Consider the following 67806-nt stretch of genomic DNA (forward strand, 5'->3'; position numbering starts at 1 on the left):
GCACGGCCCCGTACCAAGCAGAGCCTTCAAACCCCTGAGCACTCCCAGCACCGAATGTCCTTGCCCTGCTGGCCCAGCTTTGAAGAACAAAGACGATTTCTTCCAGGGCTGAGCTTTCGGCATCCTGAGGACACCAGGGGTTCCAGAAGGGGCCAGTGGCCCACAGGGGCCAGATGTCCCCTCCCACGATGGCTCCAGGCAGCCATGTGGAGAGGGTGTTAGAACTGCTTCTGGAAGGAAGAACCCAAAGGGCCGTGGGCTCCAAACAGGTAGGCATTGCCACCCCTAAGTCTGCAGTGGGCTGCCGGAAGTGCTGGCGGGGTCTGGAGCAGCACAGTGATGAAAGAGTGAGGATCTAGCTCCACGGAGGTGGCTGAGGCAGGAGCATTGCCACACAGCAGAGCGCAAGGCCCTGTGGGCCGTCAGTTTCTTCAGGCAGTTTCCTTGAGACCACTTTGGGAGTAGCTATCTCCTGACCCCCCACTTCGGAGACCCTTCCTGTATGTGTCTGTGTAAATTCTGTTCCCTCTGAAGCTGTCACCCTCGGGTGTTCACAAATCTGCACTGGCCAGGAACTTCAACTCCACATGTCGTGTCCTCAGAGAACATCCTTTTATTATTATTATTATTTATTATTATTATTATTATTATTATTATTATTATTATTGGTTTTTTGAGACAGGGTTTCTCTGTGTAGCTTTGTGCCTTTTCCTGGAACTCACTTGGTAGCCCAGGCTGGCCTCGAACTCACAGAGATCCACCTGCCTCTGCCTCCCGAGTGCTGGGACTAAAGACGTGCGCCGCCACCACCACCCGGCTAGAGAACATCTTTTTAAAAATGGAGAGGGGACACCTGCAAGTACAGAAGGGTAGCAATTAGAGAGCGGCTAGCCTGGGCTACATGATGAAAAGTTCATCTGAGGAGAACGAGAGGCCTCCGAACGCCCCCCACGCCACCCCACCCCACCCCCGCCCCGGCTTCTTTCTTGTTCGTGTGGCTATTCCTCGTCTTATTTAAAAGGCTGTACGGGGGCTGGAGAGAAGGGTCAGCAGGTCAGCGTGCCTGCCGCTCTTACAGAGGACCTGCAAGATGGGCACTGAATGTTGCTGCCGTGACTCTGTCCTATCACAAACATCACAGTGGGCAGGACCTGGGGACCCAGGCAGCTGGACACATCATCTTATCCTCCCTTGCTCTCTCAATGGCACTGGCAGCCTCCTCGTCTTACCCAATCCTGGAGAAGGGGAGTCGGGGGCAGGTCGATAAGGCTCCTTCCTTGTCCTGTCTGTCCTCAGCATCTAGTGGGTATGAGCTGGGTGCCACGGCCACGGCTCTGCAGCTGTTTCTGGCACTGTCCCCTGAGGCTCTGTCCACACCTCAGCAGGGACCACGGAGCTCACAGCCCCTGGCCTGAGCCCCCGTTACCGAGAGCAAGGAGGCTGTTGCCAAGGGCTCCAGGGGAGTGGACTCGACTCTGGTCCAGACCCAAGGCACCCAGCCCTCCTGGAGACATTGTGTGAGCCGGCTGGGCCTCCAGACACAGCCCCCGGCGCCCCACCCCAGCCAGGGTGGTGCTTGTGTGGGAAGGGACTTTTAAGTCCAGCCGCCCGCGGACCCCTGATCGGGAGAGACGGAGGGAGCTGGCCACCATGCACAGCTCCTGCGGCCTCTGGGCGACCCTGTTCCCACTGCTGCTGCTGACTGCCCCGGGCCCCACCTCAGCCCTCACGGAGGGGGAGAAGCAAACCGTGGTGGAGCTTCACAACTTCTACCGTGCCCAGGTGTCCCCTCCGGCGTCAGACATGCTGCAGATGGTGAGTGTAGCCGGGTGCCCACCGCCTGGGGTTGAAGGGGCGCTGGGCACAGCCTGCCACAGCCCTTTTCCTCACCCCACTCCTGGTGGGGATGCTCTCTCAGACCCCTTCCTCTGGTCGGTGACCGAGTCCCTCATGCTGTGTAGCGCTGGTCCTCAGGAGCAGCCCATCATGTAGATGAGGAAGCTGAGACTCAAGAGACTTGTGCTCAGGCTTAAGCCCTGGCTCCCCACACCAGGGGCCTCCTCCTCAATCTTCCCAAGATGTGATGACCTGGAGGGGAAGCACTCTTTGTGGATGCTCTGAAAATCTCGAGGAGGAGAGGGAGAGAGGCAGGGCGATCCCGGAAAGCGCTGAGGAGGGAGAACAGACTCCAGGGCCCACAGCTCAGGTGCCGTCTCCAGCAGGGAGACGCGGGGTGTAGGGCACGTTCTGTAACCATGTGGACTCTTAGCTTCTCACTCACACAGCGAGGTCGTAAGCACATCCACGTGCGTGGGCTGAATCTCCCGCATGCAGTGAAATCTAAGGTATCCATATAACAGAAACACAAACTGTCTATACGACAGCGAGGAACATGCACAGACAGCAGGAGCCAGAGGCAGGGTGGTGGTGGCCAATCTGGCAGAAGGGAAGTTATCAGAGGACAGGGTTGGGACAGGATGCCTGCTCTGGCGTCAGCTGATAAAGTGGGAGTCCCTCCCTTTCTGTCCTCCAAGAGGTCTGACTGGTCCAGTCCCCCCACCCCCACCCCCAGACACCCTCTGGAACCCCCGAGCTAAGAGCCAAGTCACCTGGGAAATGCAGCAGCCAAGTCGGGGGCCCAACATTTAGGTGATAGCCTCAGCTTGTGCCCTGTGGCTTGGTGACTCGGAGGGGAGCCTTTTCCTGACAGGATGGCTGCGAGAACCATTCTCAACCCCGTTGTCCTTGGCAACCAGGAGCTGCAGAGAAATCCGAAGCTGGGATACTGGTTATCAGTGCTGAGATCCGGCCTGGCCACTTCCTCTCTGTAGACACTGCACACCCTGCTGTCCAGTGTGCACGTTGCCCAGGGTGCCCCCCACCTGGCTGGCACCTTGTCATTTTAGCCCCATCTCTTTCTCCACCCTCAGCCTGGCTACACGGCCCTCCCATGCCCCCCTCAGTTGCCTGTGCCACTGGCCACAGTGGTCACGTGCTCCAAGTGACTTACAACCACGTGAACTTCATGATTCTTGCTGTTGTTGCTCTGGCCTGGCCCAGTGCCCAGGACTGCTGAATGACGGGTGGATGGACCCGCTTCCAGGGGGAGAGGACCGTGGTTCTTGCAATGCCACAGGCTGAGAAGCCTACAGTGGTGTACCCATGGGATTTGAGGCGTGGCACGGACCCAGTCTGCGGGCTAGAGCTGGGGCGGCTCTGAGCTTGTCTCTCAATCATCAAAAACTGACCTGGCTGAAGTACCCACAATACCTGAACTGTGACAGGGGGAGATCATTGCTACTGCTGCCCTAGAAAGGGCCTGTCTACCCTGGAGCCCTGCAGACCCCCCCCCAGACCCCTGATCCCAGTTCCTACCCCCACTGCCCACTACTGTCCGAGTCCAGTGGACTACCCAAACCTGTGATTTGAAACAAAAATGGCCACAGCAGGAATGGCCAGGTGTTCACCCGGTGACAGCGCTTGCCGGAGCGAACCTGAAGACCTAAGGTCCCTCCCTAGAGACTGTGAGAACCTGAAAGCTGTCCTCTGACCTTCCAACTGTCAGTGAGGCGTGCGCCAGCACACACACACACACACACACACACACACACACACACACACACACACCTAATAGTACATAGATACTTAATTTGAAAGAGTGACCAGGGAGAGAAAAGGACTCCCTGAGGTACAGCAGTGGTGCCAACCCCAGCTCAGGCTCCCGTGAGGGCTCCAGGCAGCTGTTTTCCCAGAGCACTGGGTGGTTGGGAGGTGATCATGGTCACCCAGACTCTTTTTTGGCTGTCCGGCTCTGGAAGCTGGAGCCCCCCCTCCCCCCAAGAGGGCTGAAAAAGAGCCACAGCAGGCATCCATTTCCAGGAAAGGCCAAGGACAGAATTTAATGGGATCCAGGCCTCCCTCCTTAGTCCTTGGGGTCAGATGCCTCCTCCCACGCTCCTCCATCCTCTCCCAGCCAGGGACAGAACCCCAGAGGCGCTCTAAGCAAAACTCTTTCCCAGCATCTCACCTGCGATCTCCTGGAGATCATCGACCGGGTCTGACTGCCTTGGCTTAGCCAGGGCTCTGATGACTGGAAGTGAGGGGCCTTCAGCGTGCCACACAGAGACAGTTTCCTGGGGAGGAGGGACCCGATGAAGGGAGCTGAGCACTTAGGAAGAGGGCCTGCTAGGGAGAGCCTTGGCCGTGGGTGGTGGTGCCCTGTGTTAGCCGCATGGACCAGGAAAAAAAACCACCAGTCCTCCGTCATCTCTCTGGACATCTTCGGAGCATCTCCACCCCACCCCCCAGCTGCACACAACACTCAAAGTCAGATCACCATCAGTCCTCCGCCACCCCGCCACCTCTGTGAGGGGTAAGAGAGGTGCCCCAGGGCCCGAGGTGGCACTCTCCAGACCCCATCGAAACAAACCCACGGGGTTTCTCAGATTCCTGAGAAAAGCCGGGAGTCACCTTGCTAAGGGGTGGGGAGGCCAGCCAGTCTCTGGCCTCCTGAGGTTCCAGGACACCCCCAGCCTCCTCTAAGTACCCTCCCCTCCCTCTCCTGCCCCGCTTGCTGCCCTGCAGAGGTGGGACGACGACCTAGCCGCCTTCGCCAAGGCCTATGCGCAGAAGTGCGTGTGGGGGCACAACAAGGAGCGGGGCCGGCGCGGAGAGAACTTGTTCGCCATCACCGACCAGGGCATGGACGTGCCGCTGGCCGTGGGGAACTGGTATGAGGAGCGGGAACACTACAACTTCAGCACGGCCACCTGCGATCCCGGCCAGATGTGCGGCCACTACACTCAGGTGACAGGGCCAAGCCGGAGCGCGGGGGCGGGGCGGTGAGCTCAGGTGTGGGCGGGTGGGGCGGGTGGGGGCTCCTGCTGTGGCGTGAGGGCTCAGGCCTCCAGGTGTTGGGCAGGCCTCCGCTGGTTGGATGAGCCACGTGACGCGGGGGGGCGTCTCTTGGTGTTGGGGATCGCCACCAGCAGCAGCACGATGGGCGGAGCCTGCAGGTGTGGGGTGGGGCCACATGGGTGGATAGGATCTGGACCTCGCGAAGGGCTTCAAGGGACGTGATGTGCCACGTGCGTGCGTCTCGTCTGGACCTCGAGGTGACGAGTGGAGCCACGTGCACGTTGGGCAGGACGGGCTGGGGCCTCTTAGTGTTGGGGGGAAGCCACCTGGTCCGGGGGCGGGACGAGCGGGGCGGGGCGGGGCGGGCAGGATCGCCAGGTTTGGGTGGAGCCTCGTGCAGGGCCAGGAGGGGTGGTTCTTGTTTTTTTTTTTTTTGGCTCCAGCTAGAGTAGCCCGGCTTTAGAATGGTCCTCTCCTTAGAGCCTCCCTAACGACCGACACAGCACACAGCGCGCAGTCAGAGACCACTCAAACACCGTCCTCATCTCTTCAAAAAGGCACATCTTTTGAAAACCTAGGTCACCCCGTTTCAGCCTGGTGTCACAGCGCGGGTTTCCTGAATGCGATGACTGTCATGGGTGACAGTGGACCCCGAGTGGCCCAAAGCATTTGCAGCAGCCACAGATGCCCCGCCCCCACTGACCCCTTTCCTGACACTGTTGTTCTTAGCATTTTTCTTTTTTTTGTTTGTTTTTTGTTTTTCGAGACAGGGTTTTTCAGTGTAACCTTGGCTGTCCTGGATCTCGCTTTGTAGACCAGGCTGGCCTCGAAACTCACAGAGATCCGCCTGCCTCTGCCTCTCGGGTGCTGGGATTAAAGGCGTGCGCCACCACTGCTGCACCCTTGGCATTTTTCATGCCTTATTTGTGGTTTCTAATCTGCCAAACTGATAAAGCAAATAGACAAACGTGTTTAATTTTTGCTTTAGAAAAAAACCTCTGTAAGTGAGGGGGGGGGCTCAGTGGGTAAAGGCAGTCTCCACCAAGGCTCAGCATTAGTATGAAAGGAATTGTTTTCTCTTCCCAATGCTTATTGTACAAATGATTACACCAGAAACCAAAGAATAAAAAACAATCCCACCCACATCCCTCCCTCCCGTTTTCAGTGCCCCTTTGAGCTGATATTTTTAGCCCTAATCTTAAGGAAATACTCAGAAGCACCCACCCAAGTCGGGAAGTTGTGAGGTCCCGGCACCTTCCCTACTGAGACATCTGCGCCTCACCCTCATCCAGCACAGGCCTGCCAGACTGACCAAGCTTCTCTCTGGCTCTCCCCTAAGCCAGGAGCCGTCTCTGCCCAGAGACACACCTGCTCAGACAGGAACCCGAGGAACCACAGCTAATGCAAGCAGGACCCCCCCACCACCACCACACACACACAACCTGAGCCTAGAAATTGAGGAAAGCATGGTGTTCTCACCCCAGTGGCAGGACACACATTTTTGTTTTCTTGTTGAGACAGGGTCTCACTAGGTAGCCTTGGCTGGCCTGGAACTCCCACAGAGATCTGCTTGCCTCAGCCTCCAGTGCTGGGAGTAACACTGTTTCCTTTTTGTATGTAAGAAGAAACTATTCTAGCAGCCCCACTATTCTCTAAGAGGTGGGGCAAATGGGTGGGGTGGGTGGGAGGGGCCCCAGCTAAGGTGATAAGTGGGAAAAGTTTCCGTTGGGATCTCACTGGTTTGTAATTACCCCTTGTTTAAAAGGACAGAGACCTTTGATCCCAGCACTCCCGGGCAGTGGCAGGTGGATCTCTGTGAGTTTGAAGCTAGTCTGGTCTATAAAGCAAGTTCTTGGACAGCCAGGGCTACACAGAGAGACCCTGGCCAAGGCCACCCACAGAGAGCTGGTGCAGAGCTACACCGGGAAGGGACCGTGTACCCAGCCCAGAGCTGAGCGGCTGGGTTGGCCCTGCTTTAGGTAATCTGGAGCAAGACCGAGAGGATCGGCTGTGGTTCCCACTTCTGTGAGACGCTCCAGGGAGTGGAGGAAGGAAACATCCATTTGCTGGTGTGCAATTATGAACCCCCGTAAGTGCTGAGAGGCCAGAGGCTTGGGAGAGGACAAGGACGCTGTGGGCTGGTAATGCAGGCATTGACCCTTCTGGCAACGTGTGGCCCGACAGGAGGTCTAATTTGGCTAGCCAGCGAGGCCAGGGAGCCCGTGGTCCCCAGTGGGAGATAGCAGCCCCGTGGGCTCCTGGGGATGCACCGGCTGTGCCTCTGGGGACCGTGGGGATGGGTAGGAAGGTGCGGACCTTCCCCTGCAGCAACGCCTTCTCTTCAGGGGCAACGTGAAGGGGCGCAAGCCCTACCAGGAGGGGACTCCTTGCTCCCAGTGCCCCCCTGACTACAGCTGCGAGAACTCTCTCTGTGGTGAGTGGCAGGCCAGAGCTGAGAAGGGGTTGGGAGAATGCTGCCTGGGGGGGGGCCTAGAGTCTCAGGACTCCCACCTTGAGAAGCAGGAGATGGGGCTACGGGACGCGACGGTGGGGACCCTCTGCCACTTTCTGCCCTCCCTGCACCGCCCGCCGCCTTGGCACCTCGTTACCCCAAGTGACAGATTGCGTCCTTCCATCCCTACTGGAGGGTTGAGACCCGGAGGCCCTGGATGCCGTGCGAGGGGGCGTGGCTGAGCGGGAAGGTTTGGGCTGGTGGGCGGGGTCTGTGATCGAATAGGCGTGGCTACCATGCAGTCCTTAGGCTTGGAGAAGGGTGGAGGAGCTGGGTCAATGTCGAGAAGTTCCATTACCAGAGGGGCACACCCGCTGCAGAAAAGTGTGGCCTGCGCGTCCCGGTGGGACATTGCGCGGCCGGGTGGGGTCCCGTCTGCAGGACTAATGCTTAGCCTTGCCAAACAGAGCCCACAAGAAACCCGGAAGAGGAGCAGGATTCGCCTCCACCGGTGACCGAGGTCCCTTCCACCCGGGCAACTGAAGCCCCAAGCTCCAGGGAAACCGGTACTCCGTCCCTAGCAACCTCTGAGACTCTACATTTCACCTCGGTAACAGAGGTCTCGGACTCCCTGGCAACCGAGCCCTCACCTGCGTTAGAAACAAAGGCCCCATCTTCCTTAGCAACGGAAGGCCCCTCCTCCATGGCAACAGAGGCTGAGTCTTTCCTGGCGGAGGTCCCCTCGGTTTCCACCACGCACACCCAGCCCTCACTGGATGAGGGGCCCGTTACTTTCCCCGCATCCACACATATCCCTGACCCCGAGTCTACGGACAAAGAAGCCAGCAAGTCGAGCGCAACCTCTGTGAGCCCAGAGAAATCTCTGTACCCCACGATGTCCCTGACACAGACAGGAGAGACCCTACCCCAGGCCCAGGTGGAGGCTGAGGCGGAGACCGAGGTGCCTGAGACGGAGGCCGAGTTGCCTGTTTCCAGTGAGGTGTTGGGTCAAGCCCAGGAGCATGGGGGGCCGCAGGCCTCACTGGACCACTCGGGCCACCCTGCCTCCCACGTCCCCAGTGCCTCTGCCTCGGCGGCTAATGCCACAGGCGGACGCACCCTGGCCCTACAGTCACCCCGGACAGGTAAGGCCCGCAGCCCCTATTCCTGGCTCCAGAATGCAGGTATCCTGTGCCGGCACCGGTGGTTGGGGCATGGTAAAGCGTGCATGATCTGGAAGAGGCTTCCTGCTGCCTGCACCTTGCATGGAGTGGGTGGAGAGCCAGGCTGTTCTCAAGCTGAGCCACGGCCCCTTCCTTTCCGCAGGTGCAGAGGACCCTGAAAAGGCCGGCTTGGGTTTGAAGCACAGTTCTGGTCATGTGTGGGGCCCTCTCCTGGGACTGCTGCTGCCTTCCTTGCTCCTGGCTGGAATATTCTGAAGGGGACCCTCAAAGGCAAGGCCTGGGGAGACTGGCCTCCTGCCCATTCTGGATTCTGTCTCCAAGTTAGAAGCCCGAGCTTCTGGAGCAGGTCCTGCTCTCTGTACACACACCCCCTTTCCCTCTCTACTGAGCAGTGCCAGCCCAGTACCCCCAGGAGTGCTTCTCCACGGGGGTGGGGGGATGCTGCCCTCAGCAGTGTTCTAGTGACCACTTGTGCGTGTGTGCGTGCGTGCGTGCGTGCGCGTGTGCGTGCCTGGTTTCCTAAGGACAGCGGATCGTAGCCTCCTCGGGAACATCTTCTTTCTCGAGCGTTCTGAGTCCAGGCGTATCTACAGAGGAGCCCACTCCTTCCCAGGGAGAAGAGGTCAGCTGCCTAACTGCTGTGTCCTCCACCCTGTCCCCAGCCCTCAAACAAGATTCTGCCTGGCTAACGGCCCTCTGGAAGGGAAGATCTGTGGGGTCCAGCTCACCAGAAACTGCACACCAGGGCCCTTCCTGCCCCTTACAACAGCGTCCCGTGGACGGCATGATTCCGAGGATACCTGCCTGCCCCACAGGGTGGAGGTGGGGGGTGCTGTCTGCCTGCAGACTCTGGGGCTCCCCATCTCCGGGTGCCCATGTGCCTTGGATGTCAGGCCATGAGGGGCAGCTGAAGAACAAGCCCCACCCAAGTGGGGTTCTGTGGGTGGGGAGACGGGGAGCCGGTAACCAAGGTGGCCTTGACTCCTGAATAAAGCCTGTCTAAGTCTGCTCGCATGAGGTGGAGTGCTGTGGGACACCTGCTTCTGCCCCCTATGCATCTCTCTCCCCACACTCTGGGCCACCCCTTTCCTCCCGGTAACTTCCACTCCACCCAAGGCACACGCGTGCGCGGCCCGGCAGGAGAGAGAAAGAGCAGAGGGAAGGCCTGGGGTTCCTGGCTGCCTCTCCCAACCTCAGAAGTTGTCAGTGGAGCTTAGGTAGGTAGGTGGCTTCGGGACATTTCCACAAGGGTGTGATGCTAGGGCCTGTCCTGGCCCCGAGACAGGGTCCCAGGGCCTAGAAACCTCTCTGGGGATCAGAGTAGAGTGGTCCAGAAGTGCTATGGGCCAGGAAAACAAGGGCAAAAGGCAACAAACGAGAGGCGGTGACCTGGGCTAGGGAGGTCCTGGCTGGTGCTGACCTATCAAGGCTGTTCCTCTCAATACACTAAGATACAGAGGTCACCCATTTAAACTATACAACTGGGGGCCAGTGAGATGGCTCATGGGTAAAGGGGCCTGAGTTCAAATCCCTGGACCCACAACGTAGAAGAGAAAACTGACTCCTGCAGGTCCGTCCTCCAACCTCCATAAGTGCCCAGCACACATGTATACCACTCCAACATCTTTATTTGGGTGGCTTTTCTTTCTGCTTTTTTATTTTTGAGATTTTTTTTTTTTTGTTCTTTCTGCTTGTTTTTGTTCTTTTTGCTTTTTTTGTTTTTATTTTACCCACTGAGCCAACTGGTCATCCCCAGCTTGATGGGTTTTAGTATAGTATAGGACTGTGTAACTATAACTAATACCAACAGTGGACATTTCCATGACCCAAGAAACACCTTACCCACTGGTCCCCACTCCCACACACCCCGCCTCAGCCCAAAGCAACTGCTCATCCACTTCTTATCTGTATGTACATTTCCTGTTCCTTCCTTTTTTGTTGGGGGAGGGGCTCATGCGTCAGAGGACCTCCTCCCCCTCCACCACAGGGGTCAGGCTCGGTAACAAGCACCTTCATCTGCTGAGCCATTTCACGGCCCTCATTTGCCCGTTTTTGACTTTTCATATGAATTCGTGACAGATCATGTCTTTGTGACTACTTAACATATCTCCAAGGTTCATGCATATTCTACAGCATGAATGTTTTCTTTACTACAAAGTTGCATTGTGTGTATGGGCTTGGGTGTGTTGTACCCACGGGGGCATAAGTACGTGTAGCCCAGAGGTCCGTCTTGGGTGTCACTCTAAGGGGCCGTCACCCTCTTGTGTGAGATGGCATCTCTCGTGGACGCTGAAGCTCAATCTGGCTAGGACGGTTAGCCCATCAGTGAGCCTCAGGGACCTGTCTCCACCCTACCCACCCCTGCCCCCAGTGCTAGGGCTACAGACCTGCGTCACTGCACCCAGCTTTTATGTGGGTGCTAAGGACCACACTTGGGTCCTCAAGCCTATGCAACATGGACTTTACTGGCTGAGGCATCTCCCCAGCCCCAGTTGGGAGAATTCTTCATGAACGCCATTTTGGTCCTTGTCTGTATCTTATTGTGAGGGGCTGACTTTTTTCAAAGGCCCTTTCCCGTCTCCTGAGCTGGTCGTGTGTGGTCAGAGTATATGACTTTAACATTTGATCTTCAGATGTCAAAGCTGCTGCATTCCTGGGAAGGCCTTCTGCTTGAGCTGGTGTTAGGCATGCGTGGTCAGGGATGGGACTGGGCCAAGCAGAGCCCTCAGAGGCCCAAGCCTATCCTGGTTTCTCTGTGGCTCTTCCTGACTTACCCAGCAGGGGCATCTGTTTATCAGAGGTCAGGAGTATGGGATCAGGGAGGTTTCAGGAGCAAAGGCTGTCAGATGGACAGGGAGGGGGGACATGTCGGTAAGGACGGAACTGTGTTCAACAGAAGACTAAAGGCCGGCACCCAGAAGCCTTGAGGATCTGAGAGTCTTCTTTCACGCGGGAAGCCATGGCTTCCAGGCTTCTGGGGGCTGGCAGTGACGAGGGCTGCCGAAGGGACAGCTCAGGCTACCGCTGCCGCTTTAGGAGACAGTCTCAGAAGGCCAGCCGCAGCCCTTCCAACTCTCCCTAAGAATACGCTTATCCAGAAGGGAAGTCACTGCTCCTGCAGGACACTCCCACCCCGTCACTCCTCCCCACTGGCAGTGCGGCTCAGTGCTCTGCTTAAGCCACCAGACCTCCTACAGACAGACTCCTGCTCTAGCTCCCAGGATAGGATCTGGGCACAGCAGGGCCTCCTGTGCCCAGTGGTCAGACCAACCAAACCCTTCCTTAGTCGTTAGGCCGGGCAGCTCCTTCCGAACCTCTGGGAGGCTATGGCTCAGGGCAGGGGCACCTCTTTAGGACAGCTCAGCTCAGCTGTGAAACACAAATGCCCCTAAATCTGGGGGTCACTGGAAGGACCAGTGCAGACGGGACTTGAAGAAGGACAAGGAGGAAAAGTCACCCAGCATTGTGGTCAATGTGGGAATGCGCTGGGCGGACAGCCTCAGGACACTGACCTAAGGTGACGCTCACGAGGCGATGTGGCAACATCCGGGACCGTAGCTGTCTGGGGTGAGGCTCTCCAGCAAAGGGAATGTAAACTAACAGTTACGAGAGTACAGAGGCCTCAAGCACTGTTCCGTGCACAGGGCCCACCACACCTCGCTGCTGGGCATTAAAGACACGCAGAGTAGACCTGCCCCCAGTCCCTGTCACTAGATTACCGGAAAGGAGATCGTCGAAGCTTTCTGGGGATGACCCCGACCTTACCTGAGGGGAAGTGAAAGGCAGCAAACTGCAACTCTCACATGCCGGGCCCCGTGGAGGGAGGGAGACACTCACGGCCAGGCAGAAGATGGCTGGCCATTTCCTCCTGCTCTGACCGTGTGGCCGCTGCACCAAAAAGACTTGAAAACAGTCACCTTCAAAAGGTGCCAAGTGCCACTCGGTAGCTTGGGTGGGACTCTGGAACAGCCGCTACCTCCCTGGCAGAAGGCCTGAGTGCCAGCCGCTACTCTGTGAAGAGACACCGCAGCTTCAACCCCGAGGACAGAGAGGACACGGCCCTGCCACACCTGGGCCCAGGCTGGCAGTCCAGAGAACTCAGACACCAGCACAAGGGGCTGGCGAAGCTCACAGAAATAAGAGGCTCCCACCAAAGTCCAAATCACCACCAATACATTTATTCGAGGAGAAGGGGTCCTATCTTACCATGAGGGGAGGACTAGACATCGATGAGCCTGCCTAACCTGTGTGTATGCACACACTGCACAGGAGACAGAGCCCTCACACCTGGCGTCACCATTAGACAAGCGGATGAGGGGGATAATCTGAGGAGTCACATGATTTCCCAGCAGGAGAAGGCACTGCCCTTGGGTCAGAAAAGTAGTGTTGAGAACCAGGGCAGGACACAGCATAGCCTCCCAGCACGGGCCCAGGCATGATGGTGCCCTATTCACACAGCAGGAGCGGCTGCCTCTGGCTGAGGGCGGGGTGGGCTGGGCTGGAGGTGGAGGACCTGATCCCTAAGCCTTGCCTGTGACCTTTGCCTCCACGGCCTTTCTCTGCCCTTGCACAAGACAGACTCAGGTACCTCTGGGCAGGAAGGGGTTCCTTCCTCCCCAACACTGCTCCCCCAGGTCCCAGGCCCCCCACCTCCACCAGCCCCACATCTGGACAGACACATGGCAAATATGGACATGAAGCCAGGCCGGGATGGAGTCCCTCAGGCATCCGAGATGACGGGCCCTCACCGGGGGTAGGCCAAGACCCCGTAAATGTTTGGTCAGGTGACTTAGGTTACTCCATGGCAAAGCACGACCCTGATGACACACGGCGGAAAAGCAGGCTGGAGCCACGGAAGAGCTGGCCCTGCGGGAGAAGAGCGGCAGTCAATGAGAGCGAGGCCATGCTTCCTTAGAGTAAGAGAAGCAAGGGGCCCAGAGGCCCGGGGTCACATGTAAAGGGTGTGAAGGGACGAGGCGCCATCATGAAAGCAAGGGCAGAGTTTGCCTGCACCAGCGGCCTGGGGGCTCGGGCCTGTACACCCAGCCAGGGGGATACTGAGGCAGGAAGACTGCAATTCAGTCTCTGTCTGGGCCACAGGTAAGTTCATGGCCAGCCTGGGCAATTTAGTGGAACCCTGTCTAAAAATAAAAAGTAAAAAGGGGGCTGGGAGCCAGGTGGTGGTGGCGCACACCTTTAATCCCAGCACTCAGGAGGCAGAGGCAGGTGGATCCCTGTGAGTCTGTGGTCAGCCTGGTCTACAGAGAGTTCCAGGACAGCCAGGACTATTACACAGAGAAACCCTGTCTCAAAAACCAAACCAAATGAAACCAAAGGGGGCTGGAATGGGTCTAGGTCAGAGACAGAGTGTTTGCCTAGCACTCACAAGACACTGGGTTCAAAACTACGAGTTCGCCTGTGCGGAATCTCTGGGAAGGAAGGGGGTTCCCTTTATGCCTGGGGGCTCTGGTGCCTGTGTCTGAGCAGGAACCCCGGCCCCAGCCCTGGAGGAAACCTCCAAAGAGGAGACTTGCTCTTCCAACCCCAAGCGGAGGCTGAGATGCAGGCAGCCCAACTGGCTGTGCCTCTTCCTCCCTCCTAGTAAAGACGAGGACCAGTCATGTTTACTGTTTGTGTGTGTGTGTGTGTGTGTGTGTGTGTGACGGGTGAGGTGTGCACACGTTAGAGCTCACGTGTGGAGGGCAGAAGACAAGCTGGTGAGGAGGCTCTCTCCTCCCGCCTTCGTGTGGACTCTGCGGACTGAACTCGGGCCCTCAGGAGGGCCAAGCAAACCCGTCACCCGGAGTCACCTCAACCGGCAGGCCACTCGGCACTCCGGCTCTTCCGGCCAGCACCTCATTTGACTGGAAGCACCTGCCGCTAGCCCCGAGCCTGGTCCCTGACCGCTGGCCACTGGCCCCCAAAAGCTATAGTAAGCAGGAGGCTTTAGTGCAAAGCTCCAGAAACCATGGCTGTTCCTTCCAGCCCTTCATCAGGCCCAGCTGATCCCGGAAGATCCCCCAGGTCCAGGAGGGTCCTAGGAAGGAGTTTGGCTGACTGCATCCCAGACACCCTGTCACTGGAGGAATGAGTTCTTGGTCTCTGCCACCTACCGCCTCCCGAGGAGGGGCAACCTTTGTTTAATTTTAAAGGCACAGGCCGGGCGGTGGTGGCACACTCCTTTAATCCCAGCACTCGGGAGGCAGAGCCAGGGGGATGGATCCCTGTGAGTTCGAGGCCAGCCTGGGCTACAGAGCGAGTTCCAGGACAGGCGAGTTCCAGGACAGGAACCAAAACTACACAGAGAAACCCTGTCTCGAAAAACAAAAACAAAATAAATAAATAAACAAATAAAAATAAAGGCGCAGGCCCTGAGCCTCAGTCTCACGTGACTTTCACCCCTCAGCCAGAGCTGGGACTGCTCAGTACCTACTTGGTACCTACTTAGTGCCCTGCAGCCTTTCTGAAAGGGGAATGTGTGGATGCCTCAGAGCAGGGGTCTCCCATCCACCCTCTCACAAGCGAGCTCCTCCAGGCGCCTCATCCTCCAGAGCAGCCACGAGCCGCCACCCCAGCATGCTCACCTGCACACTCAGGTACTTCCAGCAGTGGATCCAGGACTTGAACACAGGGGAATAAGGAGGGAGTCCAGCCTGCAGCCTGTGGAGGAAACAGAGGGGTCCTCAGACACACTGTTAGAGAGGTCCGGGGAACTCGAAGGAGCCGCGCCCTAAGCCCACCCCACCACCATGCTGACGCCACAGGAAATTGTGTGTGGGCAGAGGGGCTGAGGGCTCGCTCATCTGGATGTCCCAGCAGCGTTGGTAGGGGGCCGGGTGGAAGGGTACACACGCACCCACAGTTGTTCACAGCCATGAGATCTCCAACAAGCAGGAAGGGGTAGGTCAGCATGCTTACTGCAATCTGAAAGACAGACGGACGGACATCAGCGCCAGCATGCCCCTCACCGAGCCCCCACAGGCCCAGTCAGACCTGCCTCCAGCCCACCCTGGCCCTTAACGGCAGTAAGCGGGACTTACCCCCATCACAAACTTGGTATAGCTCCTGATGGCCAGGGCCTGGCTGAACTGCGGACAGAAAGGACGCGGGTTACCACAGGGATGGTAGGGCAGACTTCAGCTCTGTGGTACCCTCCCCTTGCCCCATCTGACCCTCACAACCCCCTTTTCCAGGCCAGTCCCTCCTGTGCCCTCCCCGTCAGCTGGGAAAGAGGCTGGGAGGCGGAACCAGGCCAGCTGGGCTGCAGACACCTGTGGAGTCTGGGGTGAGTCTCCCAGGTGTGGCCTTAGCATGGAGCAGTCACACTCCGCTGAGGATTCCCAAAGGAGAAGACAAGCTTCCACCTTGTGTCCCAGGCCAGAGCCCGGTTCTGGGCACGAAGCGTGTGGTCACTCTGGGCTACTGCTGCCAACCCCAGCTCACCAAGCTTCCACCCCAACTCCTAACGCCGGACTTTCCTCAGAGAACAGCCTCACTAGGAAAGGTGGCGGCCGGCCCCTTGGTGTCTTCTCCAAGTGGTCATCCCACTACAGGATGCCCGGAGCCCCGCAGAAGGTAACTCTGGCCTGACAGGTGTGGCAGCCTCTCCAAACCTGCGAGTCCTTACAGGATGCGCCTTCCACACCAGAGCCGACTGCTCAGAAAGGTGTGTGAGCGGCCTGAGCAGAGCTGTGCTCCGTGACCCAGACAGCTGGTCAAGGGCCTTGGGCACTGCCCACTGTCCCGCCCTGCTCTTTCCTGTCACAGTGCCCGCCCACCCACACGGCCCCTGAGGTAGAGCTGCGGGCACGTCAACGTCACTGCAGATGAGGGCGCATCTCCACAGACCCCCGAAAGAACAGTGAAGATCCCCCAAGCCAGCCACAGGGCCACCAGTCTCCTCCCATCACAGGCCACCCTCCCCCAGGCTGCCAAGCAGAGCCAACAGACACCCCATGGACCACGACCCCTCCCCTAGCCTTCCAGGCCCGGCCATTCCTGCCGCCAGAACGCCTGCCTTCCAGGAACCCTAACCCATTGTGGACCCCAATCCTCATCTTGGTTGAGCAGAACCTATCAACCCATTAGGTGCCCGGGCTTTCTGATGCCTGACCCCTGCAGGTGAGGTCTGCAGACCCCGCAGCCACAGCAGGTTAACACCAGGTGGCACCACCTGGCCTGGAATGCTAAACCTGTGCTTTTCCCTTGCCTTTTGTCGGAGGGGCCAGGACCAAAGGTCACGGCGGTCATGGAGAGGCACTTTAGGAGAGCAGGGTCTTCATCTACAGTCTGGAATCTGGGGTGGCCTTGACTGCACAGTCCTCTTACCACGGCCTCCCCAGGCCTGGGGTTACATGCCAGGCCACAGTGGGGCTTTCTGTCTTTCTGTCTGCCTGTCTGCCTGTTTGTTTGTTTTTTGAGACAGGGTTTCTCTGTGTAGCCCTGGCTGGCCTTGGACTCAGAGATCCATCTGCTTCTGCCTCCCAAGTGTTGGGATTAAAGGCGTGTGCCACCGCCCCCCAACTCACAGTAGGTTTAAAAACACGAACTATGAAGGACTGTGGCTATTAGCTGCCTCCTCTCATTTGCCGAGAATTTCGGATAAACTAGGGCCCACTTCTAACACTGCAGACGTGGAATTCCTTAACTTCCTCTCAGGCAGGGGTCAGCGTAATCTTCCCAGTGCCAGAGACGATTAGGGGTCCCCCCTCACCCCTGAGTCAAGACAATCCCAAAGTCCCAGCCTGCCCCAGACCCTGGGCATCAGCACACACAAAGAAAGGCGACCCTTGTTCCAACCAACCTGGGAACCTGGATTCTGGTCGTCCCCCAGCCCCCCTGGGGTGTCACTCACGCTGTCGTCCACCAGGTAGGCATTGATGAAGTGAGCCAGCAGGTTACAGCCCCACAAGAAAACCACATCGCCCAGGAGGTGAGGGATTAAGCCGCTAAAAAGACAAGGTGGGCAGAGGTGAACAGGGAGGAGACCCAGGAGGCGCCAAGGCTGCCCCCAACTTACACCTGCAGCACCCAGGCCGGGCCTCGGGGAGGCCCTGGAGGGAGCACTGCTACTACCAGGCCAGGCAGCGGCCCTCCTCCCTCAAGGAGGACTCCGGTGTCACAGACTAGTCAGGCTGTCACCAGCTGTTTTCAGTCTGCAGAAATCCCAGTGTTATGGTGTGAAGGCAGCCGCACCCAGCAAATACAGATCACAAAGGTGTGCCTGGCGCCTGGCGGCTTCTCCTGGTCGCTTCATCGGACCAATTCTCAAAGAACCGCTCGATGTCTCTGTCCTCCATCTGGAACGTTCCACCAACAATGCACCATGCAAGTGCTTGCAAGGAGAGCTACCGCGCAGTGATAGCCTTTACGGCAGACCGCTGACTAAATCCGGCTTGGAAGGTGCCCTGTGAAGGTGCCGAGGCACCAGAGACACTGACAGGCAGGTCGGAGCACCTGCTGCTCTTGCAAAGGACCTGGTTTGGCTTAGCTCCAGGGACCTGAGGCTTCCTCTGGCCTCCGTGGCTCCTGTGTGCACCCGGTGCACACAAATTTACACAGGCACACACACATAAAAGGAACAAATACATAAACCTTTTCAAAAGTCTTTTTTCTGAAAGTCCACGAAGGTGTTAAGTAACATACCAGTGTTCGGAGGGCCGTCAACAAACATCCTGGCAGATGCACCTCCTTCCCCGGGGGCTGCAGAGAGGCTGTAACCTATATGCATCCCTACTCCAAGATGACACCCAAGTAAGCATGTGCTGCGTGGGACCCCAGTCACGAGCTGCACAGTGCTGGGCAGTGCCTCCAAGTCTGATGTGCCAGGCACCTGAATCCACATTCTCACATGGGGATGTGTGTACAGAGATGGGTTTCTCAGCCTTGCCCTATGGCATCTGGAGCTGAGCAACACCCAATTATCCTCTGCACTTCAGGAGGTGTAGCAGCAGCTGGGGGTCTGTCTCGCATGCCAGTTCTGAAAGCCACAAGATGTCCCTGGACATCACCAAGGACCCCCAGGGGCAAATCACCTGTTGAGAAGCACGCTGTCTGTCTCTCTCTATTCCAAGTCACTTCTTGATTAAACACAGACCAGAACACCATCTGACAAACTGGGAAACGTCACCTGACCAGCATGGTGAGCAGGAGCCCAGGATCGGTATGCTGTGCATCCGACCACTGCAGGCCACTGCCTACACCTTCAAGTGGCGAAACAAAAGCCGTACTTGTCAGCCCGGCTCCTTGGCTGTCTGACGTCCCTTCTTCCTGAATAGTCTGCATGGTCTGAGCTTGCTTTGTGGGTAAGTAAGCTGGGCTAAAGGCCAAGAGTGCTGGGTCTGTGGCCCTCAGATCACATACCCAGAGACACAGGCCTCTGGGCCTCTGCTAATGGCTGCCCTCTGGAAACACAGGCCCAAAGGGTCAGGTTTTCTGACTTGTCATGAGAAGCCAAAAGCATGGACGTCTGAGCAAACCATCTTGAGCACTCAATGTCCACTAACTGTCAGAACAGAGCCCCCTGACTGGAGGCAGGGTCCTCACTGCCAGCACCGAGTCCTAGCTTCACAGTGACACCTTGGCAACGACACCAAGGACTATGCAGTGCTTCTGACGACGAGTGCTGTGTCTCTGGCAACCCTGGAGCCCAGACGGGGCTGGCAGGGGCTGGCTAGCTCACCTCCCCAGCGTGAGCTAGTGTGTGTGTGTGTGTGTGTGTGTGTGTGTGTGTGTGTGTGTGTGTGTGTGTGTGTGGTACTGGGTGCAGAGCCCAGGCCCTCAGGCGCGCCGCACTCTACCACTAAGTTACACCCCTTGCCTAGGTCCATTTTCACTTAAGCTGTGACCTGAAAGGCCTGGACAGCTCTGGTCCCCAACATGCCAGGAAGCACAGCACAGCCGGGCAGCAGCTGTTCAACTGTGGCACGCTCTGGTTAGTCGAGGGTGGCAGCTGAGCCGAGAGACGGAGAACACACCTCTCGGCGGAGCCACACGTGGCTGTTACAGGGAATAACTCACGTACACGAAGAATCCCAGCAGCCCCTCCTCCTTGAAAATCTTCCCAATGGAGCTCAGAACGCCACTGGGGAGACAAGATGGAGAAGGTCACCTAGCGGAAGCCCAGCTTCCAGCCTCACTCAGGTCAGCAGGCACGGGCCAGGACGGGAGGTCTGTCACCAGGAAGAGCCCAAGGGGAGGAGAAAGCTTTCTTCTGGGGCCAGGTGGATGTACACCACTCATGGACGCTGGGGCGCCACAACCCACAGGACAGAAGAGCTGAAGGCCAGTGAGAACGGGGAGGGGTGGCGGGCAGATGGGACCACCTGACAAGGCAACAGAGGGTTACTACAGCCGGAAGGCCTGGGGTCAACCCAGGAAAGACTTCAGCCCCCCCACCCCCCCCTACGGCTGCCTGGGGTCGAGTCCTGCCTGCCGTGCAGACGGCTGGAGGGCAGCCGGCAGGCTGAACTTCCTGGCTCCGGAGCCACCTCTGTGACCGGTGACTGGAAACGTCAGCTGGCCCGCACGGAGGGGCTACAAGGCCCAGGTGGAAGAGGCAGGCGTACAAGCCGGGCTAGCTAGAGCTGGTCGCGGGCTCCTGACCCACCACACTCTATGTTCTTCTCGTGACAGTGGCCTGACCCACTGGCGTTTCAGCCGAGCTGTCTGTCCCCTCGGGTCGTTGACCAACCTCACGTCTCAGTCTAGGGAATCGACTCCCATGAGTGAACCCAGGGCCAAGTATCCTGGCCGCTGACAACTGAAGCCCGGAAGCAGCCGCGGAAAAGGCTGTGTGCTCGGGCCATGGGCTTCCTGGCCCGTGCTGAACTGGGCAGCTTCTCAGTGGAGGATGAGAGAGCAGAAAGCCAGGTTTGGGGGGTTCAGGAGTTTGGGGGGCCCAGCGCACACCTAACCCAAGCAGACTCCAGCACAGGGAAACGAGGCTCTGCAAGGAACCAGGCTCACTTAGAGACTCAAGTGAGCCGAGGACAGAAGCCACCCCTACATTCCTCAGAAGCGAGGCAGCCATCGAGCTATCCCCCAGAGTCAGAAGAGTACAGACAGCCAAGGGTTACCTACCTGTACTTGGCCTCCCGTCCCACAAACTGCACCATGCAGCGCATTGAGATGACTGAGGAAAGATAAAACATTGGGGTGACGGGGGGAGCCAATGGCTGGGCACCCTACCCCTGGGGTGTCCAGTGCACAGCGGCCCCTGTGCCACACAGCTCAAGAGGGTTGAGCCTCAGAGCCCAAAGCCACAGCATCCCCTGTGCCCGGGACGGGCCCCAGCCAGTCTCCAGTCCCACCTTGGATCTTCCCAGTCATCTACCACTGCTTATGCTGTGTCCAGGCGGGGCCGGCCTACACCCGCCCACCTGTGCTACAGTGGGTCCAGCGACAATGTCCTTACCGTGTAAAGGATGGGCCAGCATGCGCGACACACACTGCATCATCATTTCATAGGATGTCTGCAAGAGGAGGGTGGGCACCATCAGGCTGGTACCCACAGGGAGATACAAGCCTGCCTCAGTCTACCAGAGGCTGCCCACCCCCACCCCACACCTCCCCAAGGTGCGCTGCCATCCTGGGCCAGAGCAGCTTCCAAGGCATTTTTAGGGAGGGAGTCCCCTGCAGTGTCCAGCCAAGCCTCCTTCCACGGGGCAGGCTTAACGACCCAGCCGACTGGGGGTGAGAAGTCTCCTCTCCGTCCCTTGACACCAACCTCCTTCACAACTTTCTTCAGCGACGTCTTCATGTCATCCTTGTTGGAAACCTGCTCGATCTCGTCTGGAGGGAAAACCTGACCGCAAACACAAAGCGGCCGAGGGAAAACAGAGCCATGAATCACACACGAGTGCCTGAGGGACACCGGGCACTGTGTTCGCTGTCTGGGCTGTCGGTAACCACCGGGACGGGGAACTGAGCTGGAAAGCCGCCCTCACAGCTGCCACGGCCGTGGGAGAGAGGGAGGGCTGCGTGGCGGGGGCCTCGGGCCGCGCACTGGAGTCTGCATGGGGATGTGGGACCAGGGCCGGCGGGCTGCAGCAGACAGCGATCGGAGCCGGGGGGGGGACGGGACCCTGGGCAACTGCTCACCTTCTTCATGCTGCCCCGGGTGACCGTGGACAAGGCGTTGGACATGAGGCGAGGGCTCAGGCCCCGGAACAGCCCTATCTTCCCGTCCACCTGCACGATGTACTTGGCTGTAAGGAGGCCAAGGGGACGGTGTCACGCCCAGCCCGGGACACCCGCTGCCGGACCACACACCCAGACCGGTTGTTTCCCAATCCCTGCTGAACGCAGCCAGAGTGTGTGTGTGTCCAGGGCCTGACACAGGCCAGCTCCGACCCCAGGTGTCTTCTGACCTGTCTCTTTTGGTCAACCGTTCCAACGTTCTTCTGACAAACAAGCCCATCTGACTTCTTCCTTGCTTCCTGTCTTTTCCTGAGCTCTGAAAACTACTTGGCAAACTCAACTGTCGTTTCCCAACTCAGCAGCTGGAATGCTGGAATCCAAAACCAATTTCAGCTGCTTACGAAGTGTTTTACTTGGGGTAGGGGTGGGGTGCCCCCAGGCAGAGACGACCTTCCCCACCTGAGGGAGGGGGAAAGGCAGGCGATGGCCAGGCAGGTCTCCGGGCCGCGGTGTGGCCAGGACACCACAGCCCGCTACCATGCTGTGCTGTATCTAGGACGCCCTCTGGCACCTGCTGGCTTCTGTAAGCCAGGGACAGGTAGAGACAAAGTGGCACTGGGGGACGCTGTGGTCGGCAGCCACAGCGGGGACTCCTGTCCCACGGCTGCAGTCCGGACAGCGTGAGGCGTGTCGTGCATCCCTACTCTGCATTTCACCCCCGTTCGAGAACGTGACGTGTTTCTCTGAACCCTGGGAGCCAACAGACGACGCCCTCCACAGGATCCCCTTTCAGACCTGTGACGTCAGCTCTCTAGCACCGCACACAGGCAGTGACGCGCATGTGTGCCCTTTTCTCCTCTGCGGCGGCACAGCTGGCGGGTGACTCCACGTCACAGCCAGCCAGGGCTCCCAGGGACAGGGCAGTGCACCTGTTACCTGTACAGCTTCCTGAGAAGGGAGGGCAGGGAGGGGAGGGCTGGGGAAGGGGACGAGGGTGCCGGGGGCTGGGCAATGACTCAGTGCGGAGCTGCTCTACTCCAGGCTAAGGGGCAGGCTCGGGCAGAGCCTCGGGGCGGCTGCCAGAGAGCCAGCTCCGGGATTTGCCCGCTTCTCGGCTGAGCTGTCCAGTAAGAGGAGACAGCAAGACGCACAGAGGCCCTCTCAGGAGCTGCCCCGTTCCACCACCTCACGGCCTTTCTGCGGAGCCTGCAAGCCCCCAGGGACTCCAGCCTTGCACCACAGACCGTCCACAGCTGTGGGGCTCTCCACTCCAGTGTGGGGGAGGAGGAGACACTGGCCAGACAGTTCCAGACAGCCAGACGGCCGGCACTTCCTGACTCGGGAGCAGCCAGTGTCCAGAGGAGCCCAGCAGACATCTGCTCTTGACATCTGATCTGAAACATTTCTAAAACCTGGGTGGGGGCGCCTCAGAACCTGGCTCACGATAGCAGGAGGCCCTTAGATAAAGGTCAGGATGGTCCCATGTGAACAGGCATGACCTCAGACATGAGTCCTTCCTAATGGCGCTGGCTGCCGTAGGCCAATCTGAGAAAGCAGGGTAGCCACACGTCCGTGTTCGTTATCTTTGTGCCCAATGGTGGGTGGGGGCGCTCGACTGCCATGGTTCCCCTCTCCCCCTACACCACCGATCTTGAAATAAATACAAACACACTTCCCCACGAAATGGCCATTCTGCCTGGCCTAGGCGCTGCACCCGGAACCGGAGGCAGAACTGGAAAAGAACCCGACCTGTGACTCTGCCAACGACAAGTGCGTGTTGGAGAAGGCGGCTCAGAGGTCAAGAACCAGGTTATGGAGCAGGGGAGACTCGCAAAGAACATTCTAGACCAGCCAAATGGGTAAGAGAGGTCCAGAACGGGACTCAGGCAAGTAACCTCAGAAAGGCACTTGAAGAAGATCCCTCATGCTGGCGGGAGGGGATGGGGGGGCACAGCAAACCTACCATGCCCTAGCCAGCTGTCACCCACAGGCCTGGGGACAGGAGCAAAGACAGAGAGGTGGGATGTGGTGAGGAAGCTGGGCAGTTAGTGCCCCTTTGTCTACACAGTACAGCGGGGCTAGAGCAGGAGAGCACCTGCATAGACAAGCTCATGTGTCTGCATAGAATCTACCCCCCCCCCCCCCACAGTTCTAGAACCAGCCTGGGTCCTGCAGCCCCCACAGGCTCCCACCCAACTCCTGCTACCTCGGGCCACTCTCGGGCCCCCTCCTTAGAGCAGGCACTGGCTCCCAGGGCTGGCTGGGCCTGTGGCACTCACCGTAGGTGAAGAAGCTTGGCAGGTAGAGGACCTTCCTCCCCAGCACGTTGGTCCCAAGGGTGGGGGGCATCGGCTCATGACCCACCTTCAGAATCAAGAGACAAAACCAAGGGTCACTGGAAGGCAGCGTGCCGCTTCCTCCCACACATGCTGAGGCTGTTCCCACCTCCCCGGGAGCATCAGCTGGTATTCTTCATCAATGCCTAGTCTTAGGTCCCACCCTGGCCCCAATCTAAATCACACACCCTCCACAACCTCGATGGCAGAGGATCTCAATGCAGACACCTGCTTTTATTTGATTATTAAGAGCTTTTTACTACATTTTACAATCTTACCCTTTTGGTGTTTTTTTTTTTTTTTTTTTAAGATTTATTTATTTATTATGTATACAGAAGAGGGCACCAGATCTCATTACAGATGGTTGTGAGCCATCATGTGGGTGCTGGGAATTGAACTCAGGACCTCTGGAAGAGCAGTCAGTGCTCTTAACCTCTGAGCCATCTCTCCAGCCCAATCTTATCAGGTGCATGATGGGAGGAGGGGGAATGAGACGTGCGTGGTCAGAAGACAACTTAGGTGGTTCCAGGGATAGAACTGTTTGTTTTGTGTCCCTGTGTGTTTGTGTACGGGCACACACACAACCATGGTGTGCGTGTGGAGGTCAGAGGACAACTTGCACGAGTTAGTTCCCCCCTTCCACCATGCAGGGCTTTGGGTTCAGTTCAGGTCCTCAGGTGTCTTTACCCACCGCAGCATCTCACTGGCACAGAAACACACCTTTAAGTTTGTTTGTTTTGTTTTTCAAGACAGGGTTTCTCTGTGCAGCCCTGGCTGTCCTGGATCTCGCTCTGTAGACCAGGCTGGCCTCGAGCTCAAGAGATCTGCCAGCCTCTGCCACCAGAGTGCTGGGATTAAGGGCATGCGCCACCACTGCCCGGCCATCTAAAATTTTTTTTTAATACTTATTGACTTATGTGGACATATGTGTTGGGGTATACATGTGGCAGTCAGAGGACAACTTGCAGGAACTGGTTCTCTGTCCTTTCTGTGGGTTCCAGGGATCTCTCTCTCTCTCTCTCTCTCTCTCTCTCTCTCTCTCTCTCTCTCTTTTTTTTTTTTTTTTTGAGACAGGGTTTCATTGTGTAGCCCTGGCTGTCCTGGAACTCACTCTGTAGACCAGGCTGTCCTCAAGCTCAGGGTTCTGGGGATTTACCTCAGGTCATCCATCACACTTGACAGCAAGTGTCTTTACCTGCTGAGCCAATTCGCTGACTGGAAGCACCCATTTTTAAGGGCTTCCCTCTGCAGTCTCCTTTGAGACTAAATCTGCTAACTCCCATCTTCAGGATAAAACTTCATCCCAGCCTAATTCACAGCACACTGAGAAAACAGCAGCCTTGGGTCTCGGCCCCGCTGCAGACAGCCCCGCTCCACCTCCCCCAACTCCTCTAAGTCTACTGTAGACACCTCCCCACCTGTCCCTGCCAGGCCCAGGCTTAGCACGTGCGGGTCTCAAACGCACCTGCTTAACTGGGTTCTAATCCCAGTCACCCTGTATCCCTGGGACGGAATGACTGTGGTTTCCACACAACATCTAACCTTTCACTGTACAGCAGTGCGTTACAACCGAGCATCTGTCAGGCCCACAGATGGGCAGCCAGAGGACAGAGTCATCCATACCTACATGAGGCCCCTGCGGAGGGGCCAGGGTGCTAATATTTTGCCAATCAATGAGAAACTCTGCTGCCAGCAGGGTGGGAGGGTACACACCAGAGCCTAAGTGGGGGTGAGGACCACCACACTAGGCACGAGGGAGCACCCTAGCCTTGTGCCCTCAGCACAGACCGGGGGCACCTGTTGGATGCAGTGAGGACACAGCCCACGGGACAGGAGGCCTGGCCTTGTGAACTGCACTGGGCCCTTGCTGGCTGCTGCTGCTGCTTCTTCATTACGGAGGTGTTTCCTCCAAGTTCACATTATTCCTGTGGGCGTGGCTCTGAGACATACTGAAGATGACTGATTAGAAATGTTTTAATTCTTGATTTTATTACTATTGTGTAGGTGGAGGTCGGAGAACACCTTCGGAGTCAGGGTTTCTCTTGTCACCTAGACTGTAAGTTCCAGGGATCGAACTCCCATCCTCAGGCTTGATTGACAAGTGACCTACCTGTCTGCTGCTAACCATCTCACAGACCCCGACTGTAATTTTCTTTTTTTTTTTTTAAGATTTATTTATTTAGGCCGGGCGGTGGTGGCGCACGCCTTTAATCCCAGCACTCGGGAGGCAGAGGCAGGCGGATCTCTGTGAGTTCGAGGCCAGCCTGGTCTCCAAAGTGAGTTCCAGGAAAGGCGCAAAACTACACAGAGAAACCCTGTCTCGAAGAAAAAAAAAAAAAAAAAAAAAAAAAAAGATTTATTTATTTATTATGTATACAGAAGAGGGCGCCAGATCTCATTGCAGATGGTTGTAAGCCACCATGTGGTTGCTGGGAACTGAACTCAGAACCTCTGGAAGAGCAGTCAGTGCTCTTAACCTCTGAGCCATCTCTCCAGCCCGACTGTACATTTCAAAACCGCTTTATTGTGAGGTCTTTAAAATAAAAAAAGTGCAGCTCACAAGAGCTTATTCAGAAGAGAGTCAGGTGACCCAGGCAACAGTTCTCCCTTCCGGAGTTTTTCAGTAGGTCTGAAGTCCGCCATCTTCAAGTAGTGGTGGTCCTTCCTTTGTGCTCCCGACTTCAGGGCCCAGGCTCTGGCTATTGTGAAGTCGGCCCAGTCTTAACCACTACAACTCTAACCCGGTCCTGAAACCTGGCCCCCCAGCCACACATCCTCATGGCGCCCAAATCTGCTGAGTGCACTGTCTTTATTTTTCCACAGACAGGGTTTTCTCTCTGTGTAGACCAGGCTGGCCTCAAACTCACAGAGATCCGCCTGCCTCTGCTTCCGGAGTGCTGAGATCAAAGGTGTGCGCCACCACCACCACCACCACCACCACCACCACCGCCGCCTGGCCGAGAGTCTGTTTTCTTAATGGCCACTGGGTTACCATCAAAGGCACACTGCTAACTATGGTCGAGTTCTAATGATCTGTTCCCAAGTCACGCTCGCCCAAATGTGTTTCTAGGTGTCCTGACCACATCCAACACTGTGACCCCGGCCCTAACACCAGCAGAGCCAGTTCCCCGTCTCTCTTCCAGTCTGCACCACCTCCACCCTAACACCCACGTGCCTCGATCTAAGGCCCTGTGTTTTATTCCCCTCAGTGTAGGCAACCTCCATCTAGCACTGCACACCTGCTCCCTGCAGAAGACAACCTGTCACTATTATTACTTTTTTTTTTCAGTGTTACTGATTGCCAAGCTACAGCCATTAAGCGCTCTCCCGGAAGTTGTCACCCCCAGCAGACCTCTCTGGGTCATACCCACCTGCCACGCAGTTCTCCTCAGCCTGGGGCTCCCACTCACTGTCCAGGTCCTTTTCCAAAACCCTTTCATGTCATTCTTTTTTCAAACCCGAATACCAGGGTCCAACGATAAGTCACTTCCCCACAGTGCTCCCATGAAGCCCACCCATTCCTGGCACCCAGCAGCCTCCCACCCCCACCCAGACACTCCACCTGGCGTCCTGTCCTCAAGTCCACATTCAACTCTCACCCCATCGGCCGCCAGCACCCCTGCAGCTCAACTCAAAATACCTCCGAAGCTCAGTGTCTCTCCTAAGCTGAGGCCTAGTGTGGCTGTAATCCCCAATGTTGTAAAGGCCCCATCAGCCACCTCCAAATCTGTCACAGTTGGAGGCCCGATGGCCCTGACTTCATCTTCTCATTCCTTGTCATATTTTCTAGTCAAACTCCAAATTCTACTATCCCCATTCCTCAGACGCCAGAGCGTCAAGGATTCCCATTCCCCAGGCCTTCTCATTCCAAACGTATTTCTGATGCTCTCAGTTCTATTACAAGGACAGCAGCATCTCACACCCACTTGCCTTAAATCAAAGCTCAGATCTTAGCTGGGTGTCCATCTCAATTTTCACTACCCATCCTCCACTCCTCCGAACTGGAAAATTCTAGACTACATCTTTGGATATCTGTCTTGAGCTTGAACTATGCCAATCAAAACTGCCCCCCCCATCACACCCACCCAATTCTGCCAAATGCACGCCTTCTTCTAGCCCCCCACCCCCTTTATCCTCCCTCATTCTCTTCTGGACTGCATGGCTGGCAACAAGCATAAACGTCAGGTGCCCGAGCATCCTTGAGTCCAGACATCCCTACCTTTGCTCCAGTTTTCGCCGGCCCTTACCTATTGTGCCTGTCCCACTGCCCTTTCTGCCCATTCCCAGCCCACGCAGACACGATCACTGCAATTCCATTTCCTTCCTCCCCTAAGTGCGTCATCCCCTTCCCCCTAAAAGCCGCCTCCTGGCTCCCCTCTCCAGGCGCGTCGCTACCGCGGCTCCACTCCCCCAATGCGGAGAGGCCCCTCCTCCCACCAAATCTGTCGTCGCCATCAAATCCACAGCCCCCTTCTCAAGTAAACCGATAGCTCTTCCCTGCTGCATTCTTTCCCTCCTAAATTTCTGGCCCTGGTGCCCACGCCTTTGTCCCTCAAAGCGCTTTTATCCATCCCTACAAATCCAGAGCCCCGTTGTCCTCCGCTGAGCTCAAATGGACTCACCTTTTAAACGCTTAGCTTTCGTCCCCAGCCCTCCTCTACCCATTCACCAAAACTTCTCGGCCCTCCCCCAATTCTGTGGCTTCTTCCCCGCACCCCAAATCCATCACCCTTCGGAATCTCAAGCCCCCTGCCTCCGACTATTTATCTCCCACATCCTATCGTCCTTCCCTGCACCCCCAAGCCCCTTCCTATCCCACGTCTGTCACTCATGTCTCTTTGCTTCTCCCCTGCACCCCCCCAAATCTCTTCCTGGCTCACGTCTGTCACTCACGTCCCTTAGCCCCCTCCCTGCACCTCCAAACCCCTTCCTTTCCCACATCTGTCACTCAGGTCCCTTACCCCCCCTCCCCGCACCCCCCCCACCCCGCACCCCCCATCGCGCCCTCCTTCCGCGGCGCCCCCTCCGCCCCACCTGGATCAGCAGCTTCACGTAGAGCAGCGGGTGGCTGAGGGCCGTCACGCCCGCGCCCAGCGCCACAAACAGCGCCTCGGTGGTCGGGGCGTTGTCCCCGGAGCCCGGACCCCCCGCGCCGCCGTCCATCCTGCGCGCCGACGGCTGAGCCGCGGGCCGGGGGTGGCGAGGGTGCGCGCGGTGCGCGGGCGGCGGGTCGCGAGCGCGGGCCTCGACTCCCGCCGGCGCGCCGCCGCGAGCTCCTGCTCCAGCTCCGGCTCCCGCCATCCCCGCGGCGCCGCCGGGAGCCCAAGGCGCCACTTCCGGGTCCGAAGCCCCCATGGCGCCAGGCGGCGAGGTCACTCCCCGTCACGTGGTGTGGCCACGCCCCCTCGAGCGTCAAGGGGGCGGGGCCGGGCCGGGCGGCACCACTCGCGCCGCGGGGGGAAGGGGGCGTGGCTGGCTGGCGTGCGGGATCCAGCGGTGCTCGGCCGCCGGGCCCCGCCCCGCCCCGAGCCCGTTCCTTGCAGCTCCCGGCCCGCCTCTTTGCGGACCAGGTCTGTCTCCGCAGTTGTGCCTAGTGATCAGCGCCTCTGCGGCCTCCTCTGCACACACTGCCTCTGCACCCCTCCAGCGCGCCCCCCGGGCCTGAGTGGAAACCCCTCAGTATTTGAGTAACTCATGGCTGATGAGGGTTGGGAGCACCCCCGGCGTGTGCACTCGCGCGGGCCCGGTGCTGGGTGCGTTTTGTTGCTAAATAACTAGGCCTGGAGCTGCTCTAGTCTGGTGCCTGGAGCATAGAGCTTCGTATGGCTTAAGTGCAATCCTCTCCGCCACCTTCCAGGAAGACGCTCACCCCGGCGAGCTTGTAACGGGCTCCCATCTTTGAGCAAGCCCAGCAGCGCTCTGCTAATAGTGCGCTGCCCAGTAATAGAGCTTTCTGGTAAATGGACCTTCGAGTCAGCAGGGATCCGGACCCTTTGCCTGCCCTTATTCTGTTGTAGTTCGTCCCTGAGGAAGGTCTTTAGTTAGATGTCTGCACCCCTTCCTGATTGCCCACGGAGAAAAGCCCATCGCTACTGCCACCCCCACCCCACTTCTGACAACAAACCTTTGTTATTTTCAAAACCTTACAGTTTCCCCTCATAAGTGGGCTCCCTCCACCCCCAGTTCTGCTCCCCTAATCCAGGCTTGTTCATTCTTTCACTCCAGAAGGGGCAGGGGTGGGGGTTCAGTTCCCTGTGTCAGCAAACCTTCCACCTTCTCCCAGAAGGACTTTAAATGATTTCCTGTTGCCTGGATTCTGATTTAGCTTTTTCATGGGGACCTTCAAAGTCAAGTTCACAGCCCAGCATTATACCCGGAAGACCGGTTTCCAGGGATGGGGGAAGGGGCAGGATTTGCCTCGCCTTCCTGACACCTCCCCACACAAATCCTTTCCTTCCGTGGGCTTTTCCTCTGCATTTTCCCCAGCGCCTTGTTTTTCCGTCTGAATTTGACTGCCCACCATCGGGCTCTGTGTTTGTCTGGCTCCTCCAGACTGTGGCTCCCTGTAAGGGAACTGCATTGTGTTGTCTGGCATTAATGTCTGACTTCCACAACCCCAAATATAGGGAAGTCATTTCTAAGTGAATGAACCAGACAAAGAAACTTAAGTGCAAACAATCCAGTGTGGTGGCTCACACCTGTAAATCCAGCAGTGCTCAGGTGGTGGAGGCAGCAGCATCAGGAGTTCAAGGCTACCCTGAGCTGTTCACTCAGTTACATCAATTTCCTTGAGAGCAATTGATAGCTGGGTGTTGGCAATCACAGACTCTTTCCTTCACATCTTTTTTCTTTTTTTCTTTCTTTTTTGGTTTTTCAAGACAGGGTTTCTCTGTATAGTTTTGGTGCCTGTCCTGAATCTCACTCTGTATACCAGCCTGGCCTCGAACTCAGAGATCCACCTGGCTCTGTTTCCCGAGTGCTGGGATTAAAGGCATGCGCCGCCGCCGCCGCCGCCGCCGCCGCCGCCGCCGCGGCGGCCACCACCACCACCTGACTCGTTCACATCCTAGTTACTAATATGAACTCAAGATACAAACCACACTGTAAGTGTGCGTGTGTGTTACAAAATGACTTCAAAGGCTTACAAAGGCCACAGAGTTCAAGGACTTTAAAGAGGCATTAGAGGCAGAGAAAGTCACTTCTGAGGTTAGATATTAACCAGTCTGAGAGCTGCTGAGGAAGTGCGGAGAACAGAAGGGTTGCGGATCTAGCAGAGAGAGTGGAGTTGCTAAGGACTAGGTCCAGGCAGATAAGCAGATAGCTGGAGAGATGGCAATTCAAACAGGCGGTGCAAACACCGGGCACCCAGCCGAGCTGAAGCCCCTGGGGCTGCTGGGAGTTCTGTTTGTCCCTTGACATATATACTGATTGGTCAAACCATAAGTCTGCCATCCACTGTTAAGTGGAGGCTACATCCTTTCCTGGGCTGGCGTGCTAAATTCTGAGGCCTGTTTTATGTTCTGTGCATGAGTGTTTTGTCTGCATTTATATTTATGTGCACCACATGTGTGCCTGGTATCCAAGGAGGTCCGATGGTTGTGAGCTGAGAACTGAAGCCAGGTCGTCTCTAAGAGTGACAAGAGAGCTTACTGGCGGGGCCGTCTCTCCAGCCCTTACTACGGCTTTAGTGTGCTCATGTGCCTCTAGGTTCCCATTCTGCTTTGGTACGTTTCCAGGTGGGGACTCCTTACCTTTAGGAATAAGCTATTTGTCTTTGCATTGTGGGTAGTGCTGCCCGGGCAGTGGCCGAAAGGTCTTGGAGAGAGCTGTAGTTCAAGAGCACTGCTAAGAAAGATTGCTGGGGAATACAGAGTTTATTAGAGATGTTGGAGATGTTGGTGGGCGGCGGCGGCGGTGGTGGTGGTGGTGGTGGTGGCGGCGGCGGCGGCGGCGGCGGCGGCGGCGGCGCATGCCTTTCATCCCAGCACTTGGGAGGCAGAGGCAGGCAGATCTCTGTGAGTTCGAGGCCAGCCTGGTCTACAGAGCAAGTTCCAGGACAGCCAGGACTACACCGAGAAAACACAACAACAACAACAAAAAACCGACCCTGTCCTAAAAGACACAACCAAGGCCAATGATATGGTGCAGGGGTAAAGATGTTTGCTGCCAAGCCTGATGACCTGAATCTGATCCGCAGACCCACATGGTAGGAGAGAACCCGCTCCTGCAAGTGTTCCTCTGACCTCCGTTCACACCCATCCCACTTACACACATACCTACACACATCCACAAAATAACTGAAGTAGAAATGTCATGACCAACATAAATTGATGAGAACAGCATAGCAGGACCTCTGAGGGGAGTTCAGCTGGCCCCCACCCCCCCCCCTTTACCCCCCACCCCACCCCACCACACACACCCCATGCCCCACCCCCAGCACCAGAGACAGTCATCAGAGTGGGCTCTGAAGAGAGGAACCAAAACCCCACAGGAGGCAGAGAAGGGGGAGGGACAGGATGTGTGGCTACCAATGCCTCCTTTGATGTTGATCACTTTCCAGGAAAGAGATCCTGGTGCCAGTCAGCTGGGAACTCAGGCATGTCTTATCAGTAGGTGTCTGGGAAAGGGGCGGAACTACTGCCAGGTACTGCAGCCTGAACAGCAGCTGGATTGACATTATATTCTTACAGTGGTGACTACCAAGTGTGAAAAAGGTGGCCGGTCCACTGGAACTGGAGTCACAGGCTGTTGTGAGTCATTCAGTATGGGTGCTGAGACCAAACTCAGACCTTCATTCTTGGGGAGTCCATCTGTAATGCCAGTGCCTGGGAAGCAGGGGCAAGAAATGAAGAGTTTGAAGTTGTGGGGAGTGGACTCAGCAGTTCAGAGCACTTGCTGCTCTTTGGTTCCCAGCACCCACATGGTGGCTCACAATCATCCAAACTCCAGTTCTGGGGACCTGATGCTCTCCCCTGGCCTCCGAAGGCACCAGGCATGCACATGGAGTCTATACATGCATGCCGGCAAAACAATCATATGTATAAAGTATTTCTTTATTTGCTTATTTTAAAAATCCCTGAGTCTTAGCCAGGTGGTAATGGTGCACACCTTTAATCCCAGGACTCAGGAGGCAGAGGCAGATGGATCTCTGTGAGTTCAAGACCAGCCTGGTCTACAAGTGAGAAACTCTGTCTCAAACAAACAAACAAACAAACATCCCTGAGTCCTTTGGAGAGAACAAAAAAGAAAATCTGGCATCCACTCTTGACAACCACAGGCCATCACAGCAGAAAACCTGCCCCTGGGAGATGGGCCTGGCTTCTCCACACATGACGTCCACCTTGCAGCCTCTGAGGTTGGTGCTGTTCCCTGTGTGGTTTCAGCTGGCATCAGTACTAATCATTGACTAGACTGTGTGCCACAGAGAACCAGTAACAACACGGGCTTAACCTTTTTCTTTCCCCCCTTCCTTCCTTCCTTCCTTCCTTCCTTCCTTCCTTCCTTCCTTCCTTCCTTTCTTTTTAAAATTGTGGTTTTTAGCAGTACAAGGGACAATGGAATCTAGGGCCCCATGCATCCCAAGTGATTGGTCTACCCATGAGCTGTACCCCAAGCTGAGGTGGGACTGAATTTCGTGGGACTAAATTCCGGTCACACACTGCCACAGATTCCCCTATGGAAGGCAGAAGACAAGGCATCCTGGGGTGCCTGCGCTCACTCTGGGTGCTCAGTAGGACTTGGGACACCAAGAGCCAGCACTACATGACTGTGACATTGTCTGGACACCTCCATTCTTGATCCTCATTATTAGGATCACCATAGGATTAAAGGAAGCAGGGCACACACTTGAATGGCATGTTGAAACCTCAGCTTCAGCATGACAAAAAAAATAATAATAATTGACAGGGGCCATAAGCCTAAGCGACCCTTGACACACATGCTGCCATATTTGGGCTTCTCTCCTCTTTTCTTAGATCTAGGCCTTGCTTAAGTCTGCACAGCACCAGAACCTCTTCCCACAGATACCAGAACCTCTTCTCAGACATCAGGTGAATGAGCTGCAGTTAGGCAATTAGGCAGTTAGACAAGGGTAGATAGATAACCTTCAGAGCAACATTCCCTGCTGGCCGAACAGCCCATAACTAAGTCCCTTCCTGCTGCAACCCCCACAATTAAGTCCCTTCCTGCTCATAACCCCCTTTGTCTACCTATATATGCCTTGAGAGTAAAATAAAATTTTGGAGCTTGATCAGACGTCCTGTCTTGCTCTCATTCTTTGTGTCTCTTGTCCCTTTCATTCGCCAGCCCTCCCTTTAGGTCCCCATTGAAGACCCCGCTGTCCAGGGCAAATAATAAATTTAATTTAAAAGGTTTTAAATCCTGGTCTGGAGAGATGGCTCAGAGGTTAAGAGCACTGGCTGCTCTTCCAGAGGTCCTGAGTTCAATTCCCACCAACCACATGGTGGCTCACAGCCATCCATAATGAGATCTGGTGCCCTCTTCTGGCGGGCAGGCATACATGGAGGCAGAATACTGTATACATAATAAATAAATAAATCTTTAAAAAAAATTTAAAACCCTCTCTCATAAAAAATTTAAGGTTTATTTTTATTTGTGTGTGTGTGTGTGTGTGTGTGTGTGTGTGTGTGTGTGTGTGTGTATACACCAAGTGTGTGCAGGTGCCTAAGGAGGCCGGAAGAGTTCACTGGATGCACTGGAGCCGGGGTTACAGGCAGCTGTAAGTGGACTCACATGGATACTGGAAACCAGACTGAGATCCTCTGGAAGAGCAGCCAGCTTTGGATACTAGTAAGATGCCCCATCTGTGGTGGATTGAGTGAGATTGGCCCCCCTAGGCTCAAATATTCACATGCTTAGTCCCTAGTTGGTGAACTATTTGGAAAAGATTAGGAGATGTGGCCTTGTTGGAGTAGGTGTGGCCTTATCGGAGAAAGTGTGTCACTGGGAGTGGGCTTGAGGTTTCCAAAAGCCCAGGGCCAGGCCAGGTCTCTCTGTCTCTGTGTCTGTCTGTCTGTCTCTCTGCCTCAGGATCAGGATATAAAGATCTCAGTTACTTCTCCAGCAGCATGCCAGCCTGGTGACACCACGCTCCCCACCATAATGAAGATGTGCTGTGGGATGGTCTGTATGTCAAATCTGTTGCTCTGATTGGTCAATAAATAAAACACTGATTGGCCAGTGGCCAGGCAGGAAGTAGGTGGGACAAGGAGAGAGGAGAATTCTGGGAAGCAGAAGGCTGAGGCAGAGACACAGCCAGCCGCCGCCATGACCAGCAGCATGTGAAGATGCCGGTAAGCCACCAGCCACGTGGCAAGGTATAGATGTATGGAAATGGATTAATTTAAGCTATAAGAACAGTTAGCAAGAAGCCTGCCACGGCCATACAGTTTGTATGCAATATAAGTCTCTGTGTTTACTTGGTTGGGTCTGAGTGGCTGTGGGACTGGCGGGTGACAGAGATTTGTCCTGACTATGGGCAAGGCAGGAAAACTCTAGCTACAAAGATGATGAACTAACACTCTGAAACTGTAAGCAAGGTCATGATTAAATGCTTTCCTTTGTAAGAGTTGCCTTAGTCATGGAGTCTCTTCATAGCAATAGAACACTGGTGGTTTGAAAGAAAACGGCCCTCAAAGGCAGTGGCACTGTTAGGAGGTGTGGCCTTGTTGGAGGAAGTGTGTCACTGTGGGGTGGGCTTTGAGGTCTCAGAAGCTCAAATCAGGCCCAGTGGCTTACAGTCAATTCCTGCTGCCTGAGGATCAAGATGTAGAACTTTCAGTTCCTTCTCCAGCGCCATGTCTGCCTGCAAATTAGTGTGCTTTCCACCATGAAGATAATGGACTAAACCTCTGAAACTGTAAGCTACACCCCTATTCATTGTTTTCCTTTATAAGAGTTGCTGTGGTCATGGTGTCTCTTCACAGCAATAGAAACTCTAACTAAGACAAACACTAACTCAAAAGACACCCTTTCAAAAATAAATAAATAAATAAATAGACAGGCATGGTGGCATACCCAGCACTAGGAAGTTGAAGGCAGAAGAATGAGGAGTTCAAGGCTAGCCTCAGCTACACAGGAAATTCCAGGCTAGACAAAGTTATGCAAAACCCTACTTTAAAAAAAAAAATGAGGGCTGGAGAGATGGCTCAGAGGTTAAGAGCACTGGTTGTTCTTCCAGAGGTCCTGAGTTCAATCCCCAGCAACCACATGGTGGCTCACAGCCATCTAAAATAAGATCTGGTGCCCTCTTCTGGCCCGCAAGCATAGATGCAGGCAGAACACTGTGTACATAATAAATAAATCTTAAAAAAAAAAGTGATGGGGTCGAAGAAATGACTCTGTGATTAACAGCACTTGCTGCTCATACAAAGGACCCATGTTCAATTCTCAGCACCCACACGTGGCTCAAAACCATCTGTAACTCCAATTCTAGTGGATCCGATGACCTCTTCAGACCGCTGAAGGCATCAGCAACACACATGCAGACAAACACTCACACACGTACAATGAAAAATCTTTTAAAAAGTGGAATTTTATTCAGCCATTAAAGTGATAAAATTATGTCATTTGGAGGGAAAATGATGCAACCAAAGATTATCATATTAAGTGAACAAAGTCGGACTCAGAAAGACAAATATGTCATATTTTGCTTCATGTGTAGATCCTAGGTTTCATACAGACGCATAAAGTCCTGTCTGTATAGTGGAAAAGCAGTAGCAAAACTACCCAGGAAGCCGGGCGGCGGTGGCACACACCTTTAATCCCAGCATTTGGGAGGCAGAGACAGGTGGATCTTTGTGAGTTCGAGGCCAGCCTGGGCTACAGAGCGAGATCCAGGAAAGGTGCAAAGCTACACCGAGAAACCCTGTCTCGAGAAAAAAAAAAAAAAAAAAACTCCCCAGGAAGATGAAGGGAGCTCGTGGGAGGGGAGAATGAAAGGGAAGGGGGTGGGTACAGGAATGAACATAGTCAAAAACTATAAATTTGTACAAAGGTGAAACCTAGTACTATCTACAATAAGCACCAGCCAATAAACATTTTTTTAAAAGGCGCTTTGGGACAGGCCTAGTGGCATATGCTTTTTTTTTTTTTTGGTTTTCCAAGACAGGGTTTCTCTGTGTAGCTTTACGCCTTTCCTGGAACTCACTTGGTAGTCCAGGCTGGCCTCGAACTCACAGAGATCCGCCTGCCTCTGCCCCCTGAATGCTGGGATTAAAAGCGTGCGACACCACCACCCGGCAGGTGGCATATGCTTTTAACCTCAGCACTTGAGAAATGGAAGCAGGGTTCAAGGCTAACCTGGTCTACAAAGAATGTTCTGGCCAGCCAGGAGACATAGTGAGACGTTTTATTTGCCAGGTGTGGTGTGGTGGCTCCTGTCTGCAATCCCAGCTCTCAGGAGACTGAGGCAGGGGAAGGGGGATCCGTACAAGGTCAAGATCAACTTGGGTTATACAGTGAATTCTAGGCCCACCTTGGCTGCAGAGTAAGGTTCTATCTCAAAAACATCGGCTGGGGATGTGGCTCAGTATGTAGAGGGCTTGCTTGGTATGCACAAAGCCCTGGGTTTCTCTCCAGGGGCCATGTCAACTAGTTGTGATGTCACACCTGCAATCCTAGCACTGGTCAGATGGAGGAGGCAGGAGAATTAGAAGTTCAAGGTCATCTTGGGGTATATAGTGAGTATGAGACCCTGTCTCAGAATGAATCAAGGAAGAATAAATAACCAAGCTCTGGCTTCCATTCAGAGTTAACTGAGCCCTTGAGATTCTGCACCAGGAGTCAGCCTGATCTCTATCTGGGGACATCTGTATATTCAGACCTGGTAACTGGTCTGACAGTGGCCTGCAGTCTGGGACTGGGTGCTGTCCTTGGCTTCTCAGTGAAAAGGTCACCTTTGTATTTCTGTGACTGCCCATCCCATCCCTAGTTTGGAGGTAGGGAGTGGAGAAAAGAGAACCCTAGATCCTTTCTGTTCCCTTCTGGGAGAACTCTGTGATGGGTCTGCTGGTCGGCAGACTCTGTGCTGGCCTCTGGGGGACAGGGAGAAATGAGGTATGTCCACCCTCTCTGGGTTTTGTGAGGACTAAAACCGAAGGTTAGTCTTTGTCAGGTTGCCAAGTCCCTAGCGATGATGGAGCCCAGGGCCTCCTGCAACCTAGGCAAGCCCCATATTCCTGAACTTCACTCACCTCTGGAAATGAGCTGTTGTGTCTCTCGTGGCTCGCTCATGTAACCGCTCTCCCTGAAGGCCATCGTACAGGCACTTAGGAACGGTGGGAAGGATGATATGGCCAGGCTGTGGGAGGTCTCCCTGCTTACCATTGCAGGCAAAGCCAGTGGGGGGCCAGCCTGGGAGGGGGTGCAGCTGGAAGAGAGAGCAGCAGCAGGCAGGGTGGCCGGACAGGCAGGGACGAGCTCTCCTTTCCTCACTTGGAAGCCTGGCCACTCCACTCCAAGCCACTTGGGTTTCTTCTTGAGCCATTAAGGCTAAAGCAGTCAGGGCCTTGAAATATAGAAAAGCCCAAGCTAGGTTGGGAGGGCTCATGTGCTGGCCCTGTGTGGGGCACAGGGACCTTCTCAGACAGGGCTCCTCCCCTGGGGTCACTTCTGGCACCCCTTCCTCAAGCCCCATTCCCCCCGCTGCTTCCCCGCTTCCGCCAGCTCCATACTGTCCCAGGCCGGCTGGGCCCATTGCTTGGTCCCCAGGCCCAGGCTGCCCCTCCTGGCCCCCAGTCAGCCCAGGCGCCACCTCTCATGACCTTGAGCCCTCCCTGAGGGCCTGGCACCAGCCTCACCAGGTCCCAGCCAACTCTCAGCTTTGAAACTGGATAGTTGACGCTCGGAAGAATAAAAGACTGTTTACGTGGCCCACTGACGCGTGCTGCAGGTGTCGGGTCAGGCCTGCCCACATATTTGCGGTCACTCTGGCTTTGTGGCATGGACAGAGGCCGGAGGGGGCCCACCACCAGGCCACCGCCCTGGATCACGCACGGGTTCCCTCCCTCCCTGTCCTCACAGGGCTCACCAATGAGGACATTGCTCAGATAAACAGAAATAAAATACAGGAACACTCAGGCCTCTCAGCAGCCCGAGCATAGGCAAGTTCCTAGGAAAAGGGACATCAGGAAGCTAGTGGAACCTTGTGCCTGCCGAGGGCACAGCCAGCTGCAAGCCCTTCCACAGGAAAGCCTGAGAAAACTGTGGAGTTTCTGGCAAAGAGACAAACAGAAAAATCCCGACTGTCTGGGGGAGGGGCAGGAAGGGTGAGCTTCAGACTCTCTGGTTAGGCTGGAGGCCCTCCCTCCCTCATCCCTCCCTTCTTCCTTCCTGTACGGCCAGGGACTGGTTACCTAGGCACCCACCTGTCCACTAGCAATGGCCATGAGTGGCCTCTGCCTGCATGTGACCAACCAGGCAGCACCCTCCACCCCCCCACATACCAGGGCCTCCCGAAGAGGAGGGGTGTGGCCTCAGGGGATGCTGAAGGCACAGAGCTCCTGATGTCAGCCGCCTCACAGGCTAGTTTGACATTTTGCGGGTGCTGTGTGCCTGGGTGTGTGGATTAGGACTGAGGAGGGGCCTAGAACACACCCAGTCGCTGCCGACGCCTTGGACTGTTCTCTGGAAGCTCAAGGCCTTGACAGCTGAGCAACAGGACAGTCTTTCTGGACTGAGGGAGTGATGTCAGTTCAGTCCATTCCAAAGGCTTCGGGTGCGGGGGGGGGGGGGCAGGACACACAGTGCAGGGCTGGGAGCATCAGTGCCCAAGCCCTGTCACACATTGCTGAGGCAGAGGGCGAACCCCAATACCACAGAGGGGTCTCCCCAAGACCAGGAGTAGCCAGAGGAACTGCCCCTAAGGATGAAGTGGCCCAGACTCTGCTCAACCTGTGACAGAAATGCTGTTACATCCCAAATCATTCACTGCCTGTGGAGGGACCTGTGAGGCGGCAGTCACTGTCCTCACCAGCCGCACGGAAAGAAGAGGATGAGCCCAGGAGAAAGACAGGGTATCACCTTGGAATGGGTTTGTGCCTGGGCATTTTCTGTTTTGTTATTGTTTTTTTTTTGGACATAGGGTCTCATGTAGCACAGGCTGGCCTCAAATTCACTATTTAGCCAAGGATTACCTTGAACCCCTGATCCTCCCCACTCACCTCTCAAGTCCTAGGATTACAGGGATGTATGTGACCCACTGAGTTTAATTAAGGTGGCCTGGGGGAGCATGAGTCGGGGCTTGTCCACTGGGGGATGGGCAGCTTGCTTGCCAGGGGCTATATCAGTGCAGAAAACGGCACTGTCTCCCTTATGACCATTAGCTGCCGTTAGTACCTCAGCGAGGGACAGAGCCTTTTAAAACATGTGTGTGTGTGTGTGTGTGTGTGTGTGTGTGTGTGTGTTGTGCAAGCATCCCGTGGGTGGTGTGCTGGTGACGGTCAGAAGACAGCTTTCAGGAGTCACTTCTCTCCTCCCACCAGGTGAGTTCCAGGTGTGAACTCAGGTTGCTAGACTCCCACCAGGTGGGTTCCAGGTGTGAACTCAGGTTGCCAGACTCCCACCATGTGGGTTCCAGGTGTGAACTCAGGTTGCCAGACTCCCACCAGGTGGGTTCCAGGTGTGAACTCAGGTTGCCAGACTCCCACCAGGTAGGTTCCAGGTGTGAACTCAGGTTGTCAGACTCCCACCATGTGGGTTCCAGGTGTGAACTCAGGTTGCCAGACTCCCACCATGTGGGTTCCAGGTGTGAACTCAGGTTGCCAGACTCCCACCATGGGGGTTCCAGGTGTGAACTCAGGTTGTCAGGCAACATCTCACCACCCCCTCCCTGCTTTTTGTTGGTAGTGGCTGGCCCTGAGCTTCCTGGATGGATACTCAGTTATGCAGAGGGATTGTTGCCAAACATCTCGTGGGGTTCGGTAGTGGCAATATTATTTCTGACGTTTATTTGTTTGTGTGCTTTTTGGCTTTTTCAAGACAGGGTTTCTCTGTGTGGCCCTGGCTGTCCTGGAACTCATACTGTAGACCAGGCTGACCTTGAACTCACAAATATCCGCCTGCCTCTGCCTCCTGAGTGCTGGGACTAATGGCGTGTGCCACCACTGCCCAGCTATAATTTTTCGGGGGGGGGAATACTGTTTTATAGGTATGTACCCATGTATGAACATGCATGTCAAGAAGAGAATGTTACTACAGTGAGTGTGTAGATATGTGTACATTTACATGGGTGTGTGTTGATGTTTAGGAGTCCCCTCAGCTTTTAGAAACACACAGAACTCATCATGGGCTAAGTCATCCGGCGTTTGGGGTTTCTTGATCATGAACTTGACACAGAAGGGGAAATGGTGAGGGCCTCACACAGGCTGGGACTGGCTGGGGGCTGAAGTTGGGTGTGGGCTGAGGGCTCCCTGGGTCAGCTGCTCATTCTGTCTCTTTCTGGGTATAGTCTAAGTTTTCTGAGACAGAAAGTACAAGCCGGGCTGAGGGTGACACTCAGTTGGTGGAATGCTTGACCAGTTCTGAGTTCTCAGGCCTGCGTAAAACTGGCCTTGTGAGGGCTGGAGGGATGGATGACTCAGTGGTTAGAGCACTTGCCATGCAAGGGGATGGTGGCACTCACCTTTCATCCCAGCACTCAGGAGGCAGAGGCAGGTGGATCTCTGAGTTCGAGGCCAGCCCTGTCTACAGAGAGAGTTCCAGGACAGCCAGGGCTGCACAGAGAAACCCTGTCTCAAAACAAACAAACAAAAAGAAAAGAAGGGCTGGAGAGATGGCTCAGAGGTTAAGAGCACTGACTGCTCTTCCAGAGGACCTGAGTTCAGTTCCCAGCAACCGCATGGTGGCTCACAACCATCTGTAATGAGATCTGGCTCACTCTTCTGTATACATAATAAATAAATAAATCTTAAAAAAAAAGAAAAAGAAAAAGAAAGAAAGAAAGAAAGAAAAGAAAAAAAACCGCACTTGCAGAAGATCTGGGTTTGAAGTTAGTGAGATTTGGGCTTCAAGACTGGGCAGGCCTCCGTGGAAAAGGCAGCTGAGGGAAGCTCAGGGCGCATGGTTGCTGGGCAGGAGGCCCCAGGGCCACAGCTGCTGCGGCAGAACCTGTGCCAGGCGCTTTGGGCTCAGAATGACTCACACTTGATCCGAGGACAAAGACTGGCTTCAGTGGACGGTCCTGGCTCAGGCCCCACGGGAGAGGGATGGATGAATGGCCTTCCAGCTTGAACGGGCAGCATCGGTCATGTGTTCCCGAAGCACCGAGTGATCAAGGGGATCAGGAGTCGGCAGGCAGGGGACCAGATGGGACAGCGTGAAGGTCGTCCTCCGGGTTCCCCAGAACTTTGCTGGAGTTGTAGGACACTCACCTGGGCTTCGGAAATGGGTGGCCTCAGGCAGGTGTCTTGACCTCCCTGAGCCTCGGTTTCTTGTAGAAACTGGAGCTGGTGACAGAGCGAACTGCATAAGGCAGCCCTGGGAGTCACCACGAAGACATCTGTCAGCTGGTAGCTTGTTTGCTTTGTCATCTTCAGCTGCTCCCCTGGGGCACCGGGGTGACATCAGCGCCATTAACATGAAAGCACCCAGAGAGGAGCTGAGGACCCAGGGCCTGCCCTGCAGCTCCTCACGGTCCGTGTTTTAGTATGTTTGTTTAGAGACAGGGTTTCTCTGTGCAGCCCTGGCTGTCCTAGAACTCACTCTGCAGACCAGGCTGGCCTTGAACTCAGAGATTCACCTGCCTGTGCCCCTTGAGTTCTGGGATTAGAGGTGTGCACCACCACTGCCACCAGCATGTGTGTGTGTGTGTGTGTGTGTGTGTGTGTGTGTGTGTGTGTGTGTGTGTGTTTAACACTAATTCTTCTAGGGGAGAGGTACAAGAGACAGTGTAGAGGGGGTTGGATCTCAGAGGCAACTTGAAAGAGTGGTCTCTGGCTGGAGAGATAGTTCAGTGTTTAAAAGCATTTGTTACTCTTACAGAGAACCCAGGTTCAGTTCCTGGAACCCACAAGGTGGCTCGAAGCCATCTGTAACTCTAACTCCAGGGGATCCAGCACCTTTTTCCAATCCTTGTGGGCACCAAGCACTCATGTGGTGCACACACACTCACACACACAAAACTGAAAATAAATAAAAAGAAAGAAAGGGCCTGTTCCCTCCTTCCACCGTGTGGGGCTCCAGGATTGGACTCAAGCTGCCAGGCTTGTGTGCAAGTACTCTACCCCCTAAGCCATCTCAAAGCCCATCCACCACCAACAACAACCCTCCCCCTTTTTTTTCTGAGACAAAGTCTCACGTAGCCCAGGCTGGCTTTCACCCTTTATGCAGTCAAGGATGACCTTGGATTACTCTCCTCCTGCATCCACCTCCCCAGGGGGCGCCACAGGCATGCCTCGCACGCACACCCATTTCTGCTGTGCTGAGGCTGGATGCCAGGGCTCCCGGCATGCCAGGCAAGCATTCTACCACCTGAGATACGTTCCCAGCCCTATGATCCATTTTAAACAAGGAAGCTGTTTCCCTACAGCAGTGAACAGGACCAGATGCAAGAAAAGATGCGAGGATGGTACAAAAAATAAAATAAAATAAAATAAAATAAAAACAAACAAAACAACAACAACAACAAAAAACCCTGAACCCCATACAGAAGATGGTGTCAGGCTGAGCTACTCCATCCAGGCTCCAGCTCCAGAAACTTCCTGTAGCCCCTGTTGCCACTGCTGGCGCCTTCTCCAACAGGGTAGGGGCAGGGTAGGCATCTCCAGGGGGGTAAAGGTCAGAGGCCAGCAGGGCAGGGCAAAGCTCTACAGGCTCCTCCCACCATAGGGCGAGCTGTAGCTGGGACCACTTCCTCTTTTCTTACTCTGAAAACAGGAGCCACACTGCAGGGCAGTCCGGAGAGATGGGCTCAGATTCCGGGCTGTCCTAGCCCCGCCTCGCCCCCAGGCCGGGGAGCGTGAGTGCGCTGGCTGGTGCCTCCTTCCTAGCTCCTGGGGCAGCTGCGGACCACCCTGCAGGCTTGCAGGATGGAGCATGCCAGTGAGAAGCAGCAGGCCTCAGTGTGCAACCTGGTGGCTGTGTTTGAGAACAGGTACAGGTGGCGGGGAGGGGGTCAAGCCCTTCTGTTTGCCTGGCTCTTTGGGTCCTTCTGGGTCCTTCTCCCAGGTCCCTCCACGACACGTGACCGGCAGAACGGGAGACTTCTCTTGGGGTGCTGAGCTGGACAGGGTAAACAAACAAGATGCTTGGGAGACCCCCAGCGCGCGCGCGCACACACACACACACACACACACCACACACACACACACACACACACACACACACACACCACTCAAACCAGGACACCGTTAAGTGGCTGCCATTGAAATGGGAGCAAGAGGCAGGACCCAGATGAAATGGGACTGGACGGGGCAGAGCCATGCTCACCATGCTACCATCTTTTTTTTTTTTTATTTTTATTTTTATTTTTCGAGACAGGGTTTCTCCGTGTAGCTTTGGAGCCTGACCTGGATCTCACTCCGTGGTAGCCCAGGCTGGCCTCGAACTCACAGAGATCCGCCTGGCTCTGCCTCCCGAGTGCTGGGATTAAAGGCGTGTGCCACCACTGCCCGGCCCACGCCACCAACTTAAGTTCCCTTCCTTACCTCCCGTCTCACCCTGATGGTCCTGGGGTGTGTCTTGTTCTGTTCCCAGCTTTAAGGAAGAAAGAGGAGGTGGGCATGGAGGTGGGTGGGGGGTGGGACCAGGTTCTTTACATTTTTGAGGCTTTTCATCTGAAGGGGAAGGACAAAGCTAAGTGTGGGAGAGGGTCTTAGGTGGTCCTGGAGGGCTGTGAGTGTGAGACATGGAGCCACTTTACAGGCCTGTGGTACCGCCCTCTGGAAGCGCACACCCAGACAGAGGTTGGCCTCAGGAGGCTTAGGGGGGAAGCTTTGGGGAACAGAACCTGGGAGGTAGGGAAGAAGGGGCAAGTGGAGGGTGAGGCTGAGTCCTGTTTGTGCTGGGGAGTTCCAGAACCTGGATGCGCCACAGTGATCCGAGCTGGGGCACCCATGCCTCCAGTTGCTAGATGCTGAGCAAGGCCCCGTTCTTCCCTGGAGGGCAGTTCCCAGAGCAGGGACTCTGCCGATAAATAATGCTCAGCCACCAGTGCTCCCAGCCCTAGGGAGTCATACGAGAACACAGTGCAGCGCCTAGGAATGCAGGGACAGACTTCTGCTAATGATAAAATGTTCTATCTTTCCATGATGCGAGGCCACAGGCTTCAGAGGTCCTGGGAAGGCCTTCATGCTGTGTTGGGGGTCTGCAGGCCAAGGGAGGCTCCTGGGGCTTCCACATGGAGTCCTGCACTCACCTCAGCAGTAGTTTCACCACTTCCGGGGCTCAAACGCATCCTATTCAGCACCCGGGACAGCTCCCTGTCACTCCCTTCTCGGCCCACCACCCCAGACGTGGGACCACCACAGCCAGAGTCCTGGAGGGTGGGTAGGCTCATGGGGGTGCTAGCCCTGGAGGCACTGGGCTGTGCCAGGCTGTGCCAGGCTGTGCCTTGCACATGGAGTAACCCTAGACAGGAGTAGGTCCCAAGAACCATGTTCAGGGGTGTGGGAACCAGCCTACTGAGCCGAGGGGTAGCTGACAGGCTTCCCGTGGGGCCCTTGGCACCTAGCTGATCTGAAACTAAGCACTGGGAAGGAAACAGCCACAGGCCTGAGTGCTTAGAAATGCAGAAGCTGAAACCAAATGTAGAAGAGAAAACCTGATACTCAGCACACTCCCGCCCCACCACCTCACCCTACCCCCCCCCCCCCCCCCCCCCCCCGCCTCGCTGGCTGCGGGCCCTGAAACCAAGGAACTCAGTTTTCTGTGCCTGCAATGGGCTCCCATATCCCTTCTACCTCCATCAGGCCCTGTGACCTGGGCAGTCGCCTCAGTTCTCGAGAGAAAAGGTACCTTACTGTGGAGGTTTGGACCCCAGGCCCCTCGATTTGGAACCCCAGCTGAGTTCTCATCCTTTCTGCCTCAGTTTCCACCGCTGCAGCATGGATGCGGTGATGCTCTCTCTCTGGGGCTTTTGGAGGCTGTTACCTGTCTAGCATCTATTTCCCGACCTGTCTCTCTCATGGGAATGCCTGCCCTGGTCTGCTTCCCTGCGCATGCCTAACAGGGATAGCTCTGTCCATGCAGGCTTCTCTGGCCTGCAGGACCGGTCTATGCAGCCCAGCTAACTGCCCTGTGACGGTCCGACCTGGGGGACAGGGGCCCTGCTCCCCAGGCTGCCTTTGTCCCCTGGTAATGGGGTGAAGGGCGTAGGTTACCCCGAAAGGCCCCAGCATCTGTGTTGGCATCCGTGCCCTCGTTCTGTAGTCCTCCATGGCTCCTACCTTCCCTTGACCAGGAGGGGTACAGAAATTAAAACAGGGGTGAAGCCCAAACGTGAGGGTGATCCCGAGGGAGCCCCTGAAAAGCTTCTGTGTGCCGAGGGAGGGTTCTCTAGACCTGGTCGCCTTTGAAACAGGGAAGTATATGGTTCCCCAGAGAATAGAACGGTCCACAATGACTCATCCAGAGGGCTGATGGAGTTCCTCCCAGAAGGGTGTTGGTGGGGCAGGGACATGGTTCAGTTGGTAGAGCGCTTGCCTAGCATGCACAAAACCCTGGGTTCTGTCCCCCGCACCGAGTAAACCAGGCACAGTGGTCCATGCCTATAATCCTAGCCTAGGGAGGTCCAGTTAGGAGGACCAGGAGTTCAAGGTCACCTTCCACTATAAAGGGGTCAAGGCCAGCCTGTGACACATGAGATCCTGGCTCAAAAAAGAGGGAGGCAGGAGGGCTGAGAAGAGATATAGAAGTCTTGATAAGTTTATACCCTGTGCCAGGCCCTTGGGGGTCCATGAACACCAGGGACTCACACCAGTCACCCTGAGGGGACCCTCTAGCGTGCTTTGTTCTTAGCAGGACCGTGGGAACAATACCTGGACCCCATAGCCTTGATGACCAGCCCCGTAGCCCTGAACACCAGCTGCCCCTGTCCCCGGGGCCTTGGGAGGCACCTCCTGGTGAAGAGGCCTTGAAGTCTGAGCTCCGGACCGTCAGCAGGACATATCTGAGCTCCCTCAAAAATAAGCTGTCAACTGGGGCTTGGAGGAAATCCTGCCAGCCTGGGGCCAGCCCAGGGCCAGAGACACAGGTGAGGAGTTGGTCTCAGGACTGCTGGCCCTGATGGGGGGGTGGGGGTGGAAGGACCCCTCAGCCTTCCCTCTCTCTTCCTGTTTCTCCCTCCTCTCCCTCTTCCTCAAGACAGGATCTTAGAATGTAGCCCAGATTGGCCTTGAACTCACCTCCTCCAGCTTCTGCTTCCCCAGTGCTGGGATCTCAGGTGTGCTCCGATAGGCCTAATTCTCCCTCTTCTTATAAGGTCACAAACCACATGGACTTGTGGCCCACCCTTCTGACCTGATGTAACTTGATGGCTCCCCAGCCCTGAAGGGCCAGAGGGCAGCTCAACTGGGAAGGCAGGCCTCTTCTCCTCCATGTGTCTTCTGGTCTGTCTTCCGGTCTGTGTGGCCTCCTAGCGAGCTCCCCAGCGGGCAGCCAGGTCCCCTCTGTGGTGGCTCCTTTGCTCGTGGAAACTATGAAAGCCCAGAAGGAGGCCGCCTAAGCTTAAGGCTTAGTCCAGGAACTGGGCATCTCTCTAGGCTGTATCCTAAGAAAGGCGGTCCAGGGCCAGACCCGGTGTGCTGTGGGAGGGCGGGAATCCCAGAGGGTGTGCTCACCGGGCACAGCCTCAGTGTTTTCTGAGGAGTGGCAAGTCAAGATGTCCACCCTTCTCCTCCACCCCTGTAGGAACCCGAGGAGAAGAGGGTCGTGCGGGAGCTTCTGGAGACCGAGCAGGCCTATGTGGCTCGCCTGCATCTGCTTGACCAGGCTAGTGGAGACTCCCCAACACCTTCCGTATCGGGAGCGCTGACACCAGCCCAGGCCTTGGCTTTGGCTCACCCCACTGACCCTGTTGGGTGGGGTTGGGGCAGCATCAGAACTGAGCCCCTTAGGCATTGCCTTTGGCCTGGCCTGCAGGGCTGGTGGAGGGTGGGCCCCTTCTTAGGCAGGGTATGACCTGGGACTGTCTCCCTGTACAGGTGTTCTTCCAGGAGCTGCTGAAGGAGGCGGGCCGCAGCAAGGCCTTCCCTGAGGACGTGGTGAGGCTCATCTTCTCCAACATCTCCTCCATCTACTGCTTCCATTCACAGTTCTTCCTTCCGGAGCTGCAGCGGCGTCTGGATGACTGGTGAGGTCACAGGTCTCAGCACCCCAACTTGACTGGGGGGGTCACAGACCCAGGGCGCGGGGCCTGTGAGGCCCAGGTGCTTGAGTATGACTCCGGCCATGGCTGTCTCCTACAGGCCTCTGCTCCTTGCACAGCTGAGGAAGAAGGGGGAAATCCTAGGTCCTCTGACTTAAGAGGCCATGGATGTCACTGGGCACAGAGTGGGTCCCTGGCCTTGATCTTGGCATCTGTTAACAGGACGGTTTTCCAGCCAGCTGTGTGCTGTTCACATCATTGTTAGGCAAGAAGCCCAAACCGTGACCCCAGCACCCACATGTTGGCTCACAACCACGTGTAGCTCCAGTTACAAGGGATCCAATAGCCCTCTTTCGGCCTCTGTGGGCACCAGGCATGCACACCTGCACATACATACATGCAGGCAAAACCCTGGTGCACATAAAATAAGTAACTCGAAAGAGGGAAGTTAGAGGGACAGAGGGCTGATGAGACTGTTTAGTGAGGAAAACACAGTTGAGCAAGCCCGCAGACCCAGATTTAACCGCTGGGATTCACAGGGAAAGAAGAGAACTGAGTCCCCAATTGTCCACCAACACCCACATGTGTGCTGTGCCACCAGCACCCTTACATACCACACACAACAATAATAAATAAAATAAATGTTAAAAAGAGAGAATAGCCGGGCGGCGGCAGCGCACACCTTTATTCCCAGCACTCAGGAGGCAGAGCCAGGCAGATCTCTGTGAGTTCGAGCCCAGCCTGGTCTACAGAGCGAGATCCAGGACAGCTACCAAAAGCTATACAGAGAAACCCTGTCTTGAAAAACCAAGAGAGAGAGAGAGCGGGAGATCCAGGAAAGGCACAAAACTACACAGAGAAACCCTGTCTCCAAAAACCAAAAAAAAAAAAAAAGAGAAAGAGAGAGGTTTGGAGGCCAGCCTGGTCTACGTAATGAAACCCTATTTCAAACAAAAAGAAACAAAAGGGGGGCATGGACCCCAGCCTGTAAGGTCGCCCAGCGTCACTCCCGTCTTTTCAGAGTAGAAAACCAGGGTCCAGAGAAGCTTGCCCGAGGACACACAGCTAGAATACCTGGAACTGAGACAGGCGGCCATCGTGGGCAGCACTGTCACGTGACCCCCGTAATGTCAACTACACAGTCCCTTCTGCGGTCTTTCCACCCAGGCCTCCATGGACCTCATAGGGAGGCTTGCTAGGGACCAGGAGCTCAGAGTCTAAGGAGGGGTCGGACCCTCGGGGGCGTCACTCTTTCCTGCCCCTGCCCCAAGGGTACTGGGAAGGCTGTCTGGGGCTGGGGAGCCTGGGCAGCCCGACTCAGGGGCTGAGAGAGGAGGTGGCCGGGCTGAGAGCATCCCCTCCCCCACTCAGGACAGCCACACCCCGCATTGGGGATGTGATCCAGAAACTGGCCCCGTTCCTGAAGATGTACAGCGAGTACGTGAAGAACTTCCAGCGGGCAGCGGAGCTGCTGGCCACCTGGATGGACAAGTCTCCGCCCTTCCAGGAGGTGGTCACCCGCATCCAGGTGAGCGGCGCAGGGGCGGAGCCTGCACGGCCAGCTGGTGGGCCTGCCTCATTTTCCCCTAATCGGTTTGGACAGGCTCAGGCCGGGCACCCTGCTCAGGCCTGGCCCCTGACTCTCCTCACCCTCCCGCCCCTGCTCCCTGCTCCCCAAGCGCAGCGAGGCCTCGGGCAGCCTGACCCTGCAGCACCACATGCTGGAGCCCGTGCAAAGAATCCCGCGGTACGAGCTGCTGCTCAAGGAATATGTGCAGAAGCTGCCGGCCCAGGCCCCGGACCGTGCGGACGCCCAGAGTGAGGACACCATGGGTCCCAGGGAGCTGGGGGGGACACGGGACGGGGCTGGCCACTGCCACGTGTATACTGGGCACCGACTAAAAACGGTCCTGATGACCTTCTATCACTGCATCAACCGCTGGCACTTCATACCTGTTATTCACACCACAGCCACAGTTGACAGGCCAGGGAGGCCCAGAGAGGTGAAGTGACTTGGCAGGGTCACACAGCCCAGAAAGGAGCTGAGTTAGGATTTGAATCCACATCTGTAAAGTGTACCCTCTCCGTCTGGTTTTGCTCTGGGAGTAGAGAGAATCGCTGAAGTCATACACCTAATCACACAGCCTCCCAGTGGCTTCAATGTCCCTATCCTGGGTGACCCCCACCTTCTAGACACTCACTCTGCTGGCCTGCATGGGCAGGGCTGTGCCCGGTGATGGTTATGGCGGGTCCCCCAGGCCCTTTGTGGAGCCCCAGCCCCAGGCTGCAGGTCTCCAGAAATAACTTGCTCCCTTGCTAGAAGCACTGGACATGATCTTCTCGGCCGCACAGCACTCCAATGCAGCCATTGCAGAGATGGTGAGCAGCCGTCCTTGGGGTGGGTGGGTGTGGGGGGCATCCCCTGAACACAGCCTGTCTCTTGGTCCTTGTGTCCACTGATCTTGCCCAGGGTACCTGTCCCACGCTGCCTCCTTGCCTTCGGCTCCCTCATCCCATGCCCACCAGGCACAGTATCAAGCAGCTGGGACCCTGCCCAGCCAGCGTAGGCTGAAGGTGTGCCCCATCTCCAGGAACGTCTGCAGGGCCTGTGGGAGGTATACCAGCGCCTGGGCCTGGAGGATGACATTGTGGACCCCTCCAACACCCTGCTCCGAGAGGGCCCTGTCCTCAAGATCTCCTTCCGCCGCAGCGACCCGATGGAACGCTACCTGTTTTTGGTAGGGGCTGCTGGGCTTCCCTTGTCAGGTGTGCCCCAGGAAGCAGGAATCAGAGTCTGAGCCCTGGCTGGCTTTAAAGCCTGTGCTACTACTCTAAAGACAGTACAGCATGAAGGAATTAAGTTAGCTGCCAGGAAGACCTGCTGGGCTGACCCTGGAAAAACCAGGGTCTCCTGACATCCCGCAGGATTGCTACCTCAAGGTCTATACCCCTCTGTCAGCTCTCAGGCTCCTTGGGCTGCTTTGGTCCCCTAATGTCCAGGTATAGTGGTAGAGGGATCCTTCAGAGCCCATGGGCGCAATTGGGGACTAGACGGTCACATCCTCACCCCTTCCGAGATCACCTGTGGCGACCTGTGTTCAGAGGGGAGGGGAGAGGTTATGGCCAGGTCACCCAAGAGACCCTGAGCTGCTGCCCATTACTGCCCATGTCTCCCCAGTTCAACAACATGCTGCTTTATTGTATACCCCGAGTCCTCCAAGTGGGTGCCCAATTCCAGGTGCGGACCCGCATCGATGTGGCTGGCATGAAGGTGAGCCACCCTCCAAAGAGGGCCCAGGGTGGGTGGCAGCGGTGGCAGGGAGCAGAGCAAGGCCTTGGTGGGAGATGTGGGCAGAGCTCTGCTGTCCGGCCCTTGTGAGGGAGGGCAGCATGGTTTATTCTAACCCTGGCAACTTCATAGCGTTTTCCTTATTCTCTGCACTCTTGTTGTCCAAATGGTAATGTGTGGCCAGTGTTCTGAGTTGGCAGACCTGGGTGGACCTGGCAGCCTGGTGGGGTGTGTGCTCTACTGTGTGTTGTTGGGGGTGGACCTATTGCCTGGGATATGGTTGGCAAGCATTCTGTTGAGTCTTACCCCATCCCCAGGGTCCTGCATTTCTAAGCAACCCCAAGGGACCCTGATACTCCTGCCCACATGCTGATGTGTGAACAGGATTGGAGAGCAAGGCGGGCCTGGCCCCTGGCTGGAGGTATCCTTGTCTAGAATGGAGCTCAAATGAACGAGGCCAGCCCTGCAGCCTCCCATCAGACCCTCTCCCCACAGCCCTCCGAGGCAGAATATTATCATCCTTGAATGAGGTGTCTTTCTATCTTCTAAAGACAGGTATAGGGCTGCGGATGCGGCTCAATCGGTAGAGTGCTTACCTAGCTATCGGGCATGAAACCCCAAATCCCATTCCCCCACACTGCACAAACCGGGTGGAGCGGGGCACCCCTGTCATCCCAACCCTGAGGACCCTGAAGTCAGGTCGCAGACCCTGATTACAGTGCCCAATCCAGACAGAAAAGCTCAGAGGTACTGAGTCTGGAGCCTCGGCTCTCAGCCCCGTTCCCACCCCCATGAAGATCTCCAGGGGTACGAACACCATCTGACGGTTCCTAGTGTCTCGCCTGAGTTAGCTGCAGTCTTTTTTTTTTTTTTTTTTTTTTTTTTTTTTTTTTTTTTTTTTTTTGGTTTTTCGAGACAGGGTTTCTCTGTGTAGCTTTGCGCCTTTCCTGGAACTCACTTGGTAGCCCAGGCTGGCCTCGAACTCACAGAGATCCACCTGGCTCTGCCTCCCGAGTGCTGGGATTAAAGGCGTGCGCCACCACCGCCCGGCTTAGCTGCAGTCTTTTAAATGTGCAGCCCCTACCTGAGGCTTCTAGCCTCCATCCTGAGATGGCCAGAGAGTCTCAGAGGCCAGAGTGGGAGCAGGCGTGTCTGAGAGAGGCCTTGGTGAGCAAGAGTGAGGGAGGAGGCAGACAAAACTATGGGTCAGAGAAGGATATTGGAGGGACAGACTCCGTCTAGAGAGAGTGGCAGAGCTCAATCGATGAAGACAAGAAACAGACGACACCAGGCGGGGTATGATGGTGTGCGATTTTAATCTCAGTTCTCGGGAGGTAGAGGCAGGCAGATCTCTGTGAGCTTGAATCTAGACTGAGGATCTATATAGTGAATTTTAGGATAGACTGGTCTATATAGGAGTTACAGGCTAGCCAGGGCCCCATAGTGAAATCCTGTCCGTAAAGGAGGAGGAGGAGGAGGGAGAAAAGGAAACAAGCCACATAGACCAAAGGAGACTCACAGCCCGGCATGGTGGTGGCTCACACCTGTAATCCCAGCACTTGGGAAGCTGAAACAGGGGGATGGCTGCAAATCCAAGGACAAGCTGGATTGCACCGTGAATTTCAGGCCGGCCTGGGGTACACAGAGAGACCATCTCAAAAGACAGAGTTCGGGATGTAGCTCAGTTGGTAGAGAGCTTGCTAATGTTCCCAGAGCCCTGGATTGGCTCGCCAGCACCCAGGAGCCCAGATGTGCGGGCACACACCTGTCAGTTCAGTACTTGGCAGGTGGTTATGGGAGGGAGGGTCAGGAGTTCCAGGCCATCCTTGGCTACCCAGTGAGGTTAATGCCGGCCAAGATCACACGAGAACCTGCCTCAGAAAAAAGAAGGGAGTCTTGAGAAGGCCACGTATTCCTCGTGTGCTGGCTCTTGGGTGCCACCATCCGGCAAGCCTGTCTCTCTGGTGGCCTCACGGTGCCCTCTGCTGGATGTTGTTGGGCATGGCGGGTGCAGAGCAGCCTACAGACCATTTTCTGAGTCCGGTTTGAAGGAATCTGGCTTAAACCACCCTGGTCGCTCTACCAGCCTATGACCTGGTGCCAGGACCACACAGTTCTCACAAGGTGACTGTGTCCATGGTCTGAGCTGGTCCTGCAAAGGAGGGGTGACAGAGGCATGCCATTCGGGAACCTCGCATCCAGCCAAACACAGGTTGTATCGCGGAGGTAGCCAGCTGGTGATAGAGCACAGCTTGCACGTTTCTAGTGAGAGCTGGCCAGCAGGTGGCAGTCAAGTGTCTTGTTCTAACAAGATCTGGAGAGGACCCAGTTGGCCAGCAATGCCAAGAAAGCCTTCTGAAGCAGGTAGTCCTTTGGTGATGGGCACAAAGAACTGTGTGAGATAGAAGGACCCTGAGTTGAGCCAGAACTAGAGATGGTGGCTAAGGCGGCCCAACAGAGCTCCAAACACCGAAGGCTCTATTGAGGATCCCAGGGCATCTTGACCCAGGCCGGGAATTCCCGGGGGTTCCCCTTTCCTCGCAAAGTTCTCTATTCCTTCCTGCCCTGAACCCCGAACTTTGGGCCTCCACCTTCTTTTCTGACAGGGGTTCCAGAGTCTATCCAGGCCTCCCATGCTGGTCCCTCACCTTTCTCTGCCCAGGGCAGCTGTCCTTTGCACAGGACCCAACGGCCTGAGCGGCAGGGCAGTGGCTCTGGCCCTCACCCCTTGAGCACAGTGGCTGTGTGCAGCCTCCACCAATCACAGGCTTTCCCCTGGCAGGACACAGGGTCCAGACCACACCTAGCCCTTCCCAAACAGCAGACTGTGTGGAGAAGTCTGGATACTGCGGGGCTTAGGAACAAAACCCCCAGAGGAAGGCTCTAGAGCTTGAGGTCCGTCTTAGCTTGGGTCAGTCTCTGTGCACATGGCCCTGGGCACGTCTGAGTTGGCTGACTTTGGGGCGGGGTGGGGCGGGGGTGATGGCAGAAACCCAATGTTAGGTGCCTCGTTTTGCCTCTTTTTTTGTTTGTTTGTTTGTTTGTTTTTCCAGACAGGGTTTCTCTGTGTAGCTTTGCGCCTTTCCTGGCACTCACTCTGTAGTCCAGGCTGGCCTCGAACTCACAGAGATCCGCCTGCCTCTGCCTCCCGAGTGCTGGGATTAAAGGTGTGCGCCGCCACCACCGTCGGCCAAAAGTTTTTTTTTTTTTTTTTTGCTTGTTTGTTTGTTTTTTGGAACTGAGGATCGAACCCAGTGCCTTGTGCTTGCTAGGCAAGCACTCTACCACTGAGCTAAATCCCCAACCCCCTCATTTTGCCTCTTAAATGCTGTGTGACCTCAGGCAGGTCTCAAGCCTGTTCTGAGCTTCCAGACCCAGTGCCATGTAAAATAAGGATGAGATCCACTTCCCAGGATTCCTCGGAGAATGACCGAGTTTTTTATTATGGAAATATTTAAGCCATGAAAACAGTCCAGTAAACATCCATAGATTCTTCTTATTTTGAGGTCCAGTTTCTATTTCTGGTGACTCTTTGGAACTGTCCTTCCATGTCACACCGGGTCAGTTTCGATGCTTCTGACAAAATTCTGAGGCCTTCAGTCCCGGTCCTGTGGAGCCAGGAGCATGCGCACCTGCGTGGCGGGTTAGAGCTGGTCCTGCCCACTGGCAGTGCTGGGGTCTGATGTCAGTGCTGGGGTCTGATGCTGGGGTCTGATGTCAGTGCTGGGGTCTGACGTCAGTGCTGGGGTCCGACGTCAGTGCTGGGGTCTGATGCTGGGGTCTGATGTTAGTGCTGGGGTCTGACGTCAGTGCTGGGGTCTGATGACGTCAGTGCTGGGGTCCGACGTCAGTGCTGGGGTCTGACGTCAGTGCTGGGGTCTGATGACGTCAGTGCTGGGGTCTGAAGTCAGTGCTGGGGTCTAACGTCAGTGCTGGGGTCTGATGACGTCAGTGCTGGGGTCTGAAGTCAGTGCTGGGGTCTGACGTCAGTGCTGGGGTCCGACGTCAGTGCTGGGGTCTGACGTCAGTGCTGGGGTCTGATGACGTCAGTGCTGGGGTCTGACGTCAGTGCTGGGGTCTGATGTCAGTGCTGGAGTCCAATGGCGGTGCTGGGGTCTGATGTCAGTGCTGGGGTCTGATGTCAGTGCTGGGGTCTGATGTCAGTGCTGGGGTCTGATGTCAGTGCTGGGGTCTGATGTCAGTGCTGGGGTCTGATGTCAGTGCTGGGGTCCGACGTCAGTGCTGGGGTCTGACGTCAGTGCTGGGGTCTGATGACGTCAGTGCTGGGGTCCGACGTCAGTGCTGGGGTCTGACGTCGGTGCTGGGGTCTGACGTCAGTGCTGGGGTCTGATGCTTCATCCACCCCCGGCAGGTGCGGGAGCTGACTGACGCCGAGTTCCCACACTCCTTCCTGGTGTCCGGAAAGCAGCGCACGCTGGAGCTTCAGGCCCGGTAGGCACTGGCGGGCTGGGGCCGCGGGAGACCCCGGACAGGGCGGGTGGGTACTGTCCTCTGCATTGTGTTCTCTTTCCTTCGGAGCAGGTCCAGAGAGGAAATGATTGCCTGGATGCAGGTATGGACACTCCAGGCCTCCAGGGGAGTCTGAGCCTAGCCTACTGGGGAGGAAGGAGAAAAAGAGTGTGTGTGTGTGTGTGTGTGTGTGTGTGTGTGTGTGTGTGTGTGTGTGTGTGTGTGCTCCAACACTTGGGTGTGCCCAGCTGCCCACTCTTCCTGTGTGTCCCACTGCCTTGCTGGGTAGTCTGCAGCAACTCCTATAACCTGTCTGAGACTCGGTTTTGACGTGTATAATCTGGAGCTTACGGCTTCTCCTTCCTGTAGTTGGAGTCTGGGCCTGGGGCAGGCATGTTTAGCAAAATGTGTTGGCTACGGGTAAGCCACCTTGGGCAGCCCTCACCTCCCACCCCCACCTCCACTCAGGCCTGCCAGGCAGCCATTGACCAAGTCGAGAAGCGGAGCGAGACCTTCAAGGCTGCTGTCCAGGGACCTCAGGGGGACACAGAGGAGCCCAAGGTAATAGGAACTTCTTCACTCCAAGGAGAGGTGTCAGGAACAGAGGGTGTCCCCTACCAGGACTGACAGGAAGAGTCTCGAGGACACTCTTCCAAGCATCGTCACCCTTGATGACCCAGGGCCAGAGTTTCCTAGTTAGCAAAATCTGTCTCTGAGCCAGGTGCGTTGTGATCCAAGCCCTCGGGAGGGAGAGACAGGAGGTTGTCTCTGATACTTAGTGAGTTCAAGGCCAACCTGGGCCACATGAGACCCTAACTCAAAAAGAACCTTCAAAAATAAAAATCTCTGCCTTTAGCTAGGTAGAGCAACAGGCCTTTAATCCCAGCTCTGTGAGTTTGAGGCCAGCCTGGTCTACACCGTGAGTTCCAGGCTAGCCTGGTCTATATAGTGAGACCCTGTTTCAAAAACAAACAAAGCAAAAATTTCCGCTGTTGGAGCCTGGAGCAGAGCTGTGTGAGGTCAGGGAAGACCCCTGTCCAGCCAAGGCCTCACAACTGGATCCGAGTGTGTCTGAGAAGCAGGCAGAGTGGGTAAGGCCAGATCTCAGCCCTGGACTCCGGCTTTCGGGGTGATGATCTGGAGTTGTTGGGCCGTCCTGGTTCCTCACCTATAAAGTAAGAATATTAGTAGGAAAACTACCTCAGGTAGACGCTGCAGGGCCTCCAAGGGGCGCACGAGGCCGTGAAGTGCCCACCCAGCCAGCCGCTCTCCTCCCCCAGCCACAGGCAGAGGAACTGGGCCTCCGAGCGCCTCAGTGGGTCCGAGACAAGATGGTGACCATGTGCATGCGCTGCCAGGAGCCCTTCAATGCCCTGACGCGTCGGCGCCACCACTGCCGGGCTTGTGGTTATGTGAGTACACCTGTGGGGACCGGGGACGGGACCCGGGACCTGCCTTCGCCCATGCCATTCCTGCCTCCAAAGTCAGCTCCAGCTGGATCCCAGTTCTGACCAACTTTCCACCCCCCACCACCACCCACCACCTCCCCCACCACCACCCACCCACCACCCTCCACCCAACCCCCACCCAATCTCACATTTAGTATGTACCCCAACTTCATTCTCTCTCCCCTCTTCTTTTTTTTTTTTTTTAAAGATTTATTTATTTATTATGTATAAAGAAGAGGGTGCCAGATCTCATTACAGATGGTTGTGAGCCACCATGTGGGTGCTGGGAATTGAACTCATCTGAGCCATCCCTCCAGCTCCCTCTTCCTCTTATGTGTTGTGAGCCCCACCTTCTTGAGCAGGCCTCAGTTTCCCCACCTGTCCCAAGGTATACTTTTAGCATTTGGGAGGGGAAACAGGAGGATCGGGGATTCACAGCCAGCCTGAGCTACAGAGAAGGACCCAGTCATAAATCTTGAAAAAACAACAATATGCCATTGCGATGGCTCAGGATGATGGCGTTTGCCATCAAGCCTCGAGTTCGATCCCCGGAACTTATACAATAGAAGGAAAAGATTGCCTCCTGTAAAGTTACCCCAACTTCCACACCTGTGCCATGATACAGGGTGTGCGAGCACACACACACACACACACATACACACACTTGTGCTCACACACACTCAATGTAAAAATAATAACAACTTAACACAAAACCAAATGCACCGGTATGTGTGTGTAATCTCAGCATGTGGAAGTCGGAAGCAGGAGAACCAGAAGTTCCAGGTCGACCTGGAACGTGGCTACATGAGAGCCTGCCTCAGAAAAGCGAGTAAGGTTGGTGAAGAAAAAAATAAATATTGGATGGTTATACGAAACTAATGTCTCAATAAAGACAAGAGAAAGGTGGCTCCGTACTTCAGAGTACTAGCAGAGGACTCCACCCCAGAGGCTCTGTCACCCTCTTCTGGCCTCCACAAGCACCCACATGCACACACTCACACAGACACCTATATGCACATAAATAGAAACAAATGTTTAAATCTCTCCATAAAAGCCTACTCTCCCCTCCCAAGGCGCGCAGGCCCTGGGTGTCCTCATCCTGACTCCAGGGCGTCTGAGGCCCATGCCTGTCCTCTTTTGGGGAGCCAGTGAGTCACCCTTTCGTTTCGTGTTCAGCTGCCAGTTTCTGTCTAACCCTTTCTGCCTCGGGCACCGGGGTACGCAGTGACTCCCTGAGAGTAGCCACACCCAACAAGCCTGTGGCGCCCGGCTCCCTCAGTCACACTCAGCAGCACCCGGAGTTTCTCCCCACACCTCTCCACTCATCCTTCCTCAGTATCACTAATATCCTCACGCACCTTTAGGGGTGAGCTGGGGTGGCTGGACCCCAGAGGACTCCAGCCAGGTCTTCCTGCCCCTCCGTTCTATAGCACGACAGACTTACAGCTTTTTGGATTTTTTGGGTTTTTTTGTTTGTTTGTTTGTTTTTTTGTTTGTTTGTTTGTTTGTTTGCTTTTGTTTTTGAGATACGGTCTCACAGAGTCCGGGCTGGCCTTGAACATTCCCCCCCCCTCTGTATCCCCCCCACTCAATTGCGGCGGCTGCCATAAAACAGACAGAACGTGCAAGGAAACTTTTTTTCTTGTAAATACAATGTGGCCTTGGACATCTTAACCTCCCACCTCCGCCACACAAGTGCTGGGATCCCAGGTGTGTGCTATAGCCCCTGCTTCATGTGATACCAGGGACTTATCCCAGGGATCCGTGCGTGCTCTGCGTGCCAGCCACATCCCTAGCTCCCTAAACCGTGGGACTGTCAAGACGCGGAGACTGCCTGGGCTGCCAGCTAGCTGTGTGGCCTAACCAAAGTCACTTTCTCCTCTGAGTCACCCCGCCCTTGTCCTTGTGTCAGCAGAAGACAGCGTCCTGCCCTTGCTGGGGCCAGTGAGGTTCTGGCAGTTGTGGCTCATCCTGCTGAGCCCTCCAGGACCCAGCCCCGTGAAAGAGGCTGATGGAGGGAAAGTGGTCAGGGATGCTGTGAGGCTGGGTCTTGAACCCTTGGCCTCCTGTCTGGGCTCCCGTGGCCAGCATGCTTTCTTTCTCCTGCTGCCCCGTCCTCAGGTGGTCTGTGCCAAGTGCTCTGACTACCGGGCAGAGCTGAAATATGACGGCAACAGGCCCAACCGAGTCTGCCTGGCCTGCTACACGTTTCTCACCGGCCACGTGCTCCCCGACAGCAAGGAGGATAAGAGGAGAGGCATCTTGGAGGTGAGGGCTGACGGCATCCTTCCTACTTTTCCCTTCCCAGAAGACTCGCTCCCACGTTCTGAGAAACATCCCGTCTCTCCTTCCCCATCTCCCTACCAACAGGCAGCCTGTCTCCTCCAGTCCAAACCACACCAGGTCTGACAACAGCTAGAAGCAGCCATGGACTGCAGGCTACTACCCAGTCTCTTCCCTGTGTCCCCATCCAGTAGTAGCATCTGTCCCAGTTCACGTTCCCAGGGCCCGCTGCGTAGTTGTAGTTGCGTCAAGTCAAGAGAGGGATGGGTCACTGATCTTGTGTGGTGGATGGGGACGCCTAGGCTCAGTCAGGCAGACTGCAGGCACTGTTCTAACTGGAAGGGACCTTGGAAAACCAACCCAGAGAGGTGACCCGCTTAACATCACACAGCTCTTTGCGGTCTCCTCTGTGATCTGTGTGCCACCTTCAAGGCATCCCAGGACCACTCCCCATCCCATGAGCACTCGCTGTGGGTACCGGTCATGTTCATCTTTGAATCTCAAATGCAGTGTTAAAACCCAGACCCTAGCTCCCTTGTCTCTGCCAGGAAGGCCAGAGTGACATCCCACAGTCCCTTGGAAAAGAGGGAAGAGCTGGCCTGTTTCAGCTGAGATTCATTCACACAAGCAAGTCGGTGCCTTCTCACAGACTCCAGCCCCTTCCCACTCCATGTGTCCCCTCAGACCAGCCCCCGACTGGGCAAAATGCCTGCTCCTGGCGTGGCATGCCTGGCAGGCCCCACTCTGTCCCTTGAGTGGCTCAGGATGACAGCCCTGGCTCTGGCACCTGCTCCTGTAAGCACACACAGTCCATCCCTCCTGCAATCCTGCCAGTTGCTGGCCATGTGAGCCAGGGCCACGTGGTGGGGTGTCTCCAAACTCCAGAGACAGTGACCTGATGCTTCCTTGTAGTAACCTGCAAAGATTAATTAAGGGTAGTGGCTGTCAGAACTGGAGGCATATGCCTACTACCCCAGAATCTGGGGGTGCAGAGAAGAGGATCAGGGGTTCAAGGTCAGCTCCTGATACATACCAACTTCTAGGTTAGCCTGGGCTATGCGAGCCTCTGTCTCCAAAAGAAAATACGGCAGTGATTGTGAAGTTCCCTGGCGGATGATGTCTGGTCCCCTGACACCTTGTGGGCACTCTGTCACCTGACTGTCCTTTCCGCTTTCAGAAAGAATCCTTGGCAGGGCCCGACCAGAGTCTAATGTGCAGCTTCCTGCAGCTCATGGGAGACAAGTGGGGCAGGAGCGGCCCTCGGGGCTGGTGTGTGATCCCCCGAGACGACCCCCTTGTGCTGTACGTCTACGCAGCCCCCCAGGTAGGCCATGCCCACCCCACCTAGGCCTCCTCATTCTCACAGGGTAGGGGAAAGTGAGGTTTGGGTATTATTTGCCCTGCAGGGAAGATGGGGAAACTGAGGCCCTCTGGGGACATGGTATTCTCAAGGTGTGGGTTGTCGAGTTTCAGAGATGAGCCCAGACTACAGTCCTCAGCTGCTTTGCCCTCAGGCAGGCACATTCTTCCCTCCTCTTCCTCCTCCATCTTCTGACAGCCCCCCTCCCCCCCCCCGGGGGGGGCTTCTGGTGTGAGCAGGGGTGTGTGGCTGTCGGGAGCAGCTGCTGAAGTGGGGCACGGTAGTCCATGGCTTTCTTCTCCACCAGGACATGAAGGCTCACACCTCCATCCCCCTGCTGGGCTACCAGGTGACTGCAGGGCCCCAGGGGGACCCTCGGGTTTTCCAGCTGCAACAGTCAGGCCAGCTGTACACCTTCAAAGCGGAGTCTGAGGAGCTGCAGGGCCGCTGGGTGAGCGCTATCAAGCGTGCGGCCAGTGGCTGGACCCCTGAGGGGCCTGACGAAGAGGACCTGTCTGACTGACTGAACCACAGCTGGCTGGTCTTCAGGAACCTTGCCCGTGACAGCCTTTCTGGGCTGACCCCCGCCACTCTGTGACTCCGCCCCTGCTGGGTTACACCGACCCATTCTGTCATCTATGTCCAGATGTTCATCCCGACTCTGCATCCAGTAGATACGGGTCCTTTCCTTCAAGAAAACACAACCAAGTGTTCCGGCTGGCTGGGGGTCCCTGAGCCGTGAGTTCTTTGCTGAAACAGGGACGTGTGACCAGTGTTGTAGCTTAGTGGGTAGGGTGCCTGCCTAGCACATGTGAAGCCCTGGGTCGAGTCCTGAGCATGTCACAAACCCGCCATGATGATGCACGCCTGTGATCCCCGCAATTAGGTAGAGGAAGGAGGACGAAAGTTCAAGGTTGCCCTTGGCTGCGTAGTGAGTTAGAGTCCAGCCTGGGCTACACGAGACCTTGCACGCACACACAAAAAAATTCAAAATAAGCCAGATGGTGGTAAGCCGGATGGTGTTGGTGCACGCCTTTAATCCCAGCCCTCAGGAGGCAGAGGCAGGCTACAGAGTGAGCTCCAGTCCATCCAGGGCTACACAGAGAAACCCTGTCTCGGGGGAAAAAGAAAGAAAGAAAGAAAGAAAGAAAGAAAGAAAGAAAGAAAGAAAGAAAGAAAGAAAGAAAGAAAGAAAGAAAGAAAGAAAGAAAGAAAGAAAGAAAGAAAGAAAGAAAGAAAGAAAGAAAGAAAGGAAAGAAAAAGGAAAAAACCCACAAAACCAAGCAAACAAACAAACAAAAAAATCAATAAATTATGAGGAGTCCCAGGTCCCCAAGGACTGTTTGCACCTTAGTGAGGGTATCATCCCAGGCTGGTGATTACCTGGGAAGCTTTGGAAAAGTTGGGGTGAAAATAGACACCAGCTAACTTTGAAATTAAACACTGTCCGTGTCTGCTAGCAAGGCTTTCGTTTGCTTGGTCTGGGAAGAGGGAGGCAAGGGATGTTGGGGGGCCTCCACTGGGGGGCAGTGTGCACTGGGCTGCTTGGCTGGGGGGAAGACCAGGACACCCAGGGTACCTGCCAAAGCCAGTGGTCACAGACGTAAGATCTCAGGGGGCCTCTGTGCACGTGCGCATGCCCGTGTGTGTGTGTGTGTGTGTGTGTGTGTGTGTGTGTGTGTGTGTGTGTGTGTGTGTTGAGTCAGGGTCGTACTGTGTGGCTCTGTAGCCCTGGCTGGCCTGAAACTGGTTGTGTGGATCAAGCTGGCCTCACAGAGAACCCCCTGCCTCTGCCTCCTGAGTGCTGGCATTGCAGGCACCACCCAGGGTGCACCGGGTGTTTTATCTGGACTGTCTCAATCATTATGAGCTAAGACTCCTGTTTTCCAGCTGAGGAGGACATCTCCACAGAGAGGTTCACTGACTGTCTCTGGGTCATACAGTCAGAGGGCCAGTCATGAGCTCAGTGAAACAAAGGCAGAGAAAGGAGGGGGAGGGGAGTGGGGGTAGGCATAGGGATGAAATGGGCACCTCTGTCTGGCCCCACCCCTTCTAGCATAAAAAGACAGAGACAGAGACAGAGACAGAGAGACAGAGAGGGGATGCTTGGAGCCAGCAAGATTGCTCGGCAGGTAAGGGCGCTTGTCACCAAGCCTAGATCCCACAAGATGGAAGAAGAGAACTGACCCCTGCGTATTGTCCTCTGACCTCTACACGTGTACCAGGCATGCCTTATGTGCCCTACCTCCAGCAAATAAATAAATACAGAGAAAATACGTTGACATTTACCCTGTCTTGAGCCTAGCAGTCCATCTGGTGCTGGGCAGTAGTGGAGTACTTTTAAAGTCCCCAAACCCCTTGTTGTTGTTATCCCTGTGAGAACCAGGCTGGCCAGAAATTCATTCCTTTGCTCATTCATTCAACAAATGCTGAACATCTTCCAAGAGTCAAAATCGTTAGAGACAAACCAACAGTCGAGCCGACCCCCAACAGCTCATCCTTAAGGGGAAGGGGGGGTTGGAGTACATGAGTGCAAAATAGAGTATACCAGACTGCCCAAGTGCTTGAATAAGGTAGCTAGCCATACTCTACTTCTCTGATGTTAAAACTGAAAGTCAAGGGGCTGGAGAGATGGCTCAGAGGTTAAGAGTCCTGGCTGCTCTTCCAAAGGTCCTGAGTTCAATTCCCAGCACCCACATGGTGGCTCACAACCATCTGTAATGAGATCTGGTGCCCTCTTCTGGCATGCAGGCAGAACACTGTGTACATAATAAGGAAATAAATCTTTTTTAAAAAATGCTTTCTTTAAGCTGGGCGTTGGTGGCGCACGCCTTTAATCCCAGCACTCGGGAGGCAGAGCCAGGCGGATCTCTGTGAGTTCGAGGCCAGCCTGGGCTACCAAGTGAGCTCCAGGAAAGGCACAAAGCTACACAGAGAAACCCTGTCTCGAAAAACCAAAAAAAAAAAAAAAAAAAAAAAAAAAAAAAAAAAATGCTTTCTTTAAAAAAACAAAAACTAAAACTCAAAGTAAAAATAAATAAATAAATACATCTTGGGTCTATGCTGGGTGTGGGGACCCACACCTTTAATCCCAGCACTCAGGAGGCAAGAGGCAGGTGGCAGGTCAGCCAGACCTATATAGTAAGATGCCATCTCAAAAAAAAAAAAAAAAAGCCGGGCGGTGGTGGCGCACGCCTTTAATCCCAGCACTCGGGAGGCAGAGGCAGGCGGATCTCTATGAGTTCAAGGCCAGCCTGGATTACAGAGGGAGTTCCAGGAAAGGCGCAAAACTATGGAGAGAAACCCTGTCTCGGAAAAAAAAGAAAAAGAAAAGAAAATGTGTTACATACGCAGAGGACTCTTAGGAACCAAGGAGGAACAATGGAGTCATAACATTTGCATGAAAATGGGTGGAAGTCATTGCGTTCAGCAAAATAAGCCAGACTCAGAAGAAAGACAAGCACAGCATGTTTCCTCTCATTCATGGGATGCAGATTCGAAAAGTTTTGAATATGTATATGTGTAGGGGGATTTAGGTCTTAATTTAGGTCAAGGGGACCATGAGAAGGGAAGAAGGTCTTAGGGGGAAGAAAGGCTGGTGTACACACGAGGTATGAAAATGGAAAGGGGTAAGAGGGGACTCGGCATGGGGAAGAGGAACACCGGAGGGGAAACAAGATATATGCAGGAATGCTGCAGCGGAACCCATGCTTCAGACTGATTTTTAAAATTAATTTCGGGGCCGGAGAGATAGCTCAGCAGTGGAGGGATTTGCTGATCTTGCAGAGGACCTGGGTTGGGATCCCAGAGCCCACAGAAGGCAGGCTCACATCTGCAAGCCGCCTGTACCTACAGCTTCAGGGGATCCAGAAGGTTCTTCACACACACACACACACACACACACACACACACACACACACACACACACACACACCACAGGATCTTGGAGTTAGGGTTGCTCAGCAGTTGAGAGCACTTACTGCTGTTGCAGAGGACCTGGGTTCAGTTCCCAGCACCCACGTAGTGAATGCTGGGGAGGGACCTTGATGCAAGGATCCCCTGGGAGGGGATCTTGATGAAGGGATTGTGGCCATAGGCTGGAGGCCTAGAGAATGCTTGCCTCTACTGACTCCCCCTCTGGGACATTATTCTTCAGTCCAAGGACCGGACCCCGCCACTGGCACTCAGGGATTCAGGCTCCACTCCCCCTTTCCTTCTCAACAGGATCTGAGTCTCAACGTGATCTGAGTGCACCGTGTTGGCAACACAGCATTTTTCCGGCCGGAGCCACACCCTCAGCTCTGAATCACCCCGTTGACACCAGTCTGAGTACCCACAGGTAGAGATGAGGTGGGAGAGGCCAAGAAAGGTAGTATGACTTGTCTAAGGTCACTCAGTGACAGTTTCCAGTCACACCCAGCCAACACTAGGGGGCAGCATCTCCCAGGAGGTGGCGTCCAGCCCACCACACAGCCCCGCCACCTATTGCCGGTGTCCTCTAAGGCAAGACACATCTCTGCTCAGGACTGGGTTACCTCACACTGGCCCTACATCCCTGAGGCTGGGGAGGAGGGTGGCCATTGATTGAATCTGTACATAGCCTTGGCAGGTAGGCATGTGAGCTTTTATTTTATTTTATTTTTTTATTTTATTTATTTGTTTGTTTGTTTGTTTGTTTGTTTTTCCAAGGCAGGGTTTCTCTGTGTAGTTTTGGTGCCTGTCCTGGATTTCGCTCTGTAGCCCAGGCTGGCCTCGAACTCACAGAGATCCGCCTGCCTCTGCCTCCCGAGTGCTGGGATTAAAGGTGTGCGCTGCCACCGCCTGGCCTATTTTATATTTTTTTAACTAAGGTTTTATTTATTTCATTTAAGTATATATCTATGCCGGGTGGTGGTGGTGCCCTCCTCCTCCTTCTTTCCTGACAGGGACACATTGTGGAGCCTGGAACTCTCTATGTAGCTCAGGCTGGCTTTGAACTCAGAGATCCACCAGCCTTTGTCTCCTAACGACTGGGGCTAATACCATGCCTGGTCACACAACTCCTTCTAACTCTAAAACGGCGTTATTGTGGTTCAACTGAGATGTCTCCCGTAGGCCAGGCGCTTGAATACTCGGTCTCCAGTTGGTGACAATGGGGAGGCTTAGAAGATGTAACCCTGCTGGAGGAAGTGTGTCACTGGGGAAGGACTTTGAGGTCTCAAATGCCCCTTGCCATGCCCAGTTCACTCTCTCGGCTTCTGGCTTATCAGTAGAGGTGCGAGCTTTCTGCTGCTTCTTCTTCCTTGACTGCCTTCTGGCCTGCTTCCTGGCTGTGGTGGCCATGGACTCTACCTCTCTGGAACCATAAATCCAAATAAATCCTTCCTTCTATAAGATGTTTGGCCATGGTGTCAGATCACAGCAGTAGAAAAGTAACCAAGATGCATGCGTAGGAGGCGGTTTCCATCTGCAGTGGCATTGGGCTAGAAGTCCATCTGATGGACTACCCTTTCTGTGAGCCACCGGGCCCTTCCTTCTAGTCCCTGGTCACCTCTCAGACATAACCTTCTCCATGACCATGACTGCCAGGCGCACCTCAAGGCCTTTGTATAGATGTAACCAACCGTCTTATTAAATAAGAAACACAGAAACAATGTAAAAGAGAAAGCCGAGAAGTCAGAGCTCAGAGCTAAAATCTCACCCTTCTTCCTGCTGTCCCAGCTTCGCGAAAAGAGACCTACTTCCTGTCGGTTCATTTTTTTATAGTATGTCGTTCTGCCTTCTCATTAGTTGTAAACCCAAACACATGACTGCCTCGTCACTGTCTGAATGTACAGCCCCCTAGGTCTTAAAGGCATATGTCTCCAATGCTGACTGTATCCCTGAACACACAGATATCTATGGGATTAAAGGCATGTGCCACCACCGCCACACTCTTGCTATGGCTCTAATAGCTCTGACCCCCAGACAACTTTATTTATTAACATACAATCAAAATAATATTTCAGTACAATTAGATTACCACCACACCTTTGCACCTGCTGCTCCTTCAGCCGGGACTCTCCGCACATCCCCTGGTTGACTCAGGCCTCTACCTCGACGGTCCTCCTCAGGGAGGCTCCCTGACCATCTGTCCACTGTCCTTTCTTACCCTTTGACTTTGCTTTGCCCATAACCGTCACCCTGACATCAGTGCTGTTTAGTCTGCTTTCTGTTTGCCTGATTAGTGGTTTGTCTCTTAAAACGTTCATGTTTCCGGAGGGCAGAGTCCTTGAAGCTCTGGTACCGGGCTCAGGGTCCGTCCTCACTGAAGATCGGGGGATGGCGGAATGACTTGTGGGCTCAGCCACCACGACGGTGGCCTCATATTGCTGCTGTCCCTCTCTTGATGATGTCATAGGGCTTTCACATCTGTCAGCTCCCCTAGCACCCACCCTTGAATTCACCCTTAGTTCCCAGAGGTTAACAGATAGCATGTGCTTGAGAGTACTGCATTGGGCTGAGGGTAGGGTGCATGTGTTAGTGTTTGCCCAGCGTGCATGAAGCCTTGGGTTCGATCCCCAGCACACCTTAAACCAGGCATGGTGACATGCCTGTATCCCAGCACTCCAGAGGTAGAGGCAGGGACATCAGGGGTTGAGGGTCAGTCTGGCCAATGTAGCTAGTTAGGGGCCAACCCTAACTCA

At 55.4% G+C, this 67806-nt stretch overlaps 3 protein-coding genes and 1 long non-coding RNA gene across 10 annotated transcripts; 2 read left to right on the plus strand and 2 right to left on the minus strand.

Annotated features, from left to right (window-relative positions):
• Nucleotides 1–1285: 1285 nt before the first annotated feature.
• Pi16 (peptidase inhibitor 16) lies at nucleotides 1286–9501 on the plus strand. Of its 3 annotated transcripts, none has more exons than XR_013046881.1 (7): nucleotides 1286–1815; nucleotides 4585–4806; nucleotides 6837–6946; nucleotides 7203–7291; nucleotides 7777–8454; nucleotides 8636–8851; nucleotides 9107–9501. XR_013046881.1 is itself a non-coding variant. In XM_006983084.4 (7 exons), exons 1-6 carry the CDS (start codon nucleotides 1651–1653, stop codon nucleotides 8746–8748), a joined length of 1377 nt encoding a protein of 458 aa, XP_006983146.2. In that variant the 5' UTR covers nucleotides 1286–1650; the 3' UTR covers nucleotides 8749–8763; nucleotides 9107–9501. The 3 variants fall into 3 exon arrangements, 2 of the variants coding, with proteins under 2 accessions (XP_006983146.2, XP_042122246.2); XM_006983084.4 differs by having other exon boundaries at nucleotides 8636–8763; XM_042266312.2 differs by having other exon boundaries at nucleotides 8636–8763; nucleotides 9156–9501.
• Nucleotides 9502–12649: 3148 nt separating this feature from the next.
• Nucleotides 12650–29339, minus strand: Mtch1 (mitochondrial carrier 1). Of its 3 annotated transcripts, none has more exons than XM_076558410.1 (12): nucleotides 29004–29339; nucleotides 23913–23997; nucleotides 21595–21701; nucleotides 21221–21298; nucleotides 20909–20966; nucleotides 20575–20626; nucleotides 19517–19576; nucleotides 17348–17441; nucleotides 15534–15581; nucleotides 15350–15417; nucleotides 15078–15153; nucleotides 12650–13359 (listed from the first exon to the last, which is right to left on the minus strand). In XM_076558410.1, exons 1-12 carry the CDS (start codon nucleotides 29322–29324, stop codon nucleotides 13288–13290), a joined length of 1119 nt encoding a protein of 372 aa, XP_076414525.1. In that variant the 5' UTR covers nucleotides 29325–29339; the 3' UTR covers nucleotides 12650–13287. The 3 variants fall into 3 exon arrangements, with proteins under 3 accessions (XP_076414525.1, XP_076414524.1, XP_076414526.1); XM_076558409.1 differs by having other exon boundaries at nucleotides 17297–17441; XM_076558411.1 differs by lacking the exon at nucleotides 29004–29339 and adding an exon at nucleotides 28189–28210 and having other exon boundaries at nucleotides 17297–17441.
• Nucleotides 29340–32413: 3074 nt separating this feature from the next.
• Nucleotides 32414–38922, minus strand: LOC143270028 (uncharacterized). The gene is made up of 3 exons (XR_013046882.1): nucleotides 38789–38922; nucleotides 38183–38496; nucleotides 32414–32794 (listed from the first exon to the last, which is right to left on the minus strand). It is a non-coding gene; the product is annotated as an uncharacterized LOC143270028 (long non-coding RNA).
• Nucleotides 38923–43849: 4927 nt separating this feature from the next.
• Nucleotides 43850–62272, plus strand: Fgd2 (FYVE, RhoGEF and PH domain containing 2). Of its 3 annotated transcripts, none has more exons than XM_006983082.4 (16): nucleotides 43850–44079; nucleotides 46944–47178; nucleotides 47835–47915; nucleotides 48128–48276; nucleotides 49663–49819; nucleotides 49971–50109; nucleotides 50612–50670; nucleotides 50883–51029; nucleotides 51470–51562; nucleotides 55953–56032; nucleotides 56123–56153; nucleotides 56519–56611; nucleotides 57331–57462; nucleotides 59620–59766; nucleotides 60959–61105; nucleotides 61449–62272. In XM_006983082.4, the coding sequence occupies exons 1-16, from the start codon at nucleotides 44015–44017 to the stop codon at nucleotides 61662–61664; spliced, it is 1971 nt and encodes a 656-aa protein (XP_006983144.2). In that variant the 5' UTR covers nucleotides 43850–44014; the 3' UTR covers nucleotides 61665–62272. The 3 variants fall into 3 exon arrangements, with proteins under 3 accessions (XP_006983144.2, XP_015857126.2, XP_042121926.2); XM_016001640.3 differs by having other exon boundaries at nucleotides 43855–44079; nucleotides 46947–47178; XM_042265992.2 differs by having other exon boundaries at nucleotides 43885–44079; nucleotides 50615–50670.
• The last annotated feature ends 5534 nt before the right edge of the window (nucleotides 62273–67806 follow it).

This window comes from Peromyscus maniculatus, chromosome 21 (genome assembly GCF_049852395.1).
Source record: "Peromyscus maniculatus bairdii isolate BWxNUB_F1_BW_parent chromosome 21, HU_Pman_BW_mat_3.1, whole genome shotgun sequence".
Lineage (NCBI taxonomy): Eukaryota > Metazoa > Chordata > Mammalia > Rodentia > Cricetidae > Peromyscus > Peromyscus maniculatus.

What these genes read in the sequence shown, in the direction of transcription:
- Pi16 (XM_006983084.4), top strand. Translation starts at nt 1,651, where the DNA reads ATGCACAGCTCCTGCGGCCTCTGGGCGACCCTGTTCCCACTGCTGCTG. An exon ending in TGTGCGGCCACTACACTCAG is followed by an intron (nt 4,807 to 6,836) that starts GTGACAGGGCCA and finishes GCCCTGCTTTAG; the next exon opens with GTAATCTGGAGCAAGACCGA. An exon ending in CCTACAGTCACCCCGGACAG is followed by an intron (nt 8,455 to 8,635) that starts GTAAGGCCCGCA and finishes TCCTTTCCGCAG; the next exon opens with GTGCAGAGGACCCTGAAAAG.
- Fgd2 (XM_006983082.4), top strand. Translation starts at nt 44,015, where the DNA reads ATGGAGCATGCCAGTGAGAAGCAGCAGGCCTCAGTGTGCAACCTGGTG. An exon ending in GCCCAGGGCCAGAGACACAG is followed by an intron (nt 47,179 to 47,834) that starts GTGAGGAGTTGG and finishes CCACCCCTGTAG; the next exon opens with GAACCCGAGGAGAAGAGGGT. An exon ending in GGACCGTGCGGACGCCCAGA is followed by an intron (nt 50,110 to 50,611) that starts GTGAGGACACCA and finishes CTCCCTTGCTAG; the next exon opens with AAGCACTGGACATGATCTTC.
- Mtch1 (XM_076558409.1), bottom strand. Translation starts at nt 29,324, where the DNA reads ATGGGGGCTTCGGACCCGGAAGTGGCGCCTTGGGCTCCCGGCGGCGCC. An exon ending in ACGTGAAGCTGCTGATCCAG is followed by an intron (nt 23,998 to 29,003) that starts GTGGGGCGGAGG and finishes TTGATTCTGAAG; the next exon opens with GTGGGTCATGAGCCGATGCC. An exon ending in TGAAGAAAGTTGTGAAGGAG is followed by an intron (nt 20,967 to 21,220) that starts GTTGGTGTCAAG and finishes CTCCTCTTGCAG; the next exon opens with ACATCCTATGAAATGATGAT.